The sequence below is a fragment of the Eucalyptus grandis genome, chromosome 10 (assembly GCF_016545825.1).
Source record: "Eucalyptus grandis isolate ANBG69807.140 chromosome 10, ASM1654582v1, whole genome shotgun sequence".
Classification (NCBI taxonomy): Eukaryota; Viridiplantae; Streptophyta; class Magnoliopsida; order Myrtales; family Myrtaceae; genus Eucalyptus; species Eucalyptus grandis.
Window position 1 is genome coordinate 20,996,245 of NC_052621.1, and position 72,089 is coordinate 21,068,333.

The following is a 72,089-nucleotide window of genomic DNA, read 5'->3' on the forward strand; positions in this document are numbered from 1 at the left end:
AATCATACGTACCAATTTGCCACACCTCTTAGCCCATCCATCAAGGGTGTCTTCTATATCGATGACGATAAATACACAACTGTACATCTCCATAATGATTGTCATTTCATCGTCACCACAAACTCATGAGGGATGGAATCATACATACCCATTTACCACGCCTCTTAACTAATCTATAATAGGTGTCTTCTATATCAACGATGATAAATATACGATTGTATATCCGCATGATAATTATCATTTTTAACATCATAACATAGGTTACACAAGCCATGTCATCATAGGACTTCATGTCCTCTCAACCTTGTAGAGAGCCGTCTCAAACGGTAGAATACTTAGCTAACTCCAGAGTCTCATACACATACTTAAACAAGGGAAATTATTATGTGGCAAGTGGGCCATTGCAAAGTTCTTTATCATGCGGCATCAATGACATACAAATCATTACAACATAACAATTGGCATATGCATATGAATAATTTGTCCTTTCTCATTCAATTAATCATTAGCAAATAATTACATGCAGTTCAACACATGTATCATCATTCTTTTCTTGCTAAGTCATCATCATTTAATTGGAAGCCATAGGTAGGTAATCAGTAACTTAGGAATCGATACTTACAAATCAACAACTCGAAATGAACACTTAAGAACCAATAACTTCGAAATCGATGTCTTAGTCCACATATCAACAACCTTAGAACTAGACAATTCTGGTTGAAATTGACAATTTGAAATGGGCAACTTTGGTAAGAAGTCGACTTCTTCTATATTGACTGCTTGAAGCTTAACACATAGGATACGATAACTTGGGTAATAGATTAGTTAGTTAACAAACGGTAAGTTGATCAGGAAATCAATTTACTTAGAAAGTCAATTGGATTATCAAAATCGGCGAAAACACTAGAATTGGTGAATTAGTTCGAGAATTGACAATTGGTCAAGAATGGTGATTTATAAAAAATGAATGACTTTCAAAATTGAAAATTTGCTTAGAAATCAATTGAATGGCCAAAATTGGTAAAATGACTTGTCAGTTGACCCTTAATCAAAATTGAGTGAATATTTTTTCAAGTCCAAATTCCAAATTTTTACACTTATCTCACCCCAAAATACAACCAAGGCTTTTGGGGAGTCGATCGCACACTTTCTATGCCTGAAAATAGTTATCAATTTATGTCAAGTAAACATAATATTTCAATATGTCTTTATGGAAGCTTGATTGCACTCGGGATTAACATTAGAACTCGGTTAACAATCATCATTCGACCAAATCAAAAGCACTAAATATGTCAACCTCACTTAACCCTAGGAGTTTCACTTACCTTGAACAAAGACTTGGACGACTCAAAGCCTTAATCACCTTCAAGGTAAAATAAACAAGAACAAAGATTGACAATTCTAAATCTTTGAAAAAAAAAAACTAGTTTAATAGGAGAGAATAAAGCCCACAAATTCACCTTGTAAACTCTTGTAAACTCTTGAAAGATAGAATTTTGAAGCATTGATAACACAAATATAGAATTTTTGCATTTACTCAAAAGATTTGAAAGTGATGATGGAAAGTGACAGATGATCTTTTTCTCTTTGCAAGAACAAGTTGGGATTCTTTTGAAGCTTAGTTATTCCTAAAGGCTTCATACAAGCAAGGACACTTGGACCCTTGGAATACCAAAAGTTGGCACAAAGGGATACTTAAGTGATAAAAGTTACGAAAGTGACACTTAAGTGCTAAAATCGGAGCAAAATGGATCACTTAAGTGCTAATCCGGCCAAAATACTAACGTAGTGATTTTCTGGCGAAACAAGTGCAAAACAGTGTCATTTTGGTGTTGACGTGGTAAAAATTAATTAAATTAAATTTAAAACTAAATTTATTTAAAACATTTAATATATATATATATATTTTTTTTTTTAAAAAGGAGGCGGCTTAGGGTTGAGCCCTCGCCGCCGTTCTTGCCTCCTAGTAGCCGCCAAGAAGGGTGGCGATGGAGGGGGAGGGTCGGCAGCCCTCGCCTAGTCGGGCCAAGGGTCATCACCCGCGGGGGCCTTAGCGGGTGATGGCCCTTGGCTGAGCAAGCGAGGGCTGTGACCTCGCCTAGATCCGGGGCCGGGGCTTGCGGCCCTCGTTACCGATTGACTAGGGTCGCCGGTCCCCGGCTAGGGCTTGGCGACCCCGACCAACCCTCCCCCTCTATCGTCGGCCCTTCCGGCGACGGTGGCGGGAGGCGGCGGCAACAAGGGCTCAACCATCAGCCGCCTCCCTCTTTTTATTTATTTATTTAAATGTTTTAAATAAATTTAGTTTTATATTAAATTTAATTAATTTTTATATTAATTTTTTATCATGTCAACACAAAAAAAAAGTCATTTTTGCATTGTCTGGCCACGTTAGCATGCAAAACGACGCTGTTTTACACTTACTTTGCTGGAAATTGCGCATGTTAGTATTTTTGTTGAATTGGCACCTAAGTGATCAATTTTGTTCGATTTTGGCACTTAAGTGTTATTTTTGTAACTTTTGGCACTTAAGTGTCCCATTGTGCCAACTTTTGGCACTTGAAATGTTCTTCTGCCTACAATCAAGAGAGGATGTACTTAGAAGACTTACATGAATTACAAAGGAATAAGAATATTTAACTAAGGTTGAAACCAATGATAATGTTGGGTTAAAAACACTAGGTTGAAATTGAGCCAGAGGTGTTCAAATTAGACAGGGACAAATGGTTCAATTATATGATTCCAAAGTAGACATTTTGATGGGTTATTAAGACATTTAGTATTTTGGTACATAAATAAGAAAATGGGTGTCCATTATAAAGACTAGTCAAAAAAATATTTTGAATCCGCTGAAATGTTCCGCGAAAGTTACCAAATACCAAGAGAAACTCAACTCAGTAGATTTCTAACTTGCTACTTTAACAATACGTAATCTTGGAGTGTATCGGTCTCCAATAATTGATATTATGGTGATACGTTTTTCATAGCCATTGTATATAATCAACTATGCACAAATGTTTATTAATTTGTTCTTAATGGAATCATGTTCTGAAAATCACGGTCCCGGAGAAATTATTTCGAATGTTCCAAGCACTACAACATTTTATAATCCAACTGGAATTTTTCACATCTTTTCCTACATATTATTAATTTAGGAATTTTTAATGTAATATTCATTCTCTCTCACAAAGTTTTTTACAAGTCATCGGATCTTAAACGTTTTTATGATGACATACGGATATTTTGATATTAAATCTGCATGGGCAAGTACATTTCAATGAAAAGACTCCCTTTTTTCTTAAAAGCTCATTAATGTTGATGATTGAAAGGTTTGATTGTATAGATCAAGCATATAAGAGGACTTAATTGCATTAAAAAAATTGAGGAGCCGAATTGAAAAACTCTATTAGTAAAAAGACTAAATTAGTCGTTACCTAATATGGCTGGGGAAAATAGTGGGAGTTGAATTTGAAAAAACTATTTGAGCACTATTTTTGGTAATTGGCGTTACGTAGATACTGAAGAAAAAAAAGGAAAATATCAAAGTGGACCATCCGATGGGCCTAAACAGTTTTCGGAGGGTTTAAATTGTACTTGAAAAGAGCTGCCCAACCCCTTTTAAGAATCGATACTGGCTCGGGTTACGGAGGTACCAGGGGACGTTTGGGCAGGCTCGTTCGATCCTTTCGAAATGACATGAATGCCCTATTTATCATGTACAATGCTCCCCTTAATATAATAATAAATCTCATTGTTGATTTATATAAATAAGGTATATATCAATGTCGAAACTCCAAGATAAACACTATAGGACTAAAAGATTTTACCTGTTTTGAAATTCATTGGCACGTCTAAAATTGTGGAAACTCTCTATCACAACTCTTGAGATCAATCCTGAGGGATTGAATTGATTGCTAGGTGCTTGCATATAGCTCTCTTATGAGATGGCACTTACCCTATATAACGGGCTCTCCCAAATCTTATTGATTGCAACTTGATTTATCATTATGGGATAAGGATTTTACAAATGTCATAACTTTTGTACACTTGAGGACCATAAGTTGTTTTTTAATAATTTGAATGACATAATTTCTAGATAATGTTCTCTTGAGTGTTATAACTTTTAATCAATTGCTTTAGTGCTACTAAATTTTACATAACTTTTATTAGAAGTGTCATGCCACATTGGATTTTCAACACTTGTAATAAAAGTATTTGAAAAAAAATTATGAGATTGTCACCTCCTTTGAACCCAAAACTAACCTCGAATTTCATTATTCATTATTAGGAACATCATTCAGCCATCATAAGCCCCAATAAAGAAGGATGTCGAGTAATAAAAATAAGACCTCTGTTGACACCTAAATTTTACAATTTTATTATGTACAAGATTAAGAATTAGTCTACCTTTTACCCAAAAAAAAGATTAGGAATTAGTCGTTTTAAAAAAAAATAAAATAAAAAAAGCGAAAACGAAAACAAAGCAAACAAAAAAAATAGAAAACAAAAAAAAAAAAAGAAGAAAAAAACGTGGAAGGGGCTGAGCCCATTTCCCTCTTGGCCCGGCCCACGTTAGCCTCTGTCCTCCTCCAGCTGGTTTCGCACGCGAAACCTGCAAAAAGGCAGCTGAGACAAAGAATCGGAGAGTAGCAATGGAGGAGCGGGAGGATCGGGGTCCAGCGTGATTCGCGGGTGCGGGAGCAAGCTAGTCGACAGGTTGGTGAGACAGGAACCAGGCACACCGACCGTTGACCTTGAAGAGCTGGGGTACCTGCATATGGGGGAGAAAAAAAAAGCACAAGGAGAGAACGGAGAAAAAGGGAGGGAGAGTGAGCTTGGCAGAGAGCGAGAAGGAGATCGGCAGAGAGAGAAAGTCGAAGAAGACTCGCCGTCGTCGTCCCTACCGTTCGTCGCCGTCCCCCGCCGTCTTCTTCGGAACCCAAATATGAGGAAACGGAGGGGAGGAGCAACAGCGGCGCTGGCCAATGCCATCCGAGCCGCTGTCCTCCTCGCCGCCCCAACCCGACTCCGCTCGATCAACCGAGACCGCCACTGTCTTCCCTGAAACCCAGATCTGGAGAAACCGAGGGAGCAGCTCGCCGCCAAAGCCACCTGCAAGTCTGCCCTTTCTCCTCGACGCCGAGCTGCCGTTCTCGCACTTTGTGCGATGCCCACACCTTTGCGCCGTTGCTGTCGAAGTGCCGGACGTCCGCCAGCACTGTCAGTAGCAGCTCGAGCCACCGCCGCGCCTCCGCCCGCGATGACTTGCTGCGCTCTACTTGCGAACCGACAACACCCGCCGCCGCTGCTCCCGACGCCGAACCAGCCGGAGACGAACTAGATCTGGGAGTTGATCAAACTCCGCTGCACCACCAGGCCGATCGCCGCCGCCGTCCGGCTCTAGTCACCGTCCGAACCCCCTCGGCGTAGCCGGTGCCGTTGCTCACCCATCATCGCCCTCAACCCGACGCCGTTCGAGCTGCCTCGCCAGTCACCGTCGAGCGAGCCCCACATCAGCCCTCGCCACGCGCCGCCACCCCTGGCCGCGTCTCTGCCCGATCGCCGCCATGCCGACGCGGCTGCCCGTCGCCACCGCCGCATGTTGCCGTCCGAATCACCTTCGCCGCGCTAACGCCGCCAAGAAACCCTAACGTTTTGGCCAAAAGGAACGGGTCGGACACGGGTTGTGAACCGGGTAGGGTTTTGAGCTATTTGGGCCGGTTTGGGTTTGGGCTGTTTTGCTTGTGGGCTTATAGACTTTTGGGCTCTTAGGGACTTATGGATTAGTGGGCTTAGGAACTTAGGGAATTGTGGGCTTCTTTTAAAAAAATAAATAAAAGAGATTGGACTAGATTGGGCCCGCTGGTTGGGCCTAATTCGAACCGAAGAAAGGCCCGACCAAGGCTGGTCGGGCCGGTTCGGCCGGCCCCCCATTTGGACTAGGGGTGTGCAACGGGAATCGCTCGAACCGAGAACCGGCCGGACCGGACCGAACCGGCCGGTTTGGGTGGTTCCCACGGTCGGCGGTCCGGTTCCCGGTTCCTAATCTTGGAACCGATGGCGGTCGGTCCGGTTCCCAGTTCTAAGATGGGAACCGGACCAACGGACCGAAACTAATTTTTATATATAATTTATATACATAGAATTAATAAAATATATAAACATGATAACTTATTGCAACTAAAATTGCAATTTGAGGTAGCATAATCTTATGTGGCTAAGAGACCATTAAAACTATTTTTATTACTCTTTTATTTATAGAAAAAAATCTCCTTGTTAATTTTTGTTGGAAATATGATTTGTTTTTTTTTTTATTCTAATTATCTAAATACGGTTAATTGATTCTATGAATCCATGAGATTGGATATTAGGACAGTAGTATAGGAAACAACATATTTTGTATATTCTTTCCTATTGTAGTCTTTTCTTGTATTATTAATAGATGTGTAATACATGTACAAACACAGCAATACACAATATAGAAAATTCCTCCAATTCCTTCTTAGTTTTTGTCAATTTTCTTTCTCATTTTCTATCAGTTTCATCTTCTACTTGATGTGGGAATAAGGTTCCAAGAGACCCACAATGCACTTCAAGCCTCCAAGAGTCCCACATTGACTAAACATTTAAAGAGCAGAGATTGTCTATAAAATCTAAGCCATGCATAACTTTTAGCCAAATTATTCACGGCTTTCATGGTTAAAGTTAAGTGTGAAATGCACGAAGTGTGAATCACATTTGAATATTTTGCACATGGAAACATGTGTGATTAGTTTTGTTGAATTGCTCGAGAACCGAATTGGATTGATTAGTCCGAAACACGATCACTCTTTAGTGCAAAAAAGTAGAGCCGATTTTGTTGGATCGACCGGACCGGACCGGAACCGATGGTTGGTCCGGTTAGGTCCTAGGACCAAACGGTCCGGTCCACGGTTTGCAATTTTGGGAATCGATGCTCTCGGCAGTTCCGGTTCCAAGGTGGAATCGGACCGAACCGGGAACCGATCACCCCTAATTTGGACCGAACTCGGGTCCGGTCGATCCGCTTTGACCGGGTCGGGTTGAACCGAACCCGACCCGGTTTACATTTTTAAAACAAAAATTAATTTTAAAATTAAAAAAATTAAAAAAATTAAAAAAATTAAAAAATATTTTCTTTTACAAATTAAAAATTAAAAAATTAAAAAATTTAAAAAAATTAAAAAAATTAAAAAAATTTGAAAATCCAAAAATGATGGGATTTGATTAGGACTTGCCATGTATTGCCATTTTAGCGTAATTAGATCTTTATGTGCTCGTATATTGATTATGTTACATGTTTAATTTGCATATCTAATTATGTTTGATTGCATGTGTTTAATTTTATGGCAATTAGGATCTTGATAGTTATGATTATTACTTTAATGATTGCGCACCCGCATGATCACCTCATATGTTAATGGATAAGTATTAAATCAATTCAAACTGCTTGCCAAAAATTATTTTGTTAAAATGAACAAGATTAGGTACCGAAATGGCACTAATTGGTTAATTAGTGTAATCAAGTCCTCGAACCTAGATTCTCTGGTTGCGTAGGAAGTAAGGTACGCTCTCATGCCTCACTTGGTTTCTAGCCGACCCCAATAGGCTAGTGGCAACTCCTTTTGTGCAAAAATTTCTTATGAATATCCCAACGTCACGCGGGGTATGAGCTTGGGAGAGCTTGCGATTAATCATGGACCTTAGGCTCGTCCTTTAGGCAATATCCCTAAACCTGTTCCCTCCCCCCGAGGGTAGGTCGCGACAACCTCAAATAAGAAATTTGGCATATCCCAAACATGCCAGGTACAAATTATTATCAAATGTCACAACAAATATCGAATATGTAAAGTTTATGCCTCAATTGGCATTACACGTACTCGATTCAAACGGGCCTTTTAATTTTGGCAGACACCTTGTAAGATTCATCAAATTCAAAGGATCGTAAAAGGTAGCGAGATCTCATGCTTCGCGTGCACGCAGTTCATTTCCTCCGGCTTTTACGGGACATGCTTAAACTGGTTTTGTCTTTACCGCGTGCGCAAAAAGTGACTTACATATAGATGGTCTGTCTAGTAATACCTCTTCAACTTGAAGCATTGAGCCTGGACAACCCCAAACGTCATACACTCTTCCCATTCTCTCTCTCTCTCTTCCCCTGAATACTCCTCTCGTCTGTCCCAGAACAGAAACTTGTGGAACCTCTGAAACATGCCGAACCATGTTACCCTTGCCACACCCACTGCACCCGGCTGAGACCAAGTGGATCGTCCATGTCGACAAGAGCCTTAAGTGCAGGCCCGCCGATGGGCAACAGTACTGGAAGAATCCATCCATCTACAAGTTCCCCGCCTTCATCACCAACCTCAACTACAAGGCCTACCAGCTGCAGGTTGTCTCTTTCAGCCCCTACCACTGCGGCAAGGTCCACCTCCGCCAAATGGAGGAACATAAGCACCGTGTGCTCGTCCACTTCCTCGGGCGGTCTGGGAAGAGCCTCAAGTGCTTCCTTTGCTCCCTGATAAAGGTGGCGCACAACCTCGAGGAGAGGTACGACACACTAGACCTGAAGTGGAAGGAGGGCGGAGGGGGCCGGTTCCTGGAGCTGATGATCATGGACGGTTGCTTCATGCTCAAGATCATGAGAACCACGATAGAGGAGAAGCATGGCTACGCGCCCAACGACCCTACCTTCAGCACCTCCAGGCTGGCATACTTAAAAGCCGTACATAAGTCGAGACATGCTGATGCTGAAGAATCAGCTGCCGATGCTAGTGCTGTATGAGATGGTCGCCATCGAGAGCGATTACACGATGGTTAGTTTCTTAGATTTCGCTCCCTTTTTAGAGAGGTCATTGCATGCACGCAAACCGCGTACTATGTTCACCTAATAGTACATCTTGATCTCATATGAACCTCACATGGAATCCAGCAAATTTAATGCTCCAATAATGTTGGAAGCATGGTTCCAGATCACTCAACAATTTCATTATTAGATCTATCAATAAGAAAAAAAAAGGAAAAGGGAAAAATCTACCAAATATCTCTTAACTAATTATAAGAAATATATCAAATACTGTGCTAACTAATAAATCCTAACTAATGATGTTTGATATATCAAATTTTAATCAAATAGGAAAGTACACTTTTAACAAATCTTCTCTAACACTCCCTCTCAAGTAGGCGCATGGAGGTCACGAATGCCCAATGTGCTAACGAGAAATGTAAACCGATCTTGACTCACGTCTTGGTAAAAATGTTTGCCAGTTAAAGTCTAGAGGGTATGTGCTCAATTTTAATGGCCTCGGACTGTGTGTGTTCTAGAACAAAGTGGCGGTCAATCTCAATATGTTTTTTTTGTTCGTGAAATACTGTGTTTGCTACAATGTGTAAGGCAGCAATGGCTATTGCAATAAAGACCCATCGGTTTGTCGTGCAATAACCTAAGGAAAACAAGAAAGTGCATAACCAAATCAGTTCAATGGTGGTAGCTGCCATAGCATGATATTTAACTTTAGCAGAATATGAGAAACTGTGATCTGCTTCTTGGTTCTCCAAGACACTGGATGACAAAGTAACAAGTAATCGAATGCCAAGTGATCGGGCAACTTGCCCAATCAGAATCACAAAAGGTAGTCAAGCAAAATGAAGTCGAGAATGGTAACAAAATCTCTTGTCTTGGTTTTTTCTTGGGATATTGAAAAACTCGTATAGCGGATTTTCAATGCTATACGAGTTTTTCAATGCTACTCCTTTGGATGTTGCATCTACTGAAAAACCTATGTGGACAAGATAACATAATTAGGTCGAGTGCTACGATAAAAATTAACAAAGATTTTGTAAATCTCTAATTTTTCCCTCATCAGATAGACCTAAATTGCTCAGCTATAATTATCACACAAATATTATACAAAGCATTGCTTAACGGAAAAGGAAAAGGAAAATTTACCCAATATTATTTAACTAATTATACAAGAAATATTATGCTAACTTATAAATCTTTACGATAACAGATACCCTGTAAGTAAAGTAAATCTTCAGCAAATCTTTTCTAATAATCACCTCTACGGGAGACCCTTTTTTTTTTTTTTTTTTTTTTCCTTTTCTTTTAAGCAAGTAGTATAGGCACGACAGCAATATTGTATTCAATACCCTGACTTTACTCCAACAACACAGGACGACGAATACGTCAACAAGCTCTCCTCAAGTTCTGCTCCCCCAGCATGCGTATCACAAGGATGGGCATGGGCAAATGCCTGCATGCCGTGGATGTCTTCAGGAGGGCCTGCTGATGAACACCGAGAAGGTCCGATACGAGCCGGAAAATGTGGGGTTTGAGGCCGCTGTAGAGACCGAGCAGATAATCCTGTCGGCCACCGAGCTCAATGAGACCGGGATCCAGTTCCAGAAGACCCCGACCAGCAGTCTCAAGAACATCTCCTTTGCCAGAGGGCTCTTGACGCTCCCCGTTATCAAGGTGGATGGCACCACCGAGTCCGCCTTCCTCAACCTTATGACTTTCGAGCGCTTGCACATCGAGGCTGGGAACGAGATCACAGCCTACGTCACCTTCATGGACAACATCATCAACAATGAACAGGATGTTGCACTGCTCCATACCTGAGGCATCATCCAGAATGGCGTTGGAAGCGACAAGGCAGTCGCCAAGCTATTCAACTCTCTGTGCAAGGAAGTGCCGCTCGCATCCAACAAAAGCCTCGACGTCGTGCAAAAGAACATCAGTAAATACTGCGAGAAGCCCTGGCACATGTGGAGGGCTAATCTCAACCGCGCCTACTTCAAGAGTCCCCGGTCTATATTGTCTCTCATCGCCGCCATCTTCCTCTTCGCCCTCACTATAGTGCAGACTGTATATTCTGTGCTCAGCTACAATTGAACCCTCCCGTTGCCTCTGTTTAATAATTTCTTTTTTTCCTTTTTTAAGTTTTTCTCCTAATGGCTGATGCTCGATGGTTATCTCTCGATTGGTTGTTGATTGTTGTCGTGAATGATTGTCCTCCTATTTCCAGTCGTGCTTATTTCCCTCTCTATATGTTTCGAACGTTGGACATTTGGCTGTTTATATATCATTATCAGTTAATGATTCTCTTGTGTCAGTCTTTTTCATTTTTGTCCAATTTGGATTGGTAGTCTAACGGATGATCAAGTTTTAGGCAAATGAAATCTTCCTGAAAGCTTTATTAGATGGGCTTAAGGCCCGTCCGCCCATGCTGGGCCCAAAAGGCCCGGCCCACTGGAATAGGGCCCGTGGAGGGGGAAGGTATAAAAAGGGAGGAGAGAGAGAGAAAAGACGTTGGTTGAAATCAGAATTCACGTCTTCTCTCTCCCGCGTGTATTTTCTCTCAAAAGGAAAAAGAAAGAACAGGAACGCATACGGCTTGTTTTTCCTCCTTCAAGGCTTCATCGGATCGAATTGCTCAGATCTCTTCCTCCATCAACGTCGGTGTTTAATCTGTGGCTAAAAGGTACGCTCGAATCCGTGGTGTGCTTTAGGATCGGTGATGCGTGTTGTTTTTCCCGGGCTTCGTCTTCCGCATTGATTTAGGGGTTCGATTCGGTGTCGAATCAAGTTTTCGGGGATCAGTCATTCCCAACATTGGTATCGAGTCCTAGTTCACGTTTTCCGATCAATTTGATGTTTTTGTTTGAGTTTTCGCGAAGAAACTCTCGGGCGTACGGATCGGGACAAAATCCCGACGCCCGAGCGTTCTTCGGCCTTTTACTAAGTTTTTGTATGTCGAAACTGTTTTCTGAAAAGATGGGAAGAAAGGCGACGTCGAGACGAGTCAGGGGGTACATTGTGCGCCGCCGGGTGACGCCGCACGCGCCCACACGCGAGGCCGTAAGCCGCTGCGCGTGGGCGCGATGCGCCCGAAGCGCTGCGCCGCCTAGCGCGTGCGGCACACGCGCCGGTCGGCGAACCGGGCGCGCGTGCGCACCGGGCCGGGCGAGCTCGCACGACGCGCCGGTCCGCGGACGCGTGCCGACGCCGTCAAGATGACGTCACCCAACGGTCAATAACCGCTAGGGTGACGTCATCGATGACGCCAAGACGGCGACGGTTCGCCGGACGGCCACGGCCGGCGACCCGACCGGCGACCCGACCCGCTCGAGACCGGCACGCGCGGCACGTGCCGGCTGACGTCTGCGTGACGTCAGCCCGCGCACGTGCGCGGCACGTGCCGTCGGTTCGAGCGAGCCGGGCCCACCGGCCCGACCGGCTCGGCGACCAACGCCGTTGACCGTTGACCTCCGTTGACCGTTGACGACCGTTGAACGTTGACCACCGTTGACCGACGACTGTTGACCGTTGACTTTGACCGTTGACCGTTGACCCGTAAAAAAAAAAAAAGAGGAAAAGAATGTGTTTCTTTTTCAATTAAGTCTATGTGGATTATAATGTGATCCTTTGTTTGTTCTGCATTTGTTGCGGGAACAATGCCTCCTCTCGAGATTACGCGCACCTATTCGTGCAATTACCGATGAGCAAAAGGATAGGTCATGTCTAAGTTGATAGCCGAGAAATGGCGATCATCGATGGGAGAGAGGTGACTTAATTGATCATGTCCTTGAAGTCAACGGGAAAATTCAACAGGTCATATGGAATGGTCGTCCAATGTCACAAGTCGAGAGATGGTGCGATTTTTCATAAACACTCTTCCACCGAATGGCAAGATGTGTTGAATCGCATATGGGATGTCAACGGAGCCACTTCCTATAAGAAAATTGTGATGGATTTTGTAAATGAATATTACTTGTATTGTTTCAAGAGAAAAGATCAAGAAATTGAACAAAAGAGGATCTTTCCCATTCGTGTCCGACTTGGTGTTAGTTGTATTGGCTGATATATGTTAAGTGTGATTTGTGAACATATTATGTAATGTTTACTACCCGATTGTTGTTGATGTAGCAACCGATATATTAGTTGTATCATGTGAAAGCATTGTTATTTTATTGGATGTTAAGATTTTATTTGCTTTCTCGCTATTGCTGGTTTGTGGGTAATTAGCTGTGGGTAGTAATAGAAGTTTAATGTAACTTCATAGAATTGATTTTGCATAAGACAATTATATTAATAATAATTTTGAGTTAGGATTTTTGGAGGATGATTGGAAACAGTGACCTTTTGATTCTGAAACCTTACTTGAAATTATTCATTAATATGATGGGTCTATACAAATAGGGATGCATAAATGATAGGCATTAATTATTCGTGCATGTATGTCTGATGTGTTCAGAACGATGGTTCAGCAACTAAGAATGTAATTGCTGATATAAGCGGCTATAATTGTGAAATATTGAATATGAAGATTCGATATGTGCTGGAAAAGTAAGAAGCACTAGAAGCTCTTGACCATGTTATGGAAGATCTTGAGAATGCTGTGCGCCACCTTGAGCTGGTAGAGGACCGCTTAACGGCATGTGAGCGAGAATAGATATTTGCAATCTTTGGTTCTAGCTCATAAAGGGTTTTGAGCTCTAAGCGCAAGCGTATTGATTCGTTCAATATGTGGAAATGCAAAGGATCAAGTCCTTATTGCAAGTAAATTAAGAGTTAACCAACACAAGAGAGGAAAACGTCCTCAAGAAAAAAAAAAAAAAAATGTCAAGGGTGAAATGTTACAACTGTGACAAAAATGGTCACTATGCTCGCGACTGTCATGAACCAAAGAAGGTAAACACCTCTTGTACATATGAGAACTTTGATTATGTGTCAAGTTCTGAATTATTAGCTGAATCCAATCCTTTGTGGACTGTAGATTCAGGAGCAACAGACGATGTAGTGAAGGATAAAGGATCCTTCGTGGAATTCCGACGATACCAATTAGAACTAAGTGGATCTATATTGGAAACAACTCCAGAGCTGAAGTTAAAGGGATTGGCACCTGCCAACTGAACATGTGTGGTGGACGCAACTTGTTCCTACATCATGTTCTAAGTGCTCTGGAGATTCGTCGAAATTTAATTGTCTATTTTGATGTTGGTTAAGCTTGGTATTAGTGTGAACTTCTGTAATAATGGTGTAGATTTGTATTTGAATACAAACTACTATGGTTGTTGTCACTTTCTGGATGGTTTTATTATACTGAATGTTGACTGTGGTGATGTCAATATGTTATTCCCTTGTTTCACGTCTTTTACTTCATGTGATAATGATATGAATGTGTGGCATGCTAGACTTGGTCATATTAGCCAACAACATATAAATAGACTAGCCAAAGAGGGCTTGTTGGGCAATATTGAATAAGTCGATTTGTCCATATGTAAGCATTGCCTAGAAGGGAAAACGACAAGGAAACCATTTGGAAAAGGTAAAAGAGCTGACGTTCCTCTGCATTTAATCCATTATGACGTTTGTGGTTCAATGAATGTGAGAGGAAGGCATGAGATTGTTTACTTCATCACTTTTAATAGATGATTATACTCGATTCGGATGTGTCTATTTGATTTCTCATAAATCTGAAGCATAAGTTGTTTCAAAAGGTTTATGAACTTGATAGAAAATCAATTAGACAAGAAAATAAAAGTATTGAGATCCGATCGAGGTCGAGAATATTTATCTGATGAGTTCAGAAAATAATGTGATGAAAAGGAATAGAAATATAGTTGTCTATTCCATATACTCCTCAACAAAATGGTGTTGCAGAGAGAAGAAATAGAACCCTATTGGAAATGGTTAGGTCCATGATGGTGTATGCTAACTTACATATCACTTCTTGGAGTGATGCGTTGTTAACTGCTGCATAAATACTTAACCGGGTGCCTTCCAAATCAGTTAGTTCCACTCCATATGAGTTATGGATAGGTAGAAACCGGACTTAAGCTTACTTAAGCCATGGGGTTATGCTACCTATACTCATATGTCATCTCACAAGTTTGGGAAATTGAGTCCCAGATAAAAGTAGAGTATTTTAATGAGATACTTCGAACACTCGAAATGGTATGTGTTCATAGGTGAGCAGGAAAGTGGGAGAATAACTGAATTTTGAATCACGGGATGTCACATTCTTAGTGGATGAATTTCCTAAGAATGGCGAAATAGGAGAAGATTACTTCCTATTTGAAACCTTGGATCAAAATAATGATGTCAGTGGAGTTCGTCCAAGTGGGAGTAATATGAGATGTGATGAATTGAATTCAACTCATTCTCAATTACAACCACCTGATGTGACGACATCATCATTACCTAATCCAAGTGGGAGCATAATGGGAATGATGTGCTAAGTGTACAATCTCCCATATGGCGAACAAGTCGCCAAAGTATTCCCCGTCGACGTTTTGACATTGAAGGGGAAACTTTTATGATTGCTCCGTAAGATAAGGATGAGCCAAGAAATATTAATGAGGCTCTAAATTGCCATAGTAAGGAAAAATGGATTAATGCAATGGAAGAGGGAATGGAGTCAATGAAATCAAACCAAGTCTGGGAACTGGTTGATCTGCCAAAAGGACGCAGAGCTATTGGGAACAAATGGGTTCTCAAAATAAAGCGAAAGGCTGATGGCTCGATAGAAAGCATAAGGCTCGCCTTTTGGCGAAGAGGTATAATCAACAGGAATGAATTGATTATGTAGAAACATTCTCTCATGTAGTAAGATTTACCTTGATTCGCATAATTCTGGCAATAGTGTTTGGTATGGATCTTAAGTTACATCAAATGGATGTAAAGACTGCTTGCCTCAATGGAGAATTAGAGGAAGAAACATATATGGAACAACCTGCTGGTTTCATAGTGAAAGGCCAATAAGAAAAGATATGTTGACTTTGGGGGTCGATATATGGCCTTAAGCAGTCGTCAAGACAATGGTATATACGATTTCATAATGCCATAATGGCATATGACTTTACAATGATAGATGAGGATCATTGTGTATATATCAAAAGATCCAATGATTAATTTGTGATCATATCATTATATGTTGATGATATACTAATTGCCGGAAGTAATATGGAGTTTGTCAATACAATCAAAAGTTGGTTGTCTTCCAATTTTGAATTGAAGGATATGGGATATTAAACCCATAGACACTCCTATTGCAAAAGGTGAAGGATTGAGCCATAAACTGTGTCCAAGGACTCCACAACAGAAGGAACAAATGAAACATGCTCCTTATGCTAGTGCTGTTGGGAGTTTGATGTATGCTATGATGTGTACAAGACCCGACATATGTTTTGCAGTTGGAATGGTGAGTAGATACCAATCCAATCCAGGTCTAGCACATTGGAAAGCCGTCAAGAGAATATCGAGGTATCTCGAAGGAACCGCTGATTTCAAGTTGAATTACCAAGGAAAGGATCTCGCGACTTGAAGGCTATTCAGATGCTGATTGGGGAGGAGATTTAGATGAAAGAAAATCTACCTCGGGATTTGCTTTCTTACCGAGCAATGGCGCCATATCATGGAGTAGTAAGAAGCAAACATGCATAGCCTTATCCACGATGGAAGCTGAGTTCGTGGCATTATCGCAGAGTACAAGAAGCAGTTTGGCTTAAGAGATTCTTGGATCATTTAGGTGTTATTGAGAAAGCTGCAAATAAATTATTAGTTAATTGTGATAGCCAAGCAACTATAACATACACCAAAGATCCAAAGTATCATGGCAAGACCAAACATATAGATACCAAGTATAACTTTGTCAAGGATATGGTTGCACGAAAGGATGTGAACTTACAAGTACATATCTACGCATAGAATGGTAGCAGATCCTATGACAAAGCCAATACCTAGAGATGTGTTTTGTGGTCATGTAAAATCTCTAGGATTGCGTAGAGTCTGATGTACTGGATTGTAATTTCCCTGAATTGTTCACATTTATGAACTAGTGTTGTTTCATTATTAATGCCTATGAATCTTTGTTTGATCTTTATGCATCTCAATACTCAGTGTATTATTTTAAGTTGAGTAAGTATGTCGGACAGATAAAAGATTAGCCCACTCACACGGGTAATCGCCTCTATTTGCTGTGTGATGAATAGAGATGAGACTGTTTTTAAGCTTATTATCTAGGTGATAATCGAGAGCTCAAGCTTAAAATACGTATGTCACCTTAACTGAGTGTTAAGATGAGGACAGAATACTTACTATGTCCGAAAGTAAAATACCCCACATATTTTACTTTATCTGTCTAAGATGCCAAATGTGAGTTCTGATGAATTTTGCAAAAGAGTAGGTACGTGAACTCAAGTTAGACATTGGGTATGTCTGAACTATCATCTGTACGGTATTGAAAGGTGTAGACATACGCTCCATGGGAAAGGAGTTAATACTGTAATACGTATTTCATACTACGTATGCATGAGCCGACCAATAAGAGTGGCAAAAGTTTGATCTCAACTTTTATGCTGTGTGAGACTCTTGAGGAAATGAGTTCCTCAATTTTAGTGCCCTCATGACTTTTACTTATTCTCAAGATTTCTATTTAGTGTTTGCTATCTTAGGATGTTGCCAATGGTCATGAGTTGATTCGATCTAATGGGACATTTCTAGAAAAGCAAGCTGGACTGAAATTGAGAGTTTGAAGGAAAGAGGAAGATCGATTTTGGAGAATCACATTGTGGTTTTGTATTCACTGGTCGACCAATTATGATTGTCTTTGTGATAACTATAATTGTGAATACAATATATATATCATGTTTAAAAGAGATCAAGGGAGATATAAATGTGATCAATCGATCTAGGGTACTACATACTAAATCTACTCAAAATGTGATGCCCATTATGAGCTGCTATATATTCCTAACAAATGTATCGCAACGAGCTCTCAAAGTATGCTGGTCGCACGGATTATTCACCAGTATGAATGTTGAAGAGAGGTAAAGAGAATCATGTTCGGCCCACCATGTGCGAGTGGGAGATGAAAGCTTTATTAGATGGGCTTAAGGCCCGTCCGCCCATGCTGGGCCCAAAAGGCCCGGCCCACGGGAATAGGGCCCGTGGAGGGGGAAGGTATAAAAAGGGAGGAGAGAGAGAGAAAAGACGTTGGTTGAAATCAGAATTCACGTCTTCTCTCTCCCGCGCGTATTTTCTCTCAAAAGAAAAAAGAAAGAACAGTAACGCATACGGCTTGTTTTTCCTCCCTTCAAGGCTTCATCGGATCGAATTGCTCAGGATCTCTTCCTCCATCAACGTCGGTGTTTAATCTGTGGCTAAAAGGTACGCTCGAATCCGTGGTGTGCTTTAGGATTGGTGATGCGTGTTGCTTTTCCCGGGCTTCGTCTTCCGCATTGATTTAAGGGTTCGATTCGGTGTCGAATCAAGTTTTCGGGGATCAGTCATTCCCAACACTTCCATTAGAACATTTTCTTCTTGATTAAACTTTGCTGTAAGTTGTTCCTGAAAAACCAAGACTTTACAAGTTTCTAGATCTATTGAAGTAGTTAAAGTATGTGGTTCTAGCTTAGTTGGTGGTAGTTAGAAGTAATGGCTAAAAATCTGTCCAACATGAAATATGAAGCAAATTTCTTTGTTTGTGACGGAGATTCTTGGCAGAAGAGTCGATTAGGAAGGACTATAAAAAAAGGCTTCATGCTCGTTCATTTATCTCCAGATCAACTACAGCTCCATAAATCCCTTGTACCAAACATTTTGATAATACAAGCAGCTCCCAAAGCTCCTTCCTTTGTTCCTTTGTCGAGTAAATCCCACAGACATACACACACTTGCTCATTAACACCGACAACTGACTGTGGTATCAGAGCCTCGTTCTGTTGGTATTGGGCATGAGTCCTATATACCCGCTACTAAAATCACCCACCCTAATAACCGACAAAAAAAAAGAAAAAATGATCAACTCTATCTTACTACAGTTTCTACTTTCGATAAAGCAACCATATTTACTGGGGCATTAAAATGACTACTTCACAAGATTTATGCAACATCGCGGAGAAAGGATATGCAGTTCCATGGTACGAGCTTCTGGGCTCCGGCAAAGCAACTACAAAAAGTTGCAAGCACTGTCTTTGTCATCCAACAAAAAGTTCGGATTGGAGCACTGACCGCAAGACGTGTTCTAAAATAACGTGGAAGCCAAAGAATGTATAGAATTAAATAACAAGAGAAGACGAATTCACCAGAAAAATTAGATGAGGAACAATAAGAAAAAATTTACACGATTCGGTCCAATCATCAATAGCCACTCCGCGAGGAGAGATGGCCGCAAATGAATTATTAATCAGTTGGAGGATTATAAAGTTAATATCCCTCACAACACTCAAGTGTTTCTCTGTCCAAGGTTACACTCAAATCCATAGTGTTTAGCCTCACGTAATTGCTCCATAAACAAATTACTAAGAACTTGAAACCCTCGCGTCTTCACGAAGAAAACGCCCCAATTGGATGACGGATTCTCTGCACAAACTTCACCCGATGTTCAATCTCCTTTGTACCACCAACGGAAAGAGAAATCCACTTCAAGGCTTGAAGAAGTCAACGGCACAGAGAGCCCCACACAAATCCATGTTTCTCTTTTTCTCTTCCAACGAGCACCAACGTATAACTTTTTTTCTTTTTTGGCTATAAGGAGTACAGTTAAAGTGCGGCTGGAATAAGACTACAACAACCAACTCTTTGAGTTCAAATCCAAATAGGATAAGTGTGTTGGGCTTTAATCCAACAAATTCGGTTTAACAAACTAATCTCATCCTCTAATCAGATTGGTTTCGTATACTTGATTGGATTGTTTTCGTATATGGCTCAAACTTGTAATATAATTTGACAACATACTAAAAGAAGAGTTTCATGATGCAACAAAGGCACGCACCATTCAACTTCAATCTCGTCAAAATGCTAAAATAAAAAAATTAGGAGACCCTCAAACGATAATGTGGAAGATTAAGAGGACAATAAAATTACATAAGGGCTTAAGGAGATGATGTCAAGTTAGTAGAAAAAATATTTGTGACACTTATTAGAGAATAGAGTATCATTGTCAACTCTGTAGAAGAATTTAAGGATTTAAAAACCATGTTAGTGAGTGAATAAATTGACTCTTTGGGGGCGTATAAAAAAAAAAAGATTATTGCTACAAGATGAAGATTGTAGCTAAAACAAAGCACAATAGAGCATATACACGAATCTCACCAAGAAACTCTCTCTTGAGGATTTTTTTTTAGTTCAATCGTCAGTGATCCTTCTCCATCGTTCTTCAGATGTTGTCACCATGACCCCGTCCGTTGCTTCGAAGTCCTGGCGGCCGTGCCTCTCTTCTTCTCTGTATATATATATATATATATATATATATTTATGTGAGTGTTCGAAGTTCCTCGTGCTTGCTCGATCCTTCTTTGCCGGCATCAATCACGCTTGATGTTTTGCTTCAAACTACGATATCTTTCCAACCTAAAGTACTCAAGAACAAGGCTACCCTTCGAACCATGACGTCTGCTTCAAAATTGTCGAACAAAGCTTGAATGAGAGAGAGAGAGAGAGAGAGAGAGAGAGAGAGCAACGGAGGAAGAGAGAGAGAGAGAGAGAGAGAGAGAGGGGGGGACGAAATTGCTTTAAAGCGGCAGCATTTTGTGATTCAAGGCCAACTCATTATCACGTGGATTCTTTTTTTTTTTTTTTTTAATGAAAATTACTTAGGCATTAACATTTAATAAAAAAGCCACAAAATATTTTTTTTCCTGGAATTTTTTACTGGTGGCACTTTAAGATTTCGTTTTTTTTTTTTTTTTTCCAATTTCACACTTAAGTGAACCAGCAAAATTTTTATCAATGAAGTGACCACCATATGAAACTTTTAGCACTTTTAGTGTCTTATGCCTCCATAATTCAATTTGACACAATTGCTTTCTTGCAACAGATTCGGGGAAATCCTTGGGGGGTTTAGGCCGTGGACATACAAAGTATCAAAACACAGACCACCCTTGCGATTCTTGAACAAAACAAAGTACTTACAAAAATTACTGTGGTGTTTACTTTTGTGTTATGTGTTTCTTTTCTTTTTGCCTCCATGTATGGAACTATCTTATTCTCCTCCATCCTTAGTCGGGCTCTAGGAAAGGTGGCCCATAGAATTGACGTGGACCCCCCGAAATGGTTGTGCACTCGATTACTCCTATAAGATTAAGATCAAAAGGGGTTGTCTTAATGAAACAGAATTATGCAACGGGCGAATTTATATGTTTTCCTTGTTTACGAGTATATACCCAAAATCCTAAAATGAGCCTTCTGGGCTCGTCCAATATGGGCTCTATCCTTCAGCATTTGCAACAAAAGGGCTCAACAAAAAGCCTTTTGATCTTCGTTCTCTCGAAGAACATTTGACCCTGACTATGGCCGAAAAAAGGGCTCAACAGCCCATGCCTATGATCGTGTATTAGAGCTGTGTTGTCATTGGGATTTTTTGTTGGATAGGATAATGGTCAGATAAGATATTGATGGGATTCGTAACATGGTGTCTATTCTTTACTAAATGTCCAGATATAACATGGATAAGAAGAGAAATGCTCCATCGACGAACGAATCCGCTGCTCTAAAGCACTGTTAATGAAGCCGTCGCCTTCACGCCGCATACCGAAGACATCACCCAGATGAGGGGCCCCGCGACTTCCGCGACAGTTCTCCAAGGAGTCCCAGAAGCAGTCGCGAGAGAGGAAAAAATGAAAAAAGATTGAAAAAAGGGATCTTTCAGGGGAAGGTGGCTCGGTTCTTCTCCTTCAATCCACCATCGCCATCTGCCCTGCAACTTCAAATTCCACCGAGCCTTGCCTTCTTGTCATCACTACAACACCGTCATATTCCTTTTCCCCCACTTTTTTTTTTTTTTTAAAATAAACTTCATCGAAAATGCCAAGATTTGTCAAACTCAACACCAAAAAAACCAGAAAGTCATGCATACCTCCATCCTCATCTACCTTCGTTTCTTTCCCCTTTGTTTTCTCTCTAATGGGATCCATTTTGTTTTGTTTTTTTCTTATGTGTCTGTTGTTCTTATGGATGTATTATGTATTTATCATCACTACATTATTCACAACCTATATCTTTATTGAGACCAAGCATCTAAAAAATCTCCCACATCTAGATGAAACATGATTATAGATATAATGAATGGTTTTGACTCAACCGTTATTAATGAAAAAAAAAACTGGATATAGGTTGATGGATAATCTAAATGTAAGAAAACAGCATGATTAACTATATCATTAGATGTAAATAATCCCATATTTATGTCATCAATCCATAAGGTTTTGGCTCTCGCTTATATGATTTATTAATAAATCTTACAATTTTTTTGGGTCGAATAATATTAGAACTCGATGAGTTGAAATTTATTTACTTAAAGGGGATCCTCTCAAAAAGGTAAAAGAACAAAAATACACATCGTGACCAGAAAAATGGCCATAATTATATTGGACGCAAAAGACAGATGTGATTATTTAGATGTTGATACAGTCCGAAACCGACCATTTCTCACTTCTCCACCCACCAAAAAAAAATAGATAAACAACCAACAAAAACTTTTTAAGAAAGAGAAAAAATGAAAGGAGACCATCTTTTTCTTTTTCTTCAAATTATCATTTCACTGCTGCTAGAGCTAGAAAATTCGACTTAACTGCATGAAGAATAATTCAGTTGATTAAATTTACTGCTAGTCAAATCAAACGGAAGAAACTGTCATTAAAATGATTTAGCTATATAAACTGTCATTCTCATCTACTCCATGATGGTTTAGAGGGAAAAAGCACATCAAGAATGGAATCCCCTCCTTACCATGTGTGGAGATGGAGCCAAATCTACATTAGTTGGTCAGCCAGCAATTTCCTCGTGTTGTAGGTGGTCGTTAGTGCGAAACATGAGACCACATTACAAAAGAAAATTATATCCATCTATGGCAAGTGCGAGGTGGTATGCTTTTTGAGCACGTCGCTAAGAATTATTTAATATGAATTGCCACATCATGTTAAACAACTCAATTGAAACGCATTGGAATCTTTATTAGGCTTGTTTAGATCAGCTGTGAATATTCTCTCTTATTCGATTCCTCATACAACTTGTCGGATATTCCATTGTATATGTGCATCGTGAACATAAAATCACATGGAAATGGAGATGGGCCACCACCACCCCCAAGACAACCTCGAGAATCTCTCATTTGTTTAGGAAGAAAGAAGACTAAGCAGCCCAAGCATGCGAAGGACTCGATAATATGATATATATCCTTTGAGAAAGAGACAGAAAGTCAGTGCTCTTCTTCTTGTTTTGTAAGTCGCATGATACCATTCTCTAGGCGTCATAAACTCGCGTGCACTATGATATGTTTACTGATGTGCAATTAAGTACAAATTGCATTGACTCGATCATTTGGTCTTTATCCTTTGAGAAAGAGACGAAATGGCAGTGCTTGTCTTCTTGTTTTGTGAGCTGTATGACATCATTCTCCGGCTGTCATAAACTCACGTGCATTATGATATGCTTACTGATCTGCAATTGAGTACCAATTGGATGGACCATATCCAATGAGTTTAAGACTCCGGACCTGGATTACCATAACAAAATAAGACCAGTAATTGACTTGATAATATGGCGTTTGTCCTTTGAGAAAGAGACCTAAAGGGAATTGAATTTGTGTTGTACCCACGGAAGCAAAAGCATTTATCCTAGATTCAGTCAGATAATCTTCATCCCTCTGTGCATAATCTTCATTAGATTTTAATGAATCACACTCCATTTGATTAACTTTAATGGTGAAAAACACTTCCTTAATATTTGAAAAGCATAAGTTACAATGATGTATTTTAGTCAGTATTGCTTGAGACCTTACTAGCTATCTAAATGTACACATTTAAAAGATTATCATCATACTAATGAAATTTGCCAAATTTTTGGATAGTCACCAAAATCATATGAATGGTATCTACTAATGCATATCTGCAATTAGCAATGTCATATAATTATCTGTCAATCTTTTATAATCCTGAAGTCTTAATGTACGACATTGATCGGCATAAATTCGAACATGTATCAATTCAGTTTCAAAGCTGTGCATGTTTGTTTGGCTTTAAGAGAATGTAAAAAGTTTTCTTTACTTTTCCGCCATAATTTAGAATATTGTTTAAATTTCAAAAGCTTATGAAAAAATATATGTGAGTCTACGTGCTAGCATTTGAGTACTTTCAGGAATTTAAGATTTAAAAGGAAGTTAAAATGCTTAAACTGTAATTATATAAATTAAACAAAAAAGTTAAAAAAAAAATAAAAAATAAAAGGTCGTTCCGGACATACTGATGACTGATGGAAACATACCAATAAAGAATTAGAACTTCTTATTAGTTATCCAGTGCAACACACAAATTCGATGTTAGCCACCCAAAATATTCGAGTCCAGCTAAAACTCAAACTACCCAAACCCTAGGCAAGATGCTAAATGAGTTTGTGAGAAGGAGCAACTTGCTCTTTTCTAAATAGGGTTTTGCTTAGAGTTGTGTAAATAGTATTGCATATGTAAAGATTTTAAGGAGGTATTGGATCAACAGAGGAGAAGGATCCAATATGATATCAATATAAGCACCGTTTTACAAAATTGAACAACAAACACGCCAGTTATATAGAAGAAATGATGCAACAAACTTTGATTAACTACTTAAGCTTGTGGGTCATGTCTAAATACTTCAGAAAGATGTATCACATGATTTACAACTCGATTTCATAAACTAGTTTTATATTGAACTACCGTTGAATGAGGAAAGAAAACTTACATGTACTGGCTTGTGTAATTAAAGGAAACTTCTTTTTTTCCTCTTTTCTTTGGAAGGAATAAAAAATTACTATGGGGAGCAAGTATATTTACATGTTGGGGTTTATATATGGCCGTCATGCCCTTGACATCAATAATGCACATTGGGAAGGTGAAATCGGAGGGTTTCCCAAGCGATTAAATCCGGGTCAAACAAAGAAGAAGTGATGGCTCCACTTGTCTTTTTATTTAAGCATAAAGCCATTCATTATAACATTGAGAGCAAGAGGGAGGAGATTGTAATAAACATATCCCTTTTCGTTATTGCACTCTACATGCACTTACTTGTAAATTTCCTCTCCAAGGCTTCCTCAATATATCTGCGAAGTATTGATCTCTTGATGCATATAAACTCTCTTGATGGATGGTTGAGCGGATACCTGAGATAAAATGAAAAGAGACCATCTTTCTATTTCTCTCCAAATTATCATTTCACTGTTGCTGAAGCTTGAAAATTGATTTAACTGCATAAAGGATAATTTAGTTGGATAAATTTACAGAAAAAAAAAATCAAACAGAAGAAACTATCATTAAAATGATTCAGCTAAAAAAAACATTGTATAAGTGATTTAATTTTAGTTGAGGAAGTTTTCATTTCCTTTGTCGGGGTACGTGATTACAAATTGTCATTCTTATCTAGTCCGATGGTTTAGAGTGAAAAAGCACCACAAGAATGGAATCCCCTCCTTACCTTGTGTGATCGGATGGAGCTAAATCTACATTAGTTGGTTAGCCAACAATGTTCCCGTGTCAACAGGGGATTGTTAGTGGGAAACATGAGACCACATTACAAATATATATATGATAAGTGTGAGGAAATACTCTTTTTAAGCACATGGCTAACAATTATCTAACATGAATTGCGAAAAATTACCAAAAAAATCATAAACCAATTACGGTTGTGTCGATTTAGTTTTGAATATTTTTTTGGCTAATTAAATCCTAAATTATTTGTATTTGTGTCAATTTAGTTCATCCAACTAATTTTGGTAGTCAACACTAACATGGACACTAGTCATCTAACTAATGTTGATGTGAATAATTTTTAATAATATTTTATTTTTGTTGAATTTTTTTATTCTTTTTTATTTTTTCTTTTCTTTCTTCATTCCTTCCTTGTATCCCACTATGGCTGATGAACCGTGGCCAAAGGGTCATCAAAGCTTGTCGGCCACTAGGTGAGGGCATTGGACCACGAAGCCCTCGTTGGTTGCGAGCAAGAGTTGCAACTCTCACTCGACCACATCGGTTGTGGATGAAGGCAGCCTCACCCATGGCTGGCAAAGACATAGCCGCCTTTTCTCGAGACTAGTGAGGACGGTCTCACCCCACAAACCTAGGGCACTCATGTTCTTTAGTAGCATAAAAGAATAATAGAAGCATACAGTAAGTGATAGAGGCATAGATTTTTTACCTTTAATTGTGCCCAAGTGCAGAAGTCTAGTGAAGTAAGGCAAGCCAATGACTAGCAAGGCCACCTTTGCTCGTGACTAGCAAGGCCACCCGAGGCTGCCCTCACCCAAATCTACACTAGGCCACCTCACTTGTAGCCCCCAAGCCTCAGCCCTTGCAAGCAATAACTCGCTAGCTACAGCTCACGCAGCCACGGTAGAAGCAAAGAAGGAAGGAATGAAGAAAATAAAATGAAATAATAATAATAAATTAAAAATTATATATTATTAAAAATTATTAACAACACATCGATCAAATGGTTGGAGTCCACGTTAGTAATAACTGATTAAAATTGGTTATATAGACTGAATTGATACAAATATAAAATATTTAGAATTAAAATGAAAAAAAAAGTTTAAATTGAATTGGCACAATTTCAATATAATTAAAACTTTTTTGGTAATTTTTCTTCTTGCCGCATCATGTTAAATGACTCAATTGAAACGCATTCGAATCTGTATTGGACCTGTTGACGTCGGCTATTAATGGTCTTTCTCATATTCAATTCCTCGAACAAATTAATGAATTATCGGAATTCCGTTGCATATGTGCATCGGGAACATAAACCCCCGCGGAAATGGAGATGGGCCACCACCATCCCCCCAGACAACCTCGAGAATCTCTCTTTTGTTTTGGAAGAAAGAAGACTGAGCAGTCCAAGCAGGAGAAAGTCATATGCTGTCGATAATATGACATTTGTCCTTTGAGAAAGAGACGGAATGACAGTGCTTGTCTTCTTGTTTTGTCAGCCGTATGGCATCGATCTCTAGACATCATAAACTCGCGTGCACTGTGATATGCTTATTGATCTATAATTAAGGACGAATTTGATGGACCATAACCAATGAGGCTAAGACTTCGGATATGGATTATTGTGATAAAATAAAAAGTATGGTCTTTGTCCTTTAAGAAAGAGACCTAAAGGGATTGGATTTGGATTGCACACACATAATCAAAACTGTTATCCTAAATTCAGATAAGAAATCTTCCTTTCTTTGTGTATAATCTTCATTAGATTTTAATGAATCACGCTCCATTTAATCAACTGTAATAGCAAAAAACACAACCTTTTGAAAGGCATAAGTTACCATGACATAGTTTAGTCAATGTTGATTGAGATCTTACTACCCATCTAATTATACACAGTTCAAAGATTATCATCATATTAATGAAATTTGCCAAACTTTTGAATAGTTACCAAAGTTATCTGAGTGGTATCTGCAAATGCGTATCAGCAATCACCAAGGTGATTAAAATTTCCATCATTTTTTTATAATCTTGAAGTCCTAATGTACAATGTTTGAATAGTTTATCAATACAAATCAAAATCAAAAACTAATTGTCCTGCAAAATACATATAAAAGCGAAACTTATTGCCCTAACATGAACTAATGAGCATGTCATGAAAAGGTGAAATGTAACGTACTTTGTCTGAACATTTATCAACTCAGTTTCGAAGCCGTGCACGTTCGTTTGGATATAAAATAAAGTAAAATGTTTTCTTTTCTTTTCCGCCGGAATTTAGAATATTGTTTAAACTTAAAAAAAAATTATTAAAACAGTGCACGTGAGTCTATGCGTTATTATTTGAGTACCATGCAAGTTTCAGAAGTTTAAAATTTGAAAAGAAGTTAAAATGCTTAGACCGTAAAATATAAATTAAGCAAAAAAGTTCAAAAATAAAAATCGTTGCAGAGGCACTAATGATCAAGGAGACATATCAATGTAGATTTACAACTTCTTATTAGTTATCCAGTACAATACACAAATTCAAAGTTAACCACCCAAAATACTCAAAAACAACTTATACTCAGACCACCCAAACCTTAAACAAGATGCTAAATAAGTTTGTGAGGAGGAGCAACTCGGTCTTTTTTTATATAGGGTTTTGCTTAGAGGTATGTGAATAGTATTTGCATAAATAACGATTTTAAGGAGCTACTGGGTCAACAGAAGAGAAGGATTCAATGTGGTATCGATATAAGCACCGTTTTACAAAATTGAACGACAAACATGCTAATTCTATTGAAGAAATTATGCAACAAACTTTGATTAACTACTTGACTTTGTGCACGATGTATTATATAAAGGGATGAGATTTGAGTTTCCATATCGAGTTACATAACATCCTCCAAAAATTTGGAGAAGATATAATATGCGAGATAACCCCTTTTATTGGCTTATGCTGACTCCTTGAAGCCTGTAGCTGTTTCAATATCATTTTTGACAGACGGAAGGACGAGGTTCCTTCTGTCACGCCTTGTCGTTGCTGTTGAGAAACATATAACTGGGACCAAAATCAGTCTCAGCACAGGCACGAGACGATGAAAACACAAAAAGGAGACATGCGAATAGAATGCCATTTGATGTTTCCTTATATGGGTGAGATTTGGGGCATAAGGCGAGCTCGTTAAGCTCGGATTGGAGAAACTAGCATCATACACCATATTTATCCTTGGCCGTCAAGCTAGTTATGGAAGAAGCAATGAATTTCACCAGCTCACAAGTCCAAACCCAACGAGGCTAGTATGGCCCCATGGATTCTAAAGAGACAGAAAGACCTGTCCCTTAAGATCCACAAACTGCCTTCAAATGAATCAAATCATATATGGCAAGTCTTTCCACCCCCGAAATCATATCCTCAGATCAAATATCTTATCAATATATTCGACCACCATTTTCAATGCTAAAGAGTTGCAAAATCTAAGGATTGAAAAATATGAGCAACTTCTGTTCATTTCGCGGAAAATATCATGTTTCTAGAAAACATTTTCCTATAAGTCATTTTCTAAAAAAATGATTCTATTTTTCGATGTTCGGTCGAAACCTAAACTTCGAGTGGAAAATATTTTCCACCGTTCGTTAGCTAATTTAATTGTTTGGGAAAAATTATTAAAAATTGAATTTCAATATTTTTAATTGACCAAAAAATTAGTTTTATTTTTTTATATTTTTTAAAAATGAATTTTTAATTATTTGTATTTTTAAAAAATCGATTTTTTTTTATTATTTCTTTCTTTTTCTTTTTCTTGTTTCCTTTTTTTTCCTTCCTCCTACCTCCTCCTTCTTCCTCCCGGCTCCTCCTTCCCTCGCCGTCACCTCCTTCCTCCTCCTTCTTCCTCCTCCTTCCGCCGCTCGGCGATCGACCAAGACCCGGTCGCTAGATCCGCGAGCTGGGTGAGGCTCTTCATCGGGCTCTAGCGAGCTTGGGCCCCTCCTAGCTTGCCGGATCTGGCTAAGCTTGAGCTTTGCCTTAGGCTGGCGGGGCTCTACCTCGCCCAGTCTGGTGAGGTCCGAGCTCACTGGGCTCAGGTGAGCTTGGCTTCGCTAGATCAGGCTAGGCGGAGCCTCGCCGGCCTGGGGTGAGGCTCGAGCTAGCTAGTGGCCGATCGTCGGCTGCCACCATGGCCGGCGACCAGCCACCAAGGAGGAAGATGAAATGGAAAAAAAGAAAAGAAAAAAAGGAAAAAAATTAAAAACTCGATTTAAAAAAACAGAAAAAAAGAAAGCATAAATGAGTTGGTGAAAAGAAACAAGTGGAAGAAGTTATGGAAAATGTTTTCCTCTTCTCAAAAGAGGAAATCATTTTCCACAATCTTAAGAGGAGACTTTTCATTGACTCGGAAAACATTTTCTTTGACCATCCGTTTTCCGCCATTCGAACACCGGAAATTTTAGAAAATATTTTCCTCAAGTTGTTTTCCACGAAACGAACGGACCCTTAATGTTAGAATAATAGTTTATTTTAGATTTAAAAATTGAATAATAAATAATTATAAATTGTTGTGAGATCCACTAATTTAAAAATTTATAATTTATAATAAACTATTATTGCCACAAGTACCCAAAGACTATTATGCTAGCATAGCTCAAAACATTTACTAAAAATTGTAAAATCTTGACAAGTCAATATGGGATCGAGGGAATTCACTGCGCTTTACCGTGAGGTATATTAAAGCGAAGAGAATGCCAACTACGACAACGCTCACACTCATTTTAATTGCATGTGTAGAGAACCTTATTCACGTGCATGCCTGTTACGACAAAGCAAATGATAGATTGATTAACAAAACTGTCCTCAAAACTGATGGCTGGTTGGGATAAATAACTAAGACAGAAAGTAAATCACCCAAAAGAAAAAGTCTACCCAGTGATCACAGTAAATCTCCGTTGGGTAAAATAAAATCTCCACAATTCTCAATTCTCTCACCTTAAAATGGACAATCACATGTGAAAAGTACAAGTCAACCAAGCATGTGACCACGGCCACCGATGAACTGCACGCGCATTGTTGGAATACAAAAGGCAGTAAAAAATTAACAATTGTCCTTGTCGATATAGAAGGCCGCCACATTATATTTCAGTGAGTTGTGTAATTAAATTACTAACAAAACCACGGAAACAAGAAAATAATGAATAAACTTCATGGCATTGGCCTTTTTAACAACAGGAAAAATAATTTCTTAAGTCTTTAGGTTTATCCTATAAATGGTAAGAAAATTCGAGCGTTCTAGGATATTTAAATTTGGGGCGATGCTAACATATCACGGTGTTTATGACATCCAGATTGGCATCGTGAGTCTCAAGTGATTAGCATTCATCGTCGTGGCACCAAACTCATCACCAAACCACGTCATCTGCATCACCACCGTGTCTTGCCAACTGTGCCTCCCCGTCACCAACCATGACACCTCAAACGCGCTACCTCGCCATGCTGCCGTGTCACCAAGACTGCCGCCTCGGCGCCGCTAGATGTGGCCCAAGCCATGCCACTTGGCCGTTTTTCATGCCGCCACCAGCCCCATTCTGTGGCATCAACAAGCCTTGCCTACAACCGGATGTAATCGGTGATGGGTAGAACGCAGCAAGAGTCAAACTAGTAACGTGGCTATAAGATGGACAGATTAGAGGATTAATCAGCAGAAAGGGACACTAAGCTGAAGAGCACTCTTCTATCTGGCACGTAATCCTATTGATCAAACTTAGATTAAGCAGTGGAGACCGCATATTAAGCAAGCAGCGAGCAACCGTCTTCATCCTCCCCAACTTGTGCAGCAACTTTCTGTTTTGCGCGCACAACCGCGGCGTTTCACGCTGTCCAGCCGCCCAACAATGGCCTCCGTCTCGCCAACACAACCCAAACCCCCCAAAAAAAAAAAACAAAAAAACAAAAAAGCAAAGACAAAAGAACCTCTCCCCCACGCATCGTGCCACTAGCCGCTCCACGTCCCGGTTCGTCTCGAAGCATTGGGCGAACAGCAAACGGCCGAGGCCTCCACACCACCGCACGACACCAGCCGCTCCTAGAAGTTCAAGGCAAGTAAATTCCTTTCCGTTTGTGCTATGTAGGTTGACTTTTGTATAACGGGGCCGATTTCCTCGAGTTTTAGTTGTCTCGTTTGATTTTGCGCTTAGTTGTATTAGTTGACAGTTTCGGAGAATGTGCATTGCAAGTATTGTCGAAATTTTAGTTCATTGAATCTATTCATGTGTTGTTGAAATGCTAGATATTGATATTTTCGCTGGTTTGCGCTTAAATAGCACAAATTGTGTAGGAATCCGAGATTACAGCTATTTTCTGGTTGGTTTACTGCAGACACTGATTTTGCCAATTTTGTGCTGGTTTGTGTGGTATGAATTTGGTGAGACTTTCTTCGCAAAATTGCTTGTTCTACCTTGTTTTACGACGTACCTTAAATTTGGATTTTTTGGACTGCGTACGTGTAAAATATATTTGACAAACTACGTGAGTCCGAGTATGTCTTCGTAAACAATTACCAGACCTTTACTTGGTTTCTGTTTTCTACAGAATTTTTGACAAAAGATTTGGACTAGTATCCCCATGAAAGTTTCTGATCATATCTTAAACTATAACGTGAAATTTTTCCATGATTTTTGGAGCTCAATTAGGCATCCAAAATGCTCATTCTCGAATCTGTTGCATCCTGAAAATTTATACTGTTCTGACCCGAAGTATATAAAATTATTAGGACTCGTACAAGTTGAAACAGTTCTTGAGTTCTTCATAAAAAAGGTTCCTTGGAGATTCATCCACATTGTGTCAAAGTTCCGTGATTTTTGGAATTGATTTGCTTAGCGAATGTCCTTGATTTCTACAGATGGGCGAGCTTCTTCTTTTTTTTTTTTTGTCAAATTTAGCTAAACTCCCTTTTGTAGCCCGTCCTTTTGAATGGTAATGCCGACTAAATGTTTCTATCACTTCTCTGGCTTATAAAACATAGTTGATGGTGGACACTGAACTGTTCTTCTACATTAACTCAATGGCATGTTTAAATTGAACTATTGAATTGCTGCACCATGGGATGAGATGAGTGTGTGATTTTGGAATGCCATCAATCCTTGAGACAACAGTGCCTCAGGTGGTAATAGAGATGCTCAGAGGGTTAACTAGGGGGCATAACACAGTTCCCCCAGATGTCCTTGCAATACTGGATTGGTGTGAGATGCTTCGGGTGGTAATAGAGATGCTTAGAGGGGTAACTGGGGGGCGTAACAGTTCCCCCATATGTCCTTGCATACTGGATTGGTGCAAGATGCTTCACGGTAACGGGGTTCCCTAGAAGTTAGTGGCGGCTAATTCATAGCAAATATGATCATTAACATTTTTAGATTTCATTTGAGGTTTAATGGTTTATTGGTTTAAGAGGAAATGTTTTTCACTTGCTATTTTGATTTTGAAAAAGTTTTCAGGCAAGTTGATTTCAAAATGTTCTTCTACATTTCATGTCTAAACTTCCTCACATTTGTCGTCATTGACAAATGTAGTATGGATTATTTGGTAGTTTGCTTGTTGAGTTTAGGCTCACTCTTGGTGGATTATTATTTTTCAAATCAATAGACATGTCACTATTACTTGCATCCCACATGGTCCTCTATGGTGCCCGGCGGACTTCACATGGCACTGGACTAAGTTGCGCGACCCTGACTTTCCCAACATCACCTTCATCCGTGTCATCACAATACTGACATTCGATGCTAGTCTACCATTAGGCTCGGTCTGATCAGGTTCATAGCCGTCTATGCCCGAATCAATGAGCGTTTGGTTGGACCACTGTTGACGCCTAAAATTAGTTAGGTTTTATTTAACTTTAGTTAATTTTATTTTATTTTATCTTTTTCGGATGATAAATAAACAAAAAAGAAAAGAAACGAAAAAGAAAGCAAAAAGCAACAGCCCCGTTTGTGGGCCTCCATAGCCCAGGCGCAAGGCCCAGCCCCCCCTTCGGTCGTCTTCTTCCTCGCGCAGTTGCAGTGCACGCGCAGGGGGCGCGATGCCGGAGTGGAGGGGAGGAGCAGCAACGACGCACGTGGAGCAGGGGGCAGCTGGCGTCGGATGGGATGCCGGTTCGGCCGGCGAAGGCCGTGGCAGCCGTCGGTCGAGCTCCGTCGACCGGCCACCCCTCGGCCTATAAATAGGCCCTCCATCCCCGACGAAGAGGACACACAGAGAGAGGGAGGGAGAGGGAGAGAGGCCACCGGAGCTCGGGGTCCCCTGAGAGACTTCGGGGAGCTCGAGTCTGGGCCGGTCTTGGTGTGGTGAGCTCGGAGGGGTCCCCGAGAGACTTCGGGGAGCTCGAAGGGTGAGCCCGAGGGAGAGAGAGCGAGCCCCGGCCAGATCCGACCAGGATCAGGCCTCGCCGTCACCGTCGTCCCTCGCCGCGACCTCCACCGTCACAGATCAAACCCCCCAGCTTCGTCGTTGCTCGCCGTGGTCGCTGCCGTCGTAGATCAGCCCCTGCCGTGGCCGTCACCGCCTTCGTTCAAGAGAAGGTAAAAAAAGGCCGTTGCCGTTGTCCCTGCCGCCCATCGCGATCCCATTCCGTCGCCGTCGCCGTCGCCATCGTCGTGGTCCCCATCGTCGTTGCAATCACCGCCGTGGCCGTCGTCGCCGCAGGATCGCTTCGGTCTCCTCTCCGGCGCCGCGGATTCGCAAACCCTAGGGTTTGCGATTTTCCGGGTCGCGAAGCGGATCCGGACCCGGAAAATCGGGTAGGGTTTGCGATCCGGGGGGGGCGGCTGCGAGTCGGGTCGTGGGGTCGGATCCGGGTCGGGTAGGGTTCGCGGGGAGTCGGGTCGCGGAGCGGGCTGTCGGGCCGGGTCATCGGGCCGGGCTGGATCCCTCCCAAACGACAGGCCACAGCGTCGTTTTAACTGAACCAAAAATAAAAAAAGGAAAAATCTGAGTCGGGCCCGCAACGCGGGCCCGTCCTCATTCGGATCGCTGGCCCGGGTCGGACCCAACCCGCGGATCCGACCCGGGTCAGTTTTTATATTATTTTAATATAAAATAATATTTTTAATAACTAAATAAATAATAAATATTTTATTTTCGAAAAAATAAAAAAATCAAAAAATGTTTTATTTAAAATGTTTAAAAATGTTTTATTTTCAAAAAAATCGAGAAAAATCAAAAAATAATTTATTTTCTAAAAATATTTTTTAAAAAATATAAAAAAATTATTTTCCGAAAAATAAAAAAAATCAAAATATTTCATATTTTCCAAAAAAAGCAAAAAATAAAAAAAGCCAAAAATTCGTGAAATGGCCAAAAATTCAGAAAAAGCCAAAAAGACTTGTATTTTTCCAAAAAATACCAAAAGCCCCCGAAAAATCCCTTTTGTGTCCCAAAAATTAGAAAATGACTCAAAAATATTTTCCTCCCAAAAATACATGGAAAATCCCTCGAACATCCAAAAAACCTTAGGTTTAAACAAGATTAGGTACCGAAAGGGCATTAGTGATTAACTAGTGTAATCAAGTCCCCGATCCTAATTTCTCTGGTTGCGCAGGAGTGAGTATTTCTCCCGATACTTCACTTGGGTTTCTAATCAACCCACCCCAAATCAATTAGTGGCGACTCCAATTTAAAAATTAATTTACGGGTTAAAAACTCGGACCATTAAGTCGTGAATTGGTGGACTTGAGAGAGTCCAGGCATAATTAAAATTAGCCGAGCCATTAGCCTCCTTAGGCGCTCGTACCCGATTGCGGGCGCCGAGAAAAAGAGGTTGCGACAACCACTCCTACTCCCAAACGGCAATGACGATAGAGACAGTGGGGTCAATAGGATGAGGGCTAGAGGATGAGAATAGCATTTTTGGAAGACCATGCAGTTTGGATGAGATAGGCTATCTTGTAGATATATGGTATCACGATTGGAGTGGTACAATTAATGGAATTTTGGTATAGTCCAGAGTAGGAGTATTTTGGTTAATCCCTAATGTACTTGACATAGGTCACTCAAAAGTATCTAAAACTAAAGGAAATGAATTGCCTTGGTTTTTATTCCTACTTGCATTCCTTGAATTTTGTATGTCGTGGCTGATTATTGGTCTACATACGTTTTTGTGTGCCTAACAAGTGGAAATATTTAGATAGCCATGTTACCCATGATGTGCTGAGGACGTCACAATGTGACCGTTTGATAGTCAGAGGACGGCTACATAAGTTATCTTTCTCCACCACAACCGTGTGGAAATTACCAAGCAAAACACGAATATTTCTCCCTCTTATGGAAAATGTGTGGCAAGGTTCACCGTCGATTTTCCAAGTTAATGGTACGATTAGCCAATCACAGTAGAGCGAGAGGAATATAGGAGGAAAGGATAAGATTGTGCAAATCAAATGCACATATGTTATAATAGACATGTGACTAGCATCAAGCACGCTATAAGAAGACTAATAGACCGAAAGTTAACTCTAAAAGGTAAAAATAGAAGGCATTTTTTCTAGAAGAGGAAACGGGTGAAGAATGAGACGATTATGTTTTAGTGGGGCAAGCGAGCGCATAAACGGTGGATGTGGATAGAATCAAAAGCAGTTTAATTTTTTTCTTATTAAGGACGGTTTCGGAAGGAATAAAAGCAAGATAAAACAAGATTTTGACTTGAATGTCTCCGTGAATATTAAGTTAGCTGGAGAGCAACGCCCAAAGGATGGGGAGCCCACTCGTCCACGTCCTTTTCATCTAGAAAAAGGCCTTAAACCTATTATATTTTTATCAATTTAGTCTCAAGCCTTTTAATTTACGAAATTGAGTCCTAATTTTTTTTATATATAATTTTTCAATCGAATTTATCAAGCTAATTTAACTAAAAATCGCTAATATGGATACTGGCTATTTTATGTGGTACGGCCGACGCCGAAGTTGACAATTTTTAATAATATTTTAATATTTTTGAATTTATTTTATTTATTTTTCTTTATTTTTCATTTTTTTTAACTCTCGCCTAATGACTGGCCACAAGCGTCACCCTTTGGCTGGAAAGGGCTGTGACGCTCTTGCATCACCCATGCCAAGTGAGGGCATTACGGTCCTTGCCCAAACTAGGTGAGGGTATATCGTTTGCGAGCATGTTGTGGCCTTGGTTAACAAAGGGTAAGTGTCGTGACCCTCACTTGGATTTAGGTGAGGGTATATCGTTTGCGAGCATGTTGTGGCCTTGGTTAACAAAGGGTAAGTGTCGTGACCCTCACTTGGATCTAGGTGAGGGCCAATGCCCTCACATGTGGCTAGTGAGGGCGTGGAGGCCCTTGCCTGTGACTAGCTAGGGTAGTGATGCCCTCGCCTAGGGAGGGCTAGCTTATGGTTATTAAAAAAGAAAAGAATAATTCGAAAAATATTAAAATATCATAAAAATTGTCAACATCAACGTTAATTGTGCCATATAAGATGTTTGCATTCATGTTAGTGATTTTCAATCAAAATTGACCAAATGAACTCAATTGACAAAATGTGAAAAATGTTTAAATCTTTATTGATAAAATTGAAAGATATATGATTGAATTTGTAAAAGTGTAACAAGTTTAGGACTTTTTGGACAATTTTCTTTGTCTATCAGCTTCTTGCCTCTATAATTGCATTCCACATACGTCACTCCATTATATCAGAAGGATGCGCCATCTGATGGGGCATTATTACACTACTATTTTATTGTTGCACATATTCCTGATGAAGAAATACACATTGGGGAAGTCGTTCTCTTCTTGCCATACCTGCCTTTGGAATTTTTTGGCCAGTCTAAAAGCATGAAAATTCTCTATACAAAAATTCGGGGATAAGTACACTATCAGTGCCATAGGTTGTGTATGACGCTCACTTTGGTGCCAAAAGTTTCCGTCGGATCACTTAAGTGCTAAATCGGAGGAAAAACGATCACTTTGGTACCATCGACAAGAGATTTCGGCCAAAATGATTACATGGCTTTTATATTTATAAAAAAAAAAAGATCGACAAGGCTTTAAAACGACGCCGTTTCCATCCTCCTTAAGAAAACAATGTCGTTTTGCCATCCTAAGTGGATGGCCTCGAGAAAACAACGTCACACAACTCATTTGAGTTTTTTTTTTTTTTTTTTTTTGGGATTGAAATTAGGGTTTTTTTGTCTGATCCTCGCCCAACACCGGCCTCTGTTGCTCGGCCGCCGTCGCTTGGCCTCCGTTTTAGTAGCATTATGTCCCAATCTTGGTAACATTTCACCAGCTTCAACGTCCTCAAATTCTTCAAGTCGGGACCGCATCCAGCACTTCAAGTGGGCGTGGAGGGTGAGCCTCCGGGCGACTCTAGCCTTCGATCATGAGCCGGTGGCGGCACACGAGGGAGCATTGGCCTTGGTCGCCGGAGCCTAGGTAGTGGAAGACACATGACAGACACTCGTCGGGGAGATCAGAGATGGAGAGGGAGAGATTGGGGGCGGCGCACCTGTCGACGGCCTCCCTTAGCATCGGCTAGATCACAGCCTTCGACTTGGCCACTGAGTGGCCGTCGTCGGGATCGGGGTGGGGTCGGAGCCACGGCCGCCGAGTGCGAGGGCCATTGAGGACGACGACTGGCTCATCACCAGTGGCTTATCTTCTCTCTCTCAATTTGGGGATTTAGGGTTTTGAATTGGGGGAGAGACATTGAATGATCTCGTTTTGTTGTTTAAATGTTGATTGTACTTTCCAGCGAGCCATATCAGCTTCAAAAATTAATAAAAGTATCATAAATAGTATATAAATACACCGAATAAAAGTATAGGCTGATTCAATATGATTCACTTCATATGTTGTACATTTATGACTAAGAAATTTCAAGTATAGCGTTGGCTTGCACAATGGCCAAAGTTACCAAGTGGCTATTATATCATGCATTAGCAAAAGTTGGCATTTATAGCTACACCTAGAAAATTTCAGCACTCGCAATAGGAAAACCATGAACCCAAATAACGTATATAAATGCAATGTCATCCATTGAACATTGCAGTTTAGTTGAAAAAATAAATAAAGCTGAAAGGAAAGGGAAAAAAAAAAGCCCAGAACATTTGTATTGGCTTAACTTATGCGCGTAAATCTTTCTATGAATCTGATTGTCTTAAGTACAATGACGTTTAAAGAGCCGTGTCACATAAAGATTTTGTTCAAAATCGACAGACCCAACTCCCGTGAGGTTAACTTGATAGTTAACAAATGCCGATATGTGTATGGATTGGGCAAATTACCCACGCTTGATATGTTAACAAATGGATAGATTTCTTTATTTGAGCCACATATCTGAACTTTCTCTGGCACCTTACCTAATCCATAGAATTAGAAGGATAAGTCATAATTTTTTTAATTTACTATTTAGGATGGACATCCTTATCAATATAAAACTACGTGAAGAGGTCCGGTTTGCTTTCCAATAACTCATTTTTGTTAAAAATACAGATTCTCAAGCGGCATGTTGGGCATATGGACTTTATAATAAAAAGCATAAGAGATTGGCAACTCTAAAAAAAATTATGGAAAAGCAGCCCATTTACATTGGAGAAGCTAATAGGCGCCAACATGCTATAATTGTGCATGGTAGGGGGTTAATTCACCATAGGCTACATTTAAAATTTTCAGTCGAATCCAGCTTATGTGTTTTTATTGATGAATGATGATAACCATATTAAGTTGTTGAAGTAAATGTCATGCGATGACCCCAAAAAAGATACAAACGCAATGCAAGGCCATGTAATTGCCATGTTGCCCCTAGACTTGTCTAATGGATGGATTGGGTCAAGTTTGGGTCAGGGTCATAAATGATCCAACTTAAATCGACTCATTTAACTCATTTATAACCCATTTATTGTAGCATAAAATTTTTGATTCATATCCAACCCAACCCATATCCATTCCATACCCAACCATTTAACTAAACTTAAAAGCTTATTTCCTATGATATTTATTTTTATTTTTAAAATGGTATTGCCAAATATTTTCATGGAATATAAATTTAATGAATATTTTTTTTAATTATTTTTTACAATCGAATTTTAATTATTTTTTATTTTAAATATTGAATTTTTAATTATTTTTATTTAATTTATTTTTCTTTTTTTCTTCTTCATCAACCGGCCATGACAACAGTCAATGACTAGCCATAGGCTAGGCAAGGCTCGCGAGCTCGAGCTCGCTCGATGTCGATGAGCTTGAACCTTGCAGACCTTAGCAAGGCCTTCGCCTCACTAGATTTGGCGAGCTCAAGGCCCGCCCGGCCACTTGACAATTGTCGCCGTGCCGGACACCGACTAAGGAAGGTGGAAGAAGGAAAAAAAAAAAGGAAAAAGAAAGAAGAAATATAAAAATAAAAAAAACAATTGAAATTTCAATTTTATAAAATATATTTATTTATTTATTTATTTTTATAAAGATGAAGAGGGAAAGAGAGAATGTGAGGTTTGGGTTGGAAATGGGCTTTAAGTCCAACCCATTTAAGACATTTATCTTAAGCTTTCAATTTTCAAAACCATTTAAATTGTCTCTTCAAAAAGTAAGTGATCTATATATGACTCATTTATAATTTAAATAGGTCATATATGGGTCTAACACCCATTTCTGACACCTCTAGTTGCCCCCCCAACTTGTCCACACCTCATATTCTAGCCATGTGGCCCAGTATTCATTTCCACCTTTATTACTTTGGATTAGATTAGAGGGGCGACTACAATGTTAAGGCCTTTTAGTTTGCCTAAGAATTAAGACAACGCTGGAGAAAACTAAAAAGGAAAATAATAAGGAGAAATTGCAAAAACTATTTTCCACACATCTCAACTTGCGTCTCCACATTTTATATTCAAATTGAATATCCAACTTTCACATTTTATTTCCAATTGCATCTGTCCCCTAACTTTTTCATCCAATTGCCATTTTCTCATCCGGTGCTCTGCATGAAGTCTCGGCACCCCGTGCACCGTATGTCCCTCCTCTCTCTCTCTCTCTCTCTCTCTCTCCCATCACTCTGTGCACGGCTACACCACTCGAAGGCCTCCACAACATCGCTAACTTCAGATCAGAGATGGGCAACCTAATCAAGGTTGCCGGACCCATATGTGGACCCTTCGTGAGCTCAACAGAGCTCAAGGCCCTGAGTTGATGGCCCGTCATTTGTACATGTTCTCCGGATGCTTTCACTTCTTTTGCATATTCAGACATTATTTTTCTTCACAGATTCTTAGTTTTCTTATGTAATTGGTGTTTCTTGAGGAGCACTCAGAAATGTGTAAAATAAAAGTTGACACAAAAAGCGATCTCTAATTGCGTTCATCTTTTCTCCATCAATGGAAAACAGAAAATGATCTTCTTCTTACAGGAGTAAATAGATTTTTCGGATCAAAATTAGGGACAATTCACATCAATACGGGTGGAAAATCTGAAGTTCATTTTTGTAATCATCCCAAATAATAAAGGCAAATGGGTGCTCTTGAAGATTTCGTAGCCTTACGAGACACAAAAAGGGAAGAATGGTTAACAGTAATATGTAGGTCCATGTCATTGAAGTTATTGACATCGTAGGGGAATATTTTAGGGCAGACGTTACAAGCAGAGGATGAAAAGTTAAATGAGAGCAGCAATTGAAGAAGGTAGCTTTCAAGTTTTTCCATCATAAAAAATTAAAAGAAATCATTTGAGAGGGCAACGTTGTAACCCCTAAAACAGAAAAGGAAGAACTAGGTAAGGTCTTTTTTTTCTTTTACCTTGTGTTCTCTTCCACGTTGCTTCCTTGATTTCTCCTACCTTTGCAAGAGCCTCTTTCCACACTTTGACTTGGTCAGGAGACTTCCTCTCATGTTCTGATAAAGCATTGCTATATACGGATGTTTTAAGTTTAACATCATCAGATTTCACGTTGAAAAAAATGGGAATGATACTCTTTTCATCCTTTGAATTAGACACGTTGTTCACTATATGCGCAAGCTCCAAAAGGCACCATTTACTGGAAGCATAATTCTTAGAGAAGATGGGTATGTAAATTATGGAGTTGTTGATAGCACTTACCAAGTTCTCACCAATCACTTCACCGATCTTAAGTTCATCATCATCCCTGAATACACGGATTCCAACATCTATCAAGTGATTGTAAAGGAAGTCCGTGAATCCATGACGAGTGTCGAACCCTCTAAAATTTAGGAACACTTGATACTCACATCCTGATGCTGGTGCAACATCACCACTGGTTCCAGCTTCTGGGTTTGCCATAGGTAGAAAGCTTATTATTTCCTGATATCTCTCTCTTCCCCGAAGAGAAAAAAAGGTTGGTGTGTCGTGGCCTAGCTGAGAAATGAGCTGAGGTTTTGGATATCAATTAGGCAAATGAGTATCGATACCTAAAACTTGGCCGCCTCACTTTAAAATCAAATTTAAAGAGACGCCAGTGAACGCGGGGGTGGGGGCGCGGGGCGTGTGGGAGGAGAGGGAGAGAGAGAACATTGGAAGAGACGCCAGTGAACGCGGGGGTGGGGGCGCGGGGCGTGTGGGAGGAGAGGGAGAGAGAGAACATTGGAAGAGAGACGGAGAGGGAGATTTTGGACTATTATAGGATAGCAAAGGGAGAGAGGGATGAGTAGAGAGGGAGAGAGGGATGAGTAGAGAGGGAGAGAGAGAACATGGGAAGAGAAGAGAGACGGAAAGGGAGAGATTTTGGACTATTATAGGATAGCAAAGGGAGAGAGGGATGAGTCTTGTGAGCATGTGGAGACAGTGCAGCGGCACGAATTGTACGGATTGTTCAGCGCATTCACTGCCATGTCTTCTAATTCCTCTAAAGTGAAAAGACGTGTTTTTTTCTGATTTAGATAACTCCGTTAAAAGTCCTAAAAATTATTATGAATATGTAATTAAATTCTATTTTTTTAAAAGTGTAATAAAATATCGTAAGACTTATAAAATTGGTATAATCTAATCCTCTCACTAATTTCATTCAACTTGACTAATTAAAAATGTTGACGTAGATTTGTAATATTTTTATCTCTCACGTGACAATGATGTGACAAATCATAGCAGTGAGAGCTTCAAACCCCTCTCTTCCCTCTTCCTCTTCTTCCTTTTTTTTTTTAAAGAGGTGTTCTTATTTTTGTTTAATTTAATTTAAATAAATTTTGTATAAAAATCAAATTTGGACCAACACAACATCGTTTTGCCCACTTCATTGCCATGTAGAAAAGAGAAAATATCAAAAAGTCACGTCAGCATTTTCCATTAGCTAAGTTGGACAGAGTTAATGGAAGAACTCGATTGCACTAATTTGATAAGTTTTAAGAAGAGAACATGTGGTTTACCCAGTCCTACAAGGGCGGCAAGTGAATAACCATGGAAAAAGGAGCTCGAACAAAGTGTGGCTCTTGACCAACTTCTAAGATGGCAATAAGGGCACGAAGATGATAGGTTTCCTCATTAAATGGGGAAAACATTCCTGGATCGATCAACGAATCTTAGAAATATGTTTGCTTCCATGGTTTCAACAAGGAAAGAATCTACATTAGTCTGCTAGGATAAAAACACTTAGTAGGCAAAAGAGAATGCTGCCAAAAGGTGAGGTTGGCGAAAAATGCCACACTCGCCAAGAAAAGTGCAAGTGATCGAAAAGGGCCCGAGTAACTACAATCAAATGAAGCTACCAATGGAGCGGCCTATTGTGTTGAGTGAGCGTTGCCATTCAATGTATAATCCAAAGTGGCACATCAATGGTTAAAACACTAGGAAGTGACAGAACAACCCACAATGAGGACGCTATGGAATTGAGTGAGGGAGAATCAATAGGGAGAATGTGACGGTTCGTGATTCTCCGTGCTTGTGATCCTTGTAAGGGGAGCTTAGGATTATTGAGTGAGGAGTGAATGATGTAGAGGGATGAACACAATCAATCCGTGAGAGTGGTGTCAGGATAGTTAGTGTTAGGAGTTCTAAGATAGAATGAATATATCTCTTAAGAACTCTGAATGCGGGTTTGGCCTCCTATGCACAAATCAATTGGGAGTTGATGCCACTTTCCTAATGAGGTCATGGCAAGCCGAAACCAATTTTTGAGCCTAAATTAATTTGTTATCTCGCTTGATGGACTAGACACCTAAGCTAAGCTAGGTGTGATACGATCTTGGTTAAGGAAGCTATTTGCCAAATTGTTCTCTCGGAACAACTAGCAAACGAAGGTTGGCCTGGTGAATTTCGCTCACCAAGCGCTGACGGGTTATTCCGTAGCTAAGGGACTGTCGACCCGTGATAGTGTACTGTTGGAGTCCTTAAATTTTGGGATGTTTCTTAATTTGGCCAATGACATTGGGATACACAAAATATGAAGTATGAAGTTGCTAATGTTATAGGAATCGGTTTAATTAGATGATAATGTTAATGATACGAAGGAATCAAAACTTCTTTATATCCAACAATCAAACTCTAGTTCAACCTAAAAAAAAAAAAAAAAAAAAAACTCTAGTTTCATTAGATGCTCTCACAAAGTCTTTTTGATTTTCCAATATAGTAGATACCAAGTGGTGCTATAGAGACTCACTTGGCATCCAATTTTATTTTTTTTTTTTACTTGAATGGTTTGGTCAGCTTACATTAATCACAACAAAGCTCATCCCAAATAACTTAAACCTAAACAAAAGAAATAAATGAAAGAAAAACCCCCACACGGTACACACCACGCAAATCATATAGCATCTTCAGGTGGAGAACAAAGACCGAAACCAACCGCCCAAATTCCAACAATTACCAAATTCTCCCGAGAAAATTCAATTTTCCCCGCGAAAGTGAGAGAAAAAGGAAAATGGAAATAAAATTAAATAAAAAAAAAGAGAAAAGAAAAGCTAAGGGAAATGGAAAAAATAAAAAAATAAAAAGAGAAAAAAAAAACCTAAGGAAAATGGAAAAAATAAAAAAGAAAGAAGAAAAGCTATACATAACAGCCCCTATTCTTTTTGGGGTCGAATAACAGTCCCCTTGGCTGGTCATAATTGTTGCTCCTCTCAAACAAATGCAACATCGACGGTGTTCGTGGAGAAAACATATGCCTCCACGAGCTCTTGCCTTAACCTCTGAACTCATCCTCTTCCTCCATACCTCAGTCCCGCCTTGTCAAGGCTCCTAGTAATAATGATTGTTAAACATTTTGCAATGGGGACCCTCGATGCCTTTATTCTTCTTCTTCTTTTCAATACGTATGATAAGGCTCCTTGATCAACTTACACGAGGCCATTACCCTGTACAACACACGACATTATTGAGAATTATTTCAGAAATGATATTTTCTAAAGCTTTTAAGCTTTAATGGCTACTTGTAACCATTACTTATTATTGTAGACACTTTGTATTAAAATATTTTGTACACACTAAATATTTTGTCAGAAATTATACATATGCAAAGAACCAAGCTGAACAAGCCTGCCTCATTATAACAATTTGCAATCATATAGGGTTAGTTCATCTCTCTCTTCTCCCTCCACGTATATATGTAATGTCGAAGGAGATAGAAAGAATCTGCCACAAATAATAATTAATCGTTCGATGTCAAATCTCCCAATACAGGAGAAAGGGATACAAAGAGAAAAAAAGGCCAATAAGCATGTACAACTTACCAATAGAATTTTCCTTTCTCTTGCTTCATATTTGTGGTTGTTCTGTAACTTGGTCATTCAGTTTCATATCAACCATCATCATTTACTAACCATCAACCATCTTTTACGAGGGAAAAATAAACATTTTTTTTTATCGTGAATATGAATATAATAGAAGATGCATTTATTGTCAAATATTAACACATAATCTTTCTTCCATATATCTGTATGAAATTCTTCTCTTCAGTACATAACATTACTCATTTTAACATAAAATGCATATTTGACCGAACATATGCTTCTCTTCAGGACAATACTCTTTGCCATGATTTCTGGTTTCCCTCAACTCATAGAGAAAAACAAACCTACCGCTCACTGTTCAGTTGAAATTCGAAGCACAGTAGCTAGAGGCTAGTTTATTTCATCGAGATAACACGCACGTTTGAAAGAGTTTATTCATTGGACTTCCACCTCCATGCAAAAATATATTTAAATTTTGAACATACACATCGCTTCGCAATTATTAGCGGTTTAGATTATATTTAAGGGTATGTTACCTTCCTATTGAGTGAAAAAAAAATATTTTTCTTCAAAGTTCTTTGGATGGTATGTGTTTTTGAAATCGCATGTTCTCAATATCTACACGAATAGAACCTCCTTTCGAAAGATTACATGTGAATAGGCATTTATCTTCACATATTTAGAAGTAGCTTAGACGAAAGTTCCTTTTAAATAAAATAAACATAGATACCCCTTCTCGAAACAGTATGTTAAATAAACACTTGTCTTTATATTTTCAATAGTAACTTAGATGGTGTTTGTTATTAAATAGTATGTGCCACACGATTTGCTTTGCCTCTTCTTTTTAAAATTAAATACATTGCAATCACATCATCATACACGAAAGTCCTTTCTTAAGACGAAGCTCATATCTCAAACCTTTGACTTCATGACATTTTTCATTTCAACTATGTTTTTTTCTCTATTTCATTGTTGAATAAGCATCTGCCTAATTCACTAAGGATTATTATTATGTCCGATACTAGTGTAGATTTTTTTTCGAACACGTTTACCATTAAATATGTGACAAGTATGCTTCAAGATAGCTATGCAACAAAAACCAATAAGATGTTAACTATCTGGTGAGGTGCAAATTATTCTTTTCGACTGGTAATAGGGCAAATAAAAATTTCTATCAACATCTCTTTTCTTTATAGCTGAGTTTTACTATCAAATATATGTAGTAGTAATAAACTACCTCACATGTAATGTTCTACAAACCATCCAACCCTTAATTAATTAGTCAATGCTTAAGATTTTTACACGCTTATCTTTTCGTTTTGTTCTGTTGATAATTTGTCTTTAATTTATTTGTTATTTTTATGATCTCTCTCTACTGAGTGTTTCTCTTTCTCACCGATGATTTTACAAATGACGTGGCAGATAACTTATTGTCATTTTTTTACCAAAGGTCATTTAAGTTCCATCCCAAAATTGCACCTTCGTTAGAAAGAGCATCTCACCACGCTTGACTTCATAGGGAAATTGCTCCTTGAGCTTCAGAAAAGAATCCTGGACAACCAAGTCTTAAGCTTAACATCGTCAAAAATATGGGAAAGACGCTTTTGTTACCATTCTCATTTCCACGTAGTGGACATAACAATGACATGATGGCATCATTCGCAAAAAATTAAAATAAGACGTGGAATGTGCAAGCGAGAGGGAGGGAGGGGGATGAGCGGTTGATCCAACCTAGTGACTTGTGGTGGTGGTGATTATCTTGGCTTCGACGGTGGGTTGGCATCACTAGAGTATAGGGACATGACACCATACGACTGAGGAGGAGAGATTTATGAATAGTGTTTAGTAGGTGTGCGGCGATAATGACTTTATGATACCGAAATAATCTCTACCAAATTGTGTAGTCATTGCTATGGGATTGTTAGTACTTTCTCAATTACACGCTCTATAAATGACTTTATCTTTATTTCTCTTATTTATGATTGCCTTCAACTCAGTAAACGCGTTGCTAAATGTCACCCTAACAAACAAAAGTAAAGATATTTGTATCCAGATGCAAAGAGTAATTTGGGAAATACGGCGGCTTGGGATTTATAATTATGTCTAAATTACAGGATACAAAATTTTAATTTTTTCTTTCAATTTTAATATGTATTCCAGATTGTCACTAGATTTTTTCTCTTTGAACTGCTGCTGCTGGGCTAGACTCCCAATTAAGCAATGGCGGTATCATCTTGTTTGTAATTCCGGGGCATTTAGGGTGTGAATAGTAATATTTCTGTTCCGGGGAACAATTTCTTTTGAGAAATAGTTCTTTTTTATTTCTACTCCTTGAAACAATTTCTAAGTAAAATAAGACATTTGGTAACTACACAAAATTTATATTCTTGAAATAGAAAAAAAAATAGAAATGCGTTTGCTAGAATTTTTATTTTTGTATTTATTCGTTTTTTCTTTTTGCTCACAAACCGCCGCCCGCCACCGCCTGTAGCTGCTGACACCACCCTCCGCTGCCCATCACCACCGATGCCGCCTGCTACCACATGACTGCCGCCTGCCGCCCACAATTAAGGACAGGTCAGAATCTTTCACAAAAAGAATAAGAGAGTTTTTCTGATGTGGTTTCAAGGAAGAAACAAAGTTGGTCGGCTCACATTAAAATCAAATATAATTGTCTATTTCCCACCTAATGTTCCGCATTAGCAAGTGAACAACTTTAAGGTGTGGTTTCAAGGAAGAGACAAAGTTGGCCAGCTCACATTAAACTCAGATATAATTGTCAACTTCCCACCTAATGTTCAGCATTACCAATTGGACACCATTAAAGGTGCCAAGACTTTTTAACAAGCCTAAAATTTTTTAAAGACTCCTGGAGACCATAATGGCCAATCGAAAGTGTTTTTTTTTTTTTTTTTTGTGTCTCTTGTGATAAAGGAATCGAATTCCTAAATTATTGCAAAATGTTCAATCAGATCCCGCAATTTGCTTTTCATGTAACTGGATTCTTAAAGTATATATATATATATATATTTTTTTTTGCTTTCCTTCAAATCTAAGCAAGGGCCACCCCTTGCATAGATTTGAGGCGAGGGTCGGTGGCTTTGGTCGCTTGCACTTCCACCTGCATGTTGATTCTTAAGATTTTTGCACATATACATCTTTCAGTTGATATTTATCTTTAATTCATTTGTTATTATTATCTCTCTATATGGAGTGTTTTTCCTTTTCATGATAAAAAGCCAATGATTCGACGGATGACTCCGTAAATAACAAATTTTACACGACTCATTGTCCACATAAGCTGCTATATACAAATTTTAATGGTCGTCTTGGACAAAACTATGGTGGAGAATATATTTTAAATTAGAAGCAAAGAAAAATGTGGTCACTCGCTTTTCTACCGTGACTTTGCACTTGGAGAGATATTTGTTTAAATGATGTTAGATTGTTGATACTATTAATCTTTTCCAGCGTCAATTGCGGAAGTTAGCTACAGATTAGAGGGTACTTACGTGTCATCGGCAATGTCTTCACAAATGAGAGCTCAAAAAATGATATCTTTTCCTCGTGATCCATGGCATCGTCTCGTCCGTGAATACAATCTGTAACGTCCTCAGATGGACAAATGTGACTGTGACATTGGCTTGTGGGCGTTCACAATTTCATTGGGTAGTGGGAGGATTAAAGTAAAGAAAATCGTATTGCAACCTTGTAAATGCGACTGTTAAAAAGCCTTACCCCAAAGCTTAAGTAGATAGATGGGGAGAGATCACATGTAAATGAAAAGCATATAAGACTCATTGTCAAGTAATGTGGAATAATATTTTAACAAAAATAACATATAAAAACACTACAATATGTAAAAACACTACGTGAAATGGATGTTCGAAAATCATTTTGCTCCTGAAATGATTTCATAAGAATTAGAAGCCATTCTCTTCCTACTTTTTGTCAAAGTTTGATATGATACCATCGCAAGGAGAAATCTTTCTATTTCCAGTGAAAAATTAACACGCTGTTCTTTTTAACCGTCAACAATTTGACTTCAGCTTCGCTCTACCATGATCCGGAACACCTAACAAGCGTGTCTGGATTCCATAAAATGAAGAAGATGACTATACAGTGGCTGGTTCGAGGCATTGCCACGCAAATATTGTAGGTTAGTTTAGTGGAAATGGGAAAAGCCGGTCAAGAAATGATTATTGTCGTTATTTAGTTGTACTATGTCTACGTTAGAAGATAGTGCTCATCTGTTTAGCTTGATGGACATTTAATTAAGGAACAATTTTCTAAGGCGTTATTGTCTTGGGCCGTCATGAATGTCCTCTATCTCTTTTGCAATTCTTTCTGGTCGTAATCATCCTACGTGCCAACTAATCCACTAACAATTTATCATCTTATTTTAAGTTCTCACGTCATGACGCCAAAGTGGACTATACTACTTGACTAAGACCTATGATTACTTCAAATGAAGTGCCCCAAACTTTTCAACAAATTCAAAATTTTTAAGTTCTTTAGAAGACATAAAGACAAATCCCTCGCAATTCAAATAAATTTTCAATTTATTTTCTTTTTCGGCTTGATTAGATATATGCAACCCCACAGATCCGTGGTTGCATTTCTTGGAAATGAATTGAGGTCCCACCTTCTTAGAATTATACATAGAGTACTATAGAGATCTTTGTAGATAAATAATCCCCCGAGCGGCCACTATTGACTCTACTATTTACAGAGGAGATCAAGGTGACAGAGGGAAGGAAAACAAAAAATTAGACAACTATTACATTGTATTCTCCTAGTTAACTAGAATACATAAAGTCACACAAACTCGACAATTTTTTTGGTAGATTTAATTCTTAAGATAGCAGGCCATCAGCTGAATGTATTGTTTTATCGAAATTGTTGATGCACATGATTAGCTAAGCCATATAGATTGCGAGTCGCAGCTAGTTTCACATTCAATGATGAGTTAAAAATCCACTCGATGCTTGTGGCCATGGGCACCCTAAAATGTTCCTGTCAGCGCGACAATCTTTCTTGGAAAAATAAGAGAGATTTTTGTTGGTCTGGTCTAGGGAAGAAACAAAGTTTCAAAGCCTTATTGAACTCTGATAGTAATGTCAAGAGTTTCTCTCCATATCCGCTTCAACCATGTTGCGTCTTTGCACGTGTTAGTGAGTTTTGCACTGTGTTGGAGTTGCGATCCACGTTATCTTCATTTCCGCTGGGTCGCTCATTTTACCTCTTCATTGAAAGAGGTTAAAAAAAAAAATATATCAAACCTGTTGTCTACTTAGTACGGACGAAATTGAACCGTTACCAGCATGGGTCACAGTCAGTCACGCAATCAAGTGATTATTTGCAAGTTAATAATTGTCATCTGACAGAGCATATTCGAATATACTCTGACGGGGCTCGACGGTGGCTGGCTAGTGGTCTGGCTTCTAAGAATTGTCAAAGTCAGTCCACCTAATGAAAATAAGGACCTGAATTTCATGACACACGGAAGACAATGAAGGCTAGCGGATAGGGTCCAAAGAGAGTCCTTTTTTTTTCGGGCCAACCCGAATTGATATTTTCCGTGAAATGGACCCCTTCCTGATAGTTCAAAATTCATGTTCATGTGGCTGTCGATCCGCCAAGCCAATTCTTTTGATCCAATAATCCACAATAAGCGCCGGTCTCTCTCTTTTAGCCACAGATGAAACATGCCCGTAGAACGAAAATAGCATCAACTCATCTAATCCGAAACCTCATGATATCAATTATCATGCTTTTAAGTACACACAACTGATGTCGCATCCGAAAAACAAGCCGCAAACCTCGTATAGATCGGCATAAACGAAAAATAATTCAATGGTGCAGAGAACTTATTATCTCTATCAAATCACTTTGTCATTGCTAACAAGATTGTTAGCACTCTCTCTATCATACACTCTATGTATAACTTTATCTCTATTTCTCTTATCTAGGTATGTCTTCAACTCAATAAAAGCGTTGCTAATTGTTACATTGACAAACAAAAATATAGATGTTAGTCTCAGCATATAATGAGTAATTTGGGAATCTTGAAGAAACCACTTTTAAACCTCTCATCTGCAATTAATTCAAAGTTTGTCATGGCTTTCTTTGTTTGATTGTCATTAGATTTCTTCATCATATTTCCATATCCTCAGTCTAGTGACCGCATTTCTTTTTCTTTTTCGTTCCAATAATTAATTGCAATTATTGCAGGAATTGATTTACTTTCTCTCATTTTGTTCGTGGTAAAGTGGTTCTGTTTCACTTTTTTGAGAAGCAAAACTTATACTTGTATATTCGTTTATTCTCTCTCTCCCTCAAAGAAAAAGGTGGATGTGGTGTGCCTTTAACTAAGAACGGAGATGAAGTTTTCGATTTGAACTAGCCAACCAATGCCCATGAACATGGTTGGCACGCTTTCAGGTCAAAAGTTTATTGTTTTTTTCAAGCTAAATGCTCTTTATTAGCAAAGGAGCAACCGGTGAAGGCTGTTATGTTCAAACCATACAGGTCTGTTTAACTAAGATTTAGGATTACTTTGAATGAAGTGCCTAACACGTCTCAACAAGTTCAAATTTTTCAAACTCCTTGGAAGACCATAAAGACAAATGGGCAAATAAATAATGGACCGCCATGTGAAACTTTTTTAAAGAACATGCTAGCTTCCAAATATATAATACATGGTCCACCAAATCAACAAAAAAAAATTTAAGGTGTATTGTTTGGGGTTTTCAGTCGTACTCTCCTTTTATATCATCTTCAATGTCAATGTAAAGGATTTTTTTTTTTAATACATTTTCATTGGATGTGTGATATATGTATTTAGAGATAGTTATGTAATCTAATTGATTTATATTCACCAATTTAAAGGTTGAGATGTAAAAAAAAGATTGTTTTTTTGATCAGAAAGATAATATATATTGATGGAAAGTCACGTGGGAAATACAAAGCAACCCCGAGCGAGGGCGTCTTTACAGAGAATATCGAGCATAACTTGGGAGGGGAGACAAACCAAGCGGAAGAGAGGGATCCGCGGCCATGGGCCTTTGCTGCCCAATCTGCGAGGGTATTAGCCTCCCCGGCGTGCTGTACACGAAGATGAGAGAATCGGCGAAGTAGATCAAAGCACTCGGTGAAGAGGGCGCGGCACTCCCCACGGCGGGCGACCCCGATTTAGGGTTTCAACGAGGACGATGCTGTCGGACTCCACAAGCGAGTTAGAATCTGTTAACTCTTGCTGAATCAGATTGTTAAGAGACAAAATTAATGCCTGGATCTCGGTCTCGAGAGCAGAGGAGGCAGAGACAGAGCGTGTGATTCCACCAAGCAGTCTACCCGAGTGGTCGCGGGCCATACCAGCAATCGATCCTCTGTGAGATGCCGTGGGAAAGGAGCCGTCCAGATTGATCTTCATCATGCCCAGCGGGGGAGGTTGCCAAGACCGATTGGGGCTCAGCCAAGAGGAATGGCCCTTTAAATCCTTTTGATGGACTCGTTTCTGTAGAGAGGCCAGGGCAAAAGTAGAGTCGATAACCTGATCTGGGGATTTCCGAACGCGGCGAAAGATGAAGTGATTCCGCGCCTTCCAGATTTCCCAAAGAAGGCTTGCAACCTGCTCAAAGTCTGGTAAGCCTCTGTTTTGATCGAGAAAATTTGCTAACCATACGCGTGATAATTGTCTATTTTAAATTGGCAAATTGGCAACTTTTTAGCCGGCCCATACGCGTGCGTCGCACATATTTGATTCTCGATTCGCCTTCTTCCTCCTCGGGAGCAATGGACATGTCTATTGGGCCTGTCGAGCCGCCAAGCCTATTCTTTGACCCAACCATCCACAGAAAGTTGTTCTCTGTTAGCCACGGAGAAAGCACGAAAGTAGAAGAAATAACATCAATTGATCTACTCCGAAACCTAATAAAATCAATTCTCATGCTTATGAGCACACAACCTATGATGGATCCAGAAACCAAGCCAAGAACCGCATATAAATCAGCACAGACATAACTTTTAAACACACCTGGTATTGTTACCAATAACCAACCACGACATTAAGCTAAAAGACATGTTCTATGGATTGTAGAATCCTATACGTCCATACCAAGAGGTTAGCGGCGTATAAATCAGTACATACACAACTTTTAAAAGTATACATGTTTTCGCCGGTAACAGCACATCAGTGGACTAATATGTATAAGCTTTTATCTTAGCATGACGAACACCAAACAAAGTCACATTTATTTGTGCCAATATATGAATCAATCATGTCATATTCTTTTTTGGGCTAATGATTCAGTGAACAAATTTAAAGATTCTTCAAATGTCTACAAAAAGATGGTTCCTGCTGGGTATGTTGACGTTGGATTAAGAAGGAGTTGACTTCTGCTGTAGTCTTAGGGCGCGCGTGACAAAATTTCTGTTTATCTTTTTTTTTGTTTTTCTGTTCTCCAAAACAACTTTAGAACAGAAATCCATTCGATAACGCAATTTAATTTTTCTATTTTTAAAATAAAATTTTATTTCAAAAATAGATTTTGAGCAGAAATTAGAAGTTAAAATTTTTAACTTTTCTATTTTTTGAATAAAAGTGAGAAATGAAGGCTTTTCTCATTTTTCACTCTTATCATTGCTGTCACCCACCCGCCGCCCATAGGAGGTAGAGGGCCAGATCACCTATAGCCAACGCTTGCAGCCAGGTGCCGAACGTCAGATGCCCATTGCCGGTCGCCACCCCCTTAGAAATAAAATTTTTTATTCAGTTATCAAACAAATTTCTATTATAGAAACAAAAATTTTGAGACGTTATCGAATGCGTTTCTTTATTTAGAAACTCATTTAGAGAATAGAAATTGATTTATGTTCTATAAATTTTGTCATGTGCACCTTAAAGTCAAATGCTAAAAGCAAAACGCAATTATGAAGCCTGAATTCGTTCCGGAGTGAAATGGAGAGTAGGCTTTACAAAGCAGCAGTTGAAGGAGACCCGACTTCTTCTCTCGATCAAGGACGATCTGCTGATTCTGGAGAGGTATAAAGGTGAGGTCTTACGATGAGACTCCATTTCTTACAGTAGTGTCTGGACGTGAGCAATGCGTCGACGGGATTCCGGATCGAAAACCCGAGCTTGCAGCAGAGCTGGATTCTCAGAAATTGCCACCCTTGCACCTCGCGATAGCTAAGGGTCATCTTGGAGTAGCGAAGATATTGTTGGGCGTTCATGTGGCTATGTGCTATGCTCGTGACAAAAATGTGGGCTTTAATGAATTTTTCAGGGCTTATATTTTAGCCTTTCTCTAGTGGCCCAATATCTTGCTAACAAGGAAGCAAGTCAATAAACAGAAGTAGATTTCTATTCGCTTGGGTGAGTATGAAAGGGTAGAAGTTCTTGATTTGTCTCTCATTTTTCATTGAAACATTTTGGAATTGTGATTCAACTGGGCTGATTTGACCCCTTTAAATTTCTTGGTCATGTACTTGCTCAAAAAAAAAAAAATCTTAGTCATGTAAAACTGCGTTTGCTGTGGTGTTCAAGAGTGAGCAAGATGCCTATGACTTGTGCAATAATTACGTTGATGAGGTAGGGTTTGACGAGATGTGATTATATACCGCTTGTCCTTTTACAAAGTTTCCAGTTCACTTGTTGTTTTGGTAATGATATCATCTATTATAGTTTTTTTTTTTTTTCCGGTTAGTTTTTATATTGGATTTGGTGTTCCATTTAAAAAGACCTAATTTTAGTGCATGTTGGATCGTAAACCGAAGAGATTATGCTTTTAATATTCATATGCCGAAACAGGAAACTAAATTTGATTGGAGGTGACCAAGAAACGGAATTCAAGAGCAGGCGACGGTCCTCTGTTCTTAAAGTCACCAGCACAGGCGTTTTCGCCGAAAAAAAGGAATGGAAGAAATAATGAAATTAGAATGAACACTGACTTGACCACTGACCATCTTATGTGACACCATTAATGCTAACATGAATGATTTTGGAATTTTTATTTTTATTTTTTTGAATTTTTTCCTCCTCAGTCGCCACAATTGAAATACTCTCACCCCCATTGAAGCTATCCCTCACTTGTGGCCGGTGTGGGTGACTCTTGCTAGATCTAGTGAGGGCACCTCACCTAGTCCTCTCTAGCCATTGCCTATCACTAGTCTCAGACATGGCCTGAGACTAACCACCGACGAAAACGAAAGAAAAAAATGAAAATAAAAAAGAAAAATAGAAAAAAAAGCAGAAAATTTTAAAAGTTATCCACATTTGAGCCATTGCAGCACATAAAACGGTCAACGTTGACTAGATCGTCACGTCAATATTATTCGATAAAAATTAACCGAAAGAACTACATGGGTAAATCATCAAAATGTTTAAAATTGAATGTGCACAATTGAATAGTTTAAAATTAAATTGACACAAGCACTATAGATTTAAGGTTTTTTTGGTAATTTTTTTAAAAAAAAGAACAAAACAACATATGTTTATTCATTTCCACTGAAATACAAGAGAAAAAGCAAACCAACACAAATTTTAAACAATTTTAAAATAAAACAAGCTTTAGATAACAATATGAATCATTAGAATAAGGTTAGAGGTTACACATTTAGAGAGCAAATCTATGACTTTTTCAAACCAAAATTGATGAACAATTACTGAATCCGTCTTTACTAATGAGTACACACTAAGATCTTCATGTGTTGTTATGGCGTTACCCTTCAACGATGCGCGCTTAGATTTGACATCCCAAACACTATCGCCGTGCAGAGTAACAAGATTGAACAGCACAGATCTAACGTTTATGATAGCAAAACTTTCATAAAACTTCTCCAATCTCTTTTGGAGTTGGACTACTAGTAGAACCCGAGGGAAGTGAAACCTAAAAATATACACGCAAAAAACCCCAAATTTAGACTAGATTGGGATGAAACCTCCTGAAATGGGAGAGAGAAACTTCCAAATTTGGACTAAATCATAAGAGAAAAGCTCCTCAAAATGGGAGGAATTTACGAAAAAGAAAATAGATAACCAAATCAAGCAAAGAGAAAGGAAAATGGAGGGGAGAGATCTAGTTCAAACTCTCCCGTCCATAGAGGTTGAAGAAGAAAGCCATGTGAAAATGAGATGGAAAGGAGAGAATCCTAGGGAGGAAGTAGAAAAATAGCACATCTCATTGCTTCTTGACTATGCATCACTAAGGCCCTGTTTGGTAACCATCCAAACGGGGCCAAAGTCCGATTCTTTGTTCTCGGAATCGGTTTGAACCTAGAATCGCGTTTGGTAAAATTTTTGTTCCACGGGAACAAATTTGTTCTCGGAACAGATTGGGAATAGAATCAAGAACAAAAAAAAAAGTTGATTCTTGTTCCGGGAACGAATTTGAGAATCAAAATCAAGAAATTTTCTTCTTTCCTTTGGCCATCTCGCGACGCTAGTCCACCACCGCCCGCCCCCGTCCGCCGTCCGCCACCGTTTGCCGCCGGCCGCCATTCGCCGCCGTCCGCCGACCGCCGTCCGCCGATCCGGCAAGCTCGCCGGAGGCAAGCCTAGCCATCGGCGAGGCTCGGCCTCACCCGGATCTAGCGAGGTCGAGCCTCGCCTGGCCGGGCGGGGGCGGGCAAGCCTCGCGACGCCCGGCCCCACCGGTGGCCGAGGCGAGGCTCGCCCAGTGCGAGACGAGGGCCGGCGACACTCCGGTGAGGTCGCCGGCCGAAGAAGAAGAAGAAGATGAGAAAAAGAAAAGAAAAAGGAAAAAAAAAGAAAAAGAAAAGGAAAAAAAGGAAAAATGAAAAGAAAAAAAGTAAAAAAGTAAAAAAGTAAAAAAGTAAAAAAATTATTTTAAAATTAAAAGAAATTGATTTGGAACAAAATTAATGAGCACGGTACCAAAACGCAATTCTATTCAGAATCGAAATTTTGGACGATTCCAAACGGCTTAAAATGCTTAGAATCGGTTCAGGGAACGAATAAAAAGAATTAGTTCGATCGCATCTACTCCCGGGGGAATGTAATCGTTACCAAACGCCCATAAATTTCCTATTGAATGGGACTTAGATAAACGAATTTTTTAAGATGCATTTGGTTCAACTTTTATAGTGGATTTTGGCCTTCAAAGCCCATGTTGAAGTGTTTAGCACGTATTTTTAAGTAGCTTTCAACCATATGCTAGCCTTGAGAATTTTGAAAGCCTACAAGAAGTAGGGACCAACCTTCAAAAGCAACATTTGTCGAATGCCGAGACTCGAATTAATCTTTTTTTTTTTAATTTCAAAACTACCCTCACAAAATATTTAGCATTCCAACTTTACCCCTCATTGTTACTGTACATCTCTTCATGCATGGGCGGTCGGTGAGGGCTAATAAGGCCAAATCTGAGTGGCAAAAATGTTGACATCTAAATTTTGCCTACTTATTTAGGATTTAATCGCACATAAATCAAGAATCAATTTTTAACCCCTAAGTAAAAATAATTTTCATTAAAATGAATCATATATAAACATTAGGAATATTTTCATAACTAGTATTATTATTAAAAATTTTGAAAAAAATTAAAATTTATTAAAAAATTTCAAAACAAGACGAAAGAAACGAAGCAGCAGCTTCTCCTTACAAAAAAAAAAAAAAAAAAAGACGAAGTAGGGCCGGGCCAGGGCTGGGCCGGTCCGGCCCCTACCTCTTTTCCTTCTTTTCCTCCCCCAGCTTCGAGGTCGGGCCGTCCCTATTTCCTCTCCAGCCTGGCCCACGCACCATTTCTCTTCTTCCTCCTCTTGTTCTCTGGTTTTGGACGGGAGCCTCGACGACAAAAGACAAGAAGGACGGCGTACAGGGCTAAGGACAGAGAGGACGGCGCCGCGGAGAACGTCGCGCGCGGTACGTTCGCTCGGGGCAGGCTGGCAGCAGCTGGGTCGCCGCTTAAAAGTGGGATAGCACGTTGGTTCGCGGAGGAGGGCTCGGTTCGACTAAAAGGGTGAGAGAGGGGATCTTTAGAGTGCTGGGCTTTTGGGTTTTGGCCGAGAGAGAACGAACTAGAGAGTGAGCAGAGGAAGGGACGGAGAGAAAGCGAGACACGGAGCCGAGCTTCGTTCTCGACTGAGCGTTACCCGACCATCCCCGTCGCAAGTCGACCACCTCTAGCAGACACACTCTAGCCCGCGGGCTCCTCTTCCGCGGCGACCGAATTCCAGGTGAGTTTTCTTTGGGTTCGATCCAGTTTTTTTTCCCGAGGAACTCGGCTCGGAGACATCGCGAAGTGGTCGGCCATAGCTCGACGGGGCTTGAGCTCGCCCTATGACCGCCTTCTCCGAGCCGGGTAGGGATTTCCGCGGTCGAAACTCATTCCCATGAACTCCTTTTGGGCTCGCCGTGTTCTGTTTTAAAGAAGAACTGAACTTGGTGTCTCTAGTTCTTGAGCGCTTTGTTTTGACTGCGTTGGTGCTTGATGTCGAGCATTCCTGGTGATTTTTTGGTCCAGACCCGATTTCGAGTTTTAAAAATGTTCGAGGGAATGCCCGAACTAAAACCGTTCATTTTAGTTTCGGATTCTCGGATTCCGATTTGTCCTGAGGATCCGTAGATGCGTCGTGTCCGGTCTGAAGTTTCTATTAATTCTTGAATACATTTGTTAGTCAGATTTCATTCCCACAAAGTACATTCATAGGATTCTCGGATTCCAGTGAATGTACTTTGTATTTGTGGTTTGGCTGCGAGCGTGAGCCTCGAACTAATAGTGGCGGAGACGGTCGGAAGTCGCTTGCTATGGCGGTCCGGTGATGGTCGTACCGGTCAACAATGAGAAAAGTTTCTTCACGGTCTGGTGTGGTGAGCCTTGGCTATGAGTGTGCGTGTGGGTTCTCTTTTCTCAGTTTGTACTCAGCAAGGGCAGCAAGGTGGCGTAGAGAAAAGAACAGAAGGCATGGGCTTAATTCGTCTAATAACATTCGGGCTTATTGAGGCTGATGAACTTGGACTTGTAAGTAAGTTGGCTTCGTTTCTAATTAAGGTTGGGGCCTTTTACAATGGCTCTTTTCTGTCCTTGGCCCGATCCGAAGGATTGCTGCAGCCCATGATCGGACCAGGCCCTAAGGTGCGGCCTGGGTCCCTATTTCGGATTAAAAATAAAATTATTTTAAAAATAAAGTAAAAATTTAAAATTATATAAAAAATTCCAAATTTTTTACTTTTTCTAGGATTTATGGAAAAGCTATAAAACTAGTTATTGATTAGTTTTCTCATAAAAAAATTTTGAAAATCTTTTGAAAGAATTATGCTCAAATTTGAACAAGTCCTTAGGGTATTACTATAGGGTTTCGTTTGCTATGAAAAACGAACGCTCTTGACTGTGCGCTTTCAATATGATGATTATGGTCTCCATTTGCTTAGTTAGGATTGGAATTTATTTAATTCTTAGCGCTAGATGCTTGCTCCTCCGTGCAATTTGTTTTATGTCACTTTGGTTGTTGATTATTATGTTAATGATTACGCATCTGCATGGTCATGTCACGTGTTAGTAGATAGGTTTAAAATCAACTCAGACTACCTAAATGAACAAGATTAGGTACTGAAATGACACTAATTGTTTAATTAGTGTAATCAAATCCTACTCTTTGGTTATGTAGGAAGTGTCTCACTTGATTTTTAGCTGACCTCAATAGGGTAATGGCGACTTCTCATTAGAAAATTTTCATGAACACCCCAACATCATGTGAAGTATGGATTTGGGAGAGCTCATGCTTAATCATGAGCCATAGCCTTGTCCTTTAGGCAATACCCCTAAACATATTTTTCTTCCTATCGAAGGATAGGTTGTAACAAAAGGTCATGTGACCCTCGTAGGGTTAGCAAAGCCTTATCACCAAAAGAGAAGTAGTTTCTCCAGTATGATGTGGATAATCGAATCAGGATCAAGGAAGATGAATGGCTAAGGAAAGGCCCTCTAAGAGGCCCCGCAACAAGGGGAGAACTACTTAAAGTGGCTAGCCTAATTACTCCTTTTCTTTTGAGGATCCATTGTGATAATGAGAAAATAGCAGTATGTTTAAGCAAATCACCGATTTGAGATTTCCTCATCTTACTTATTATCGAGTTTAATAATATTATAAAACTTTTATCCCGAGCACACGCAATGGAGCTAAATGAGAGGAGATGGGAAATGGAATGAGGCTCTCATAAATTCCATGTTTGATGACCAGATAGCTAGAGAAATATTCTCGACTCCTATTGGCCCCCCAAACACAATAGGTAGACTTGTTTGAACAAACACTGAGTTTGGGAATTACGCAGTTAAAAGTGGTTCTCACAGCAATAGAGCCTCAATGCAGCAAGTTAAAATCCTTATCACATCAACCCAAACCTGGACTATGGAAATATGTGTGGCAAGCTAAGACTATTCCCAAAATCAAGTTTTTCGGATGGGGTATGTCAAAATGCTATGCCTACAATGGACAATAAGGTGGTACCTGAACCCATTTGCTCGGTGTGCAAAATGGGAATTGAGACCATTGAACACGCTTTGCTGTTGTGTCCTTGGACATCGTAGATCTGGAGCACAACTGAGCTGAACATCCAAATTAACAGAGTTGGATTAACTCGGATGGATGAGTGGTCAATCAAATTGAAAGAAGACCCAGTTACCTCCTAAAAATTTAAACTTGTAGCGACAACTATGTGGCTGGTTTGGAAAGCCCCAAATTACTTCATCTTCCAAAAACAAAAACTAGTTCCAGACCTCCTTGTTAATTTAGCCATAGTTTTGAATGAAAATACAGCGAGATGGGTCAGAAAAGATAGGAAAACGACAGTTGAAAAAGAAAGATTACCTCAGAAGTGGATTCGGGAACCTTGAAAGTAAATATCAATGGGTCTTTTGTTGCGAATTCATTGATGGGAGATACAGCTTGCGTCTGCAGTGACTCCGGAGGACAACTGGTAGATGGATTCGCTAAATCGATGAGGGTAATCTCAGCCAAGCAGGTGGAAGCCATAACTTTAGTCGAAAGCCTCATCTTTCTCTCTCCTCGTTCTGAACAGGCTTTGAGCGTAGAATCCTACAGTGTCAAGATCGTGTAGCAGACTCTTAAGTACAGATCAACGGGGTTGGGAAGCGAGTGCACTTATCACTCGGGCCGTGATTTATTGAGATGTTTTGCTGGCCTTTCCTTGGTCATTGCAGCAGGGAAACGAATTTAGCTGCTGAATGGGTTGCTAAGGCCTAACGCTCTGGAAGTTTATCTAGCGATTGGGTCTTGTATTTGATGTGGTTGCGGGAGGGGCAAGAGTTGTTTTGAGTGATAATTGAAGATGGGTGAGTGTATCTGATGTAGAACAAAGTGCAAGTGCTTATATGGAAATCTTCGACCGTCAAAAGAATGGACGATGCCACAAGTTATAAAAGATTACAGGATCTTCGAAGTTACAAATGAGTTACGATATTTGATCCCAAATTAACTCGTTTTTCTTGATTTCCGAGACGTCAAAGATTTCGGACGTGTTTTGTAGATTTTGTAATATCATTTTGAAAACTTTGCTCTTTATCAATATCTTTTCCTTGATTCTGTTATTTGATTTCAATTATTTGATTATCTCCTATATGGTGACCTCATTATAAATAGGTGCCTAAGATATTGTAATATGGACTTCATCATTCAATTAACATTATCTTTTGGAATCCCTTTCCAAGCATTTCTTCTTCCGCATCATTTGGTATTAAAGTAGGTCTCTCCCATGACGATTGCTAATAAGGTTAATGACAATCTCCCTGCTGTTGAAGGCCATGGAAATGAGCCTATTATACGGGTTGAGTTCAACCAATTCATGGAGCAAACCGAACGGATGTATCAAGCATTACTTGTCACCATCCAACAGTTGTCTACCAACCTGATAATCTTTCGGCAGATTGTGTTCATGTTGCTCAAGACCCGAAAGCAGCTATGGAACGTAAGGCAAATCCTCGATAGAGGCGACAAGCCTATGTCAAGGACTCTGAAGAAGAAGAAGAGTTCTTGGATGGACCTATTCATAGAGGCCACCAAAACGAGGGATGCCGACAAGACCCTGAGCAATATCAATTTAAGGTTGACCTTCCGACCTTCATTAGCAATTTGAATATTGAAAACTTTTCAGATTGGCTTTGGGAAGTTGAGAAATTCTTCGATGCCATGGAGATCGAAGAGGGCTACCAAGTAAAATTGGTGGCATACAAGGTGAAAGGCGACGCCTTAGCATGGTGGAAGCAAACACGGTTGACTCGACGTTGACAAGGAAAAGCTCCCATCCGAATGTGAAATCAGATGAAGGAAATGTTGAAGGTTCGGTTCCTGCCAATTGATTATGAATAATTATTATTTCAACAATTCTAGAATTGTAAGCAGTTGAGCCGATCGGTCCAAGCCTACACGGAGGAGTTTCTCTGACTTTTTGCTTGGAACAAGTTGGCTGAGTCGGAGGCACAACAGACCACCAGGTACATTAATGGCTTGCAACTTGACATTTAAGACTGTATTTCATTACATCGTTTGTTCTCTGTTGAGGATGCTTAAAAAATGGCCCTAAATGTTCAGATGCAATTGGAGAGAATTAGTCCCATTAATGGAGCTACCAATTATTCCGCTTCGGGATCATTTGGAAGGGGGAGATAACTAATGTTCCAGAATCCTCCAACTAGCAAACTAGCACTATGAATTGAACTCTGGGGAGTACTACTGGGGTGCTCAAGGAACCAGTCATTGCAAATAACTGTAATGCCAATTAGAATGCCCAAAACCCGTATGCTAAGCCATCACCAATCAAATTCTATAAGTGTAATGAAGTGGGACATCATTGAAGTGATTGCCCACGGCGGAAGATGGCCAATGTTGTTGAGCATGATGATGACATTTACGAAAATGACTGGGTTGATGAGGAAGAATTGGAGGATGAAAAGAGCGAGCATGTCAACTGCGTTGTTAGGCGATTATTGCTTGCCCTGTGGAGAGAGGACATGCAACGGAACGGTCTTTCCTGTGCCCGTTGTATTGTTAATAGCAAGGTTTGCGATATCATCATCGATAGTGTAAGTTGTGAGAGCATAGTGTTCAAAGCCTTGGTGGGCCATTTATAGCTAAAGATAGAGTCACATCATTCCCCTTACACAATCGAGTGGATTCGTAAAGGGGTCGAATCAAGGTAACGTAGGTATGTCGTTTACCTATTTCAATTGGAAAGTCCTATAAGGACACCATTATTTGTGATGTAGCGAAAATGGATGCATGCCATGTCTTGCTAGGATGACCATGGTAGTATGATGTTGATATCACCCATCAAGCTTGAGAAAATACCTAATCTTTTGTGTGGAAAAAGATGAAAAAAAGCCAAAGAGTATCACTCCCTAGGCCCCAAAGAAGCAAAGTGTAGACATTATGCTAAGCGTTTGTAGACATGAGGGCATGTACATGATTATAGAGAAAGGTGATCAACAATCCTATACCTAGTAATGAGCCTATTACACGAGCTAAGTTCAATCAATTCACAGAGCAAACCGAATGGAGGTTTCAAGCATCACTTGTCACCATCCGGCAGTTGTCTACCAACCCCATATCTGGTAATCTTCCGGCAGAATATGTTCTGGCCGCTCAAGACCCAAAAGTAGCTATGGAATATGGGGCAAATCCTCAATAGAGGCGATAAGCCTCTGTCAAGGATTCCGAAGAAGAAAAAGAGTTCCTAAACGAGTCTATTCATGGAGATCACCGGAACGGGGGATACTGACAAGACCCTGAGCAATATCAATTAAGGTTGACATTCTGACCTTCAATGGCAATTTGAAAATTGAAGATTTTTCGAATTTGCTTTGGAAAGTTGAGAAATTCTTCGATGCCATGGAGATCGAAGAGGACCACCAAGTAAAGTTAGTGGCAAACAAATTGAAGGGTGGCGCCTCGGCGTGATGAGAACAAACACAATTGACCCAACATCGACGAGAGAAAAGCTCCCATCCGGACATGGAATCGAATGAAGGAAATGTTGACGGTTTGAGTCCTCCCAACTGATTATGAAAAATTATCATTTCAACAATTCTAGAATTGTAAGCAGTTGAGTCGATCGGTCCAAGCCTACACGAAGGAGTTTCTCTAACTTTCTGCTCGTAACAACTTGGCTAAGTTAGAGGCATATAATCACCAGGTACATTAATGCCTTGTGACTTAACATTGAAAACCGTTTTTCACTACATCGTTTATTCTCTGCTGAGAATGCTTAAGAAATGGTCCAAAACGTCGAAATGCAATTGGAGAGAACTAGCCATATTAATTGAGTTAACAATTATTCCGCTAGGGGACCATTTAGAAGGGGAAGACAACTAAATATTCCAAAGTCCTCCAACTAGCAAACCAGCACTATGAACCGAACTTTGGGGAGTACTATTGGGGTGCTCAAGGAACCAGTCATTGCAAACAATTGTAATGCCAATAAGAATGCCCAAAACCCATACACTAAGCTACCACTAATCAAATGCTATAAGTGTAAGGAACTGGGACATCATTTGAGTGACTGCCCATAATGGAAGATGGCCAATGTTGTTGAGCACGATGATGATATTTACAAAGATAATTGGGTTGATGAGGAAGAAGTGGAGGATGAAGAGGGCGAGCATGTTAACTGCATCGTTAGGCTATTATTGCTTGCCTCATGAAAAGAGGACACGCAATGGAATAGTCTTTTTCTTTCCCGTTCTATTATCAATAGCAAAGTCTGTGATATCATCATCAATAGTAGAAGTTGTGAGAGCATAGTATTCAAAGCCTTAGTTGTCACGCCCCGATCCTTGGGCACGCACCCATCCCTTACCTTGGTCGATTAAATAGTGATGTCTTAGAACGCATCGCCGACCCTTTCATTTTAATATGCATGCGGAAGCATATAAAATCCCTAGACAAAAAAAGCAATGGGATAGGAAAGTAGGATTAAATTCCAAACTTTCAAAAACAACAACACTTATATACATTGCAAACCAGTACACATATATATGAGGCAGACAACTAAGTCAGATTCAACTTGAACGAGTTCATAATCAAGGTCTACAAGCAGGGGTGGGGGTTCCACAAACTACGGGTCCTCGTCCTCCTCTTCCTCATCCTCCACACTCAAACTAGATCCTTCAATAGACTGCACCGGATTTCCGAGATCTTTAAAATCCAGGTCTGTTACATCTAGGGATCTGAAATGTTGTCCCCCAACTGGGATGAGACTACGTCTCAGCAAGTTCTACCCCCTAAGACCCAATTAGGAAGCCAATACACCTTAGGCTGCCTAAGCACAACACGAGTCAAAGGACTTACCTTGGCCTTAGTTCCACCATGCAAATCAACGTTATTTACAAATGCTTTATATCACATCACTTAATCAATTCATAACATTAGATCATTCAATCATTGAATCACATTAAATCCACGCTCAGATCGAATCATCGATCAATCGACCTAGTCAATTACATGTCATCTCGACCCCTTTCTTGGTTGGCTCATCTCATTTACTCAAGTTCACTGCTGAATTACGACTCAGCGAGCACGACTTACACAGTCATCTCAAATACTCAACCCTAACGCTGAATTACGGCTCAGCGAGCACGACCTACTAAAACTTTGGCGGTAATGTTGAATTACGGCTCAACCGGCACGACTTACTAATTCTTCGGCGGTTAAGGCTAAATTACGGCTCCGCGGGCACAACCAATTTCAAATTTGGTGGTAATGCTGAATTACAGCTCAGGGTGTACAACATAGATTAGGTGGTAACCTACGGTCCAATGGACATAACCATACTTTGATGGTAATGCTGAATTACGGCTCAACGAGCACAACCGATTCTAAATCCGACGGTTTCCATGCCCTATTCCACATTGTCACACACCCATCATACATCATTTCATCTTTCAATAATCTTATCAATGCGACTAATAACCCTCACACGATTAATTACTCTTGACTAAGGACTGTGTGCTTCACTTATCCTCAATCAAAATAATAATTGGCCTATTTCCCTCGTATTAACAATATCCGATAAAAATTTATCATATGTGGATACACGGTTGGCCTTAGCCAAAATATAATATTTTTCTTTCCATAACTCCCACATTTTCTGTAGCCCACTCAAATATTTTTGGCATTATCAACCGATGCCTGGTTATTTTCAATTAATAACCAACATTATTTAATTTAGGAAATAAATCCCAAATTCACAAATAATTCATTTCAGCACAAACTAAAGTTCAATTAAATAAACGGCTGCATCACGATCATCACAATAATTAATTAATTAATTAATTAATTCCGAAAATTATTAAATAAATACAATAAATCCAATTTAGGCTCGTAATGCTTGATTGGAAGTCAAGACGAACCCGGAAAATTACCGAGACTCGTTCAATAAATAATAACATGAGTCCACTTGCTAATATCACTAACCATTTGCCTAATATGCATTAATAATGCTCTAAACTAATTGCTCTACTCTAATCTATCCACCTAATTGCATTTAATTAAATCTAATCAACCCCTAAGCATCATTAGCCTACTAAGAAGGGATTAGTGAGCAAAACTCATTGGTTTAGCGTTTCGGTGAGTCCACGGTGAAGGCGACATCAAGGCGGTCAATAAATCTCAAAGCGGTGACACCAAGCGAGGCCGGGAAGACACCTAAAATGGGCCTCGAAGACCAAAAAACCCTTGTTGTCCTTGGTTTCTGATGTTGAGCCAAGTAGTTGGAACCGGCGGCGTTTTTGCGTGAAAATGGCGAGCGGAGAAGGTTCGGCAGCTTGGGGGCGGTGTACAGCTGATGGACGGTGGCAAGGAGGGCCGGGAACCTCAACCACAACAATCCAAGGCGGTCCCAAGACTGAAACAAAAGACAAAAATTCGGACTCCCTCTGCAACTTGGAAAAATTGGTCACTGGAGGAGAAACAGAGCTAAATGGGCTTGGCCGAAGCTCCGGCAAGGGATTCGCCAACAACCGGTGGCACCCAGGGGTCAAGGGGGACCTACTGGTGGTTGGTAGGGATGGAGGAAGGGTCAGAATGGGAGAAAACACGAAGAAAACGCGAAATAGGTGAAATCGTGCAGGCTGCCAGGCGGACCGATGGACCGGCAACCGGCGGCTTGCGACGGCGGTACAGGGCAGTTTGCAGCTCCATTTGAGGTGAGGTCGGGCTTGATGGAATAGTTTGGATGTCCTCTTCACAGTGATAGGTAGCTCGTTCGCTGATTCATCCGGGAATTTGACTTTTTACTCGGATCTTTGGCGAGAGGTCAGCTAGAGCAAAAATTGGTGGTGGCGCGAGTGGAGGCATGTGACGGCTGCAGCTCCTTCTGTCGGTCTTCTTGCTGGCTTGAGGGTTTTGAAAATAAAGAGGAGAGGGTGATGAACGGTAATGAGAGAGAGAGAGAGAGAGAGAGAGAGAGAGAGAGAGAGAGAGAGAGAGAGGATTGGATAGAGATGAGGGAGAGATGGAGGGTCCCCATGGCTTGATATTCCACACCCTTATCCCTTCATTTGCTTGTCCACCACACCAAGGCTTCATGGCTGGAAATGAGCCACCAATACACTCCCCATGACTTCTCAAATGGTCCAAAAACCATAGGAAGATGGGGCACACGAATTTGAAGTGAGATAGCTTCAATTGGTTGCTTAATTTTGCTTAATTCCTCCTCATTTGGTTTCTATAAAATCAATTGATATCTCAATGCTTCAATTGATAATTTTCCTCACCCAAGAATCCATCTTGCATCTCAAATTTGAAATCAAAACAATCCTCGGCTTTAATTGAAAAAAAACGGTCTTGAGCCGACTTTTTCCCAAAAAGTCTTAGTTGTTAGAAAAATCTTCTGAGACTGAGTCGACATTCCTAGAATTTATTGTGACATGACAAAATTCTCAATTTATGAAATCGGACTTGAATTGGTGGTTAATTTCTATTCGGCGCGTTTTTAGCATGACCTAGACTACCGGGTAGTTTTTAGAACTTTTTAGTGCAAATAACCTGTGGTCGATTTTCTTCTAGTCACAATGAACCCACTCGATACATTGGTGATTCTCAATTGTCATAGAAATCTCGAGAATTTAAATACGGACACAAGGTACCAAAACGATAGAGAAATCGTCTAGTGTCGACCGACGAGAATTTTTCAATTTAGTGGTGTCATCCACGATTAGCCACACATCTCTGTTGAACCGACCTATCTCTGATCTCTAATTAATTTACGTCTGTGCCGTAATGATCTCAGTAGATGAATACGGTCGAGCAGCCGATTCCTGATCGAATTCTCAAGTCTATTTGCCTTAAAATCCTTAATGGCTTCCCCGGGTTGTCTAGTTATCTCGAGAGTGATCAACTCTGAGAATAGCCCTATAGATGCATCAATGAAAAGCCCAATTTATTTAGTAGAAAATAGGGTTGGAAATCTGGAATGTCACAATTCTTCTCCTCTTATAAAAATTTCGTCCTCGAAATTTAAACATTTACCAATCCTTAAACAAAAAGGTGGGGGTGTCGTCGCCTCCTCTAGTCTCACTTTCCTTGGTTGCTTCTTCAGTCTCGTGGTGTTGTCAGACCACTTTGACCAAATGGACTATCTTGGTTCACCGAATCTGATCTTTTTGATTCACAATCTAAATCGGACTTTCCATGTACAACACTCTGTTGTCCACGTCTAATTCTTCAAGATTTAGCACGTGGGTCGTGTCAGGTTCCTACGTCCTCAACCTCGTCATGTGAAAGACATCATGCACTTGTGCCTACCTCGGCGACAACGCAAGAAGATACGCTAAGATCCCGATTCTTTTCAGAATCTCAAAGGAACCTATGTACTTTGGTTTTAGTTTTTCCCCTCCTTGCTGAAGCACAAGGTATCTCTCATTGGTGACACATTCAAAAAGATGTAACTACCAATTTGGAACTTTAAGAGCCTTCAATGCTCAACAATACAACTTTTCTAACGACTCAGAGCGGTCTTTAATATGTTTCTGATAATGGCAACTGCAATAATTGACTATTGAACTGACTCTGGGCCTATGATATTTCCTTCTTTGATTTCATCTCAACAACTGAAATTCTGAACACTCTGCTATGCAACCCTTCAAAAGGAACTATCTAACTGTTTTGTTGAAACTGGGAACCTTGGTTCTAGATTTGATATAAGTTCGTCATTGGAACTCCATGCAGATGAACTATCTAACATACATACACTTTTGCATGCCTATTCGAATCAAGATCCTTCCATACGACGATAAAGTGAGTCGACTTCATTAGTTCGTCTACTACTACTCAAATGGAATCATTACCCCTCTGACTTCTCAGTGAGTTCGTCACAATGTCCATCGAGATGTGCCCTCATATCCACTCTGGGGTATCAAGAGTTTGTAACAGTCTTCCTGGCTTACAAAGCTGTGCCTTAATTCTAATCTGAGCATCTGGCTCAATTCTGAGAGCGGCTATAAGATTTGGAAGGTAGCTCATCTCAAAATTGAAAACCGAATCTCGAACTTTCTGAAGTAATGTCCATTCTTTAACCAGTATATGTGCAACTGAAGACTTCTAACTTAGCACATATGTGACTTAATTTGCCTTCCCAGGGTGATACAAAATATCACACTTTAGTCCTTCAAAAGTTCTGATTCACAGTGCTATCTCACATTCAATTCCTTCTAAAAGAATAAATACTGGAGACTTTGTTGATTAGTGAAGGTCCAAAATCTTTCTTCACACGACTAATGCCTCTAAGTCCCCAGTACGAAAAATTTATGCTACGAGTTCCAAGTCACGCGTCGGGTAATTTAACTCATGAGGTATCAACTAGCGGGACGTGTATGCAATACTCCTACCATGTTGCATCAGCACGCAACTCAGTCCTCTGAACGACGCATCACTATAGATCTCGTACCCTCCAAGATCATATGGAATCGTCAGCATAGGTGCGGTAGTTAGCTTTTGTTTCAGCTCTTGGAAACTATACTCGCACTTGTCTATCCCCACAAACTTTTCTTCTTTCTTCAGGAGTTGAGTCAATAGTAACACTAATTCGGAAAATCCTTCCACAAACCTTCTGTAGTAATCTGTCCAACCTAAACGACTTCTGATCTTTGATACTGTTGTCAGTCTTGGCTAACTGATAACTGCTTCGGTCTTGGTCGGGTCCACGGAGATTTCTTCGCCTGAAATCTTGTGACCTAAAAACGCAACACGAGTTAGCCAAAACTCATATTTGCTGAACTTGGCGTATAACTGATGTATTCTCATGCTCTTCATCACTTCCCGGATACACTGGAATATCATCGATGAACACGATCACAAACTGATCTAGATATTCCTCGAATACTCGGTTCGTCAAATCCAAGAAAGCAGCTGGAGCATTCGTCAAGTTGAACGGCATTACTGTGAACTCATAATGACCATATCGAGTACAAAATGTTGACTTAGGAATATCCTCGTTCCTAATTCTCAGCTAGTGATATCCCGTCTTCAAGTCAATCTTCGAAAATATCGACACTCCTTGTAACTGATCAAACAAGTCATCGATCCTTGGTAGTGGATACTTGTTCTTGATTGTTACCTGATTGAGTTGCTGATAGTCGATGCATAGGCGCAACGAACCATCTTTCTTCTTCACAAACAGAACTGGTGCTCCCTAAGGTGATGCACTAGGGCGAATAAATCCCTTATCCAATAACTCTTGTATCTACACCTTCAGTTCTTTCAACTCGGATAACGCCATCCGGTAAGAAGCCTTAGAGAGTGACTCTGTCCCAAGTGCTAGCTCGATCGCAAATTCTATCTCTTTCTCTGACAATGGCCTGACAATTCTTGTGACAGCACATCTAGAAATTCTTGGACTACTGAGATGTCCTTAACCTTCAATTCTTCAATTTGTCTTATCTATGACAACCGCCAAGTATCCTTGGCAACCTCCGTCTAACAAACAGGTTGCCTTCAGCCAATGAGATTAATGAAATCGAAGATTCTTTTCGACTCCTAATAACCTTGACACTTTCACATGCTAATGGACTAATCTGGATTACTCCATAACTATAATTCAGTACCACAAGATGCTCCATGAGCCCACTCTACTCATGTGGCGTCCAAATTATGTCTCGGCAACTAGTCAAACCCCGACTATAGCTAGCGTTTCCCCTTTCTTCCACTTTATTTCAACCAACTGAAATTCTACAAATTTAGTCCAAGGCTCTACTACGCTACTCTGATAAAATCTCCCCATGAACATTCTTCTTCGGATTGGTGTAGGGTCGATTCCATTCCCGTTCCTTTCGCCATCCTAGTGGCGTTCTATCTTCGGTAGTGGTATCTGTCTTCCCTTGGATTCTCACTGGTAGTCTTTCACCTAATGGCCGTGTGGGTCATAATTACAACACGTTCTAGTCATTCTCGGACACTGGATTTATCCATGTTTCCTTCTACAAATTCGACACCTATCTGGTGCGCCTTCTATCTCCTATCAGGTGACAACATGCACTCTTTCTGGTACTAGAGGCCTATTCCAAAACTCCACTGTGCGTTCTATGGCACACTTCCTCTGATCTATCCCATTAGCCTTCTAGGACTATCTCCGGTCAGGTAACCCCGTTGGCTATACTCGAAACAGATTCTTGTCCTAAGAAAACATAAGGCAGATCTTTGCCATCACGCACAGGAACAGCATGTTCCATTTTGACTCAGTGTTGACCTAACTATCCCACTCTTATTTTTGGGTGGAATAGAATACTCTTCTCTCGATATTGGTCTTTCCCCTGACCGATTTCCATCTCTACCTGAACTGGATCTATACCTCGACTTGGATGCATCGGTTCCCTCCCAGATCATATCTTCACACTGGACCTCAGCAGGTGAGGCAACAATAGCGATTACGACATTAACCGCAATAGTGACAGTGACAACAACGGCGGCTTGGTCCTGAGCTTGCTGGCTCAACCAATTCCAAGGACACTAG

General features: G+C 39.9%; 1 protein-coding gene across 1 annotated transcript; it reads right to left on the minus strand.

The window, feature by feature from the left end:
• Nucleotides 1–10,207: 10,207 nt before the first annotated feature.
• LOC120288748 (TMV resistance protein N-like) lies at nt 10,208–41,732 on the minus strand. Its single transcript, XM_039302889.1, has 2 exons — nt 41,231–41,732; nt 10,208–10,638 (listed from the first exon to the last, which is right to left on the minus strand). Exons 1-2 carry the CDS (start codon nt 41,730–41,732, stop codon nt 10,208–10,210), a joined length of 933 nt encoding a protein of 310 aa, XP_039158823.1.
• Between the last annotated feature and the right edge of the window lie 30,357 nt (nt 41,733–72,089).

Coding starts and splice junctions, on each gene's coding strand:
- LOC120288748 (XM_039302889.1), bottom strand. CDS start 41,732: ATGGCAAACCCAGAAGCTGGAACCAGTGGTGATGTTGCACCAGCATCA. Junction 10,639..41,230: donor AACGTGGAAGAGAACACAAG/GTAAAAGAAAAA, acceptor ATGATGCCTCAG/GTATGGAGCAGTGCAACATC.